Source organism: Xenopus laevis, chromosome 9_10S (assembly GCF_017654675.1).
Source record: "Xenopus laevis strain J_2021 chromosome 9_10S, Xenopus_laevis_v10.1, whole genome shotgun sequence".
NCBI lineage: Eukaryota > Metazoa > Chordata > Amphibia > Anura > Pipidae > Xenopus > Xenopus laevis.
Window position 1 is genome coordinate 111,368,269 of NC_054388.1, and position 70,709 is coordinate 111,438,977.

Below are 70,709 nucleotides of genomic sequence, written 5' to 3' on the forward strand. Positions count from 1 at the left end.
TTCGGAGTGAAACCCCAATCCCAACATTGTCCACTGGAGTTTTTCTACTGCTGCTCTTCTAAACTATTTAATAGACAGAATGTAAGGATTGGCCAACAGGAGCCAATGTGCTGTATAACGTTAATTTTTAATACAGAAAAAAGTGCACAAATTTCTGCAGAGAGATATAATGGCAGCAAAGTCCAGGTTCGGGCCAAAAGTCAAGGGCAGGCGGCAGACAGAGAGTATCAGGAACAGGCCAAAGGTCAAGACAGGCAGAGTACATGCAAAGTCGAAAAACCATCTGAGGTCAATACCGGGAGATCAATATCAAAGGAACAAGGACCAGACAGGAACAGGACATGAACAAGACAAGATTACCAGATTCAGGAGCAGGAACAAGAACAGGAACCAAATTGCCACAACATGAGGCTTGGAATTAGCAGGAAGACCAATAATCCAGCAATGGGGTGTCTGGGAATAGTCTTAAATAACCCTCAAAGGAGCATTTGCCCTCAGTTGGAGAGAGGGCGTGGACTAGGAACAACTGACACAATATTCAGCAAAACAAAAGGCGTCCGGCCAGAGTCAGGCTGCCACAATACTGCCTCCTGTGGCTCAAGCAGAAGAGTCAGTGTCTGGAACATAACAGGTCCCTGGTTTGAAACCAGGGAGTTTCTGACACTGGCCACACCCTGTACTGCAGTGAGTGTTGGCAGTTAGCAGATGAGGTGGTCTGCAGTGAGAATGGGTAAAAATGGCATGGCAATGGGTTACATATGTAAATTGTATAGGGTAAAGGATCTAGTGGCTGGTTGGCATAAGAAAACCTTTACACCAAGACAATGCTGCAGTCACAATCTTGCTTATACATGTGGGGGTTGGGTTTATATGATGCATAAAACTCAACAAAACAGGTATACAGCTGTATAAGCATGCTACGTAATGGATTTGGTTAAAAATTGTATATTCATGCATTCTACATTTCAAGTATTAACGAATTTTCTGAACATTTGATGTTCTGACTGACACCTTGCAATGTTTGGTCTGATTCAGTAGGCAGAATAATGATGGCATACAAGCATGTGGTCGGCATCTTTTCACGAGATACTCGGGATGCGTTTGATTGGCTAGACCGTTTCCTCCTGACCATACCTGGAGTGAATGACGTTCGAACTATACATATCACCAACACCAACTATATAGAGGTTATGGAGGAGGCCTATAAGTGCACCTTTGCCATCCTGTACCATTCCAAGAACAGAGGAAGGATAAATGTAGCCGACGTGACAGACGCTCTCTATGACAAAGAACTGGACGATTTGTCTCGTTGTCTAGGTATTTGACATCATCTTCTTGATCATTGTGACTTTTGGCAAACATTAGAATGGAATGCCACCTTTTTAAATATCTGCATGTTCCTGAGAAAACACAGTAAAGTTCATATCTATGGAGATTTCTTATTCATCCAGGTCATGATATATAGTATCTAGTAGGGTTAAGTCTAAGGCAACTGGACTTTTTGAGTTTTCTTGAAAACTCAAAAAAAGTTCAGTTGCCTTAGACATGACCCAGTAAAGTTCAGCCTTGTAGATTTTCTGATACATCACTGGACTTGTACTGTTTACAGGACCACATCTCCCATTGGTTAAATTGGCCCAACAGCCTTGTGCTAGTGTTCCATCAGAAACTTGCATGTTGCTCAAAGTTCCTATAAAAATAGGACACTAAGGCCCCTTAAGACCTTCTCAACAGTTCTAAATATGACCTTTTTAGTACACAAGAAGGCTTAACCAACTTTCCAAAAACCTATGGCAACTTAGAGATTATTATTACTCACTTTGCTACGTTAGGACCACATTGTGCCTTCTGTTCCTTACTAGACAATACATTGTGTTTGTTGTCAATTAAAAACTATACTAATTATAATAAATTGTTCTCTATTATGTAGGAAGAGATAGGGTCATTGTAGTGATAGATGATGTGGAGGACAGCTGTTTGGAGGCCAAGAACAATATCCTGCAGAAGCAGCCGAGCATTGGGAGACTGACCATAGAACTCTACCTCTTCGGTGACCAGGACAAGAATTATCAAGGAGAAGCATCAAATTTCACTGGAAACAAATTGGTTCATATGAAGAGGTTAATAAGTGGGAAAATCAACAAGGACCATCGTCCTGAAACCTCAGGTAGTAATTATACCACCTCTGCTTAGATACATTTGCTGTAAGCATTATAACACTGATGACATTGGTCAGAGCAAATAACAGACTGCCGTCTCTCTGGCCCCCTTCTGTACCCATTACCTATAGTCTTGGCTTCATCAACAGGGCTGTCTTGTCACTAATCAATTACTAATCAAGGAGATATTCCACAGATACATGGCTTTTATTTTTAGTTGCACATCTAAGACTTTTTTTTAAAGAGGGTTTGAAGGAGTCAGTGTCAACTCTTTGCAAATGGACATTTATAAAATATACATGCTGCATGGCTAGTTAGTAATCATTTCCATCTTTGAAGGTAGACATTTTTAAAATATCCACCCTGCATGGCAAGTTAAAAATCATTTCCATTGTTGTAGCTGTGCATTTCTATACTATAGATGCTGCATGGCTAGTACTGATTGAGTACTGATTTCCTTTGGTAAAACTGGGCATTTATAAAAGATACATGCTGCATGACTACTCAGTAATCATCTCCATCTTAGAAGCTGGGCAATTCTAAACAATACGTGCTGCATGGCTAGTTAGTACTGATTTCCATCTTTAAAACTGGGCATTTATAAAAGATACATGCTGCATGGCTACTCAGGAATCATCTCCATCTTAGAAGCTGGGCATTTCTAAGCTGTACATGCTGCATGGCTAGTTAGTACTGACTTCCATCTTTAAAACTGGGCATTTATAAAAGATACATGCTGCATGGCTATGCAGTAATCATCTCCATCTTAAAAGCTGGGCATTTCTAAACTATAATTGCTGCATGGCTAGTTAGTACTGATTCCCATCGTTAAAACTTGGCATTTATTAAAAGATATATGCTGCATGGCTACTCAGTAATAATCACCATCTTAGAATCTGGGCATTTCTAAACTTTACGTGCTGCATGGCAAGTTAGTACCGATTTCCATCTTTAAAACTGGGCATTTATAAAAGATACATGCTGCATGGCTACTCAATGATCATCTCAGTGTTATAAGCAGGGCATTTCTAAACTATAAGTGCTGCATGGCTAGTTAGTACTGATTTCCATCTTTAAAACTGGGCATTTATAAAAGATACATGCTGCATGGCTAGGCAGTAATCATCTTTATCTTAGATGATGGGCATTTCTATATTATACATGGTGCATGGCTGGTTAGTAATGGCTTCCAACTTTGAAACTGGACAATCATGAAATAACCATGCTGCATAGCTAGTTGGTCATGATTTCAATCTTTGAAGCTGGACATTTGTAAACTATACATGCTGCATGGCTTGTTATGTTGGCTTTGAAGAAGCCAACATACTGTTTTATAATAGTTCAGCTCGTTCTTATTATGTCGGCTTTGAAGAAGCCAACATACTGTTCTACAAGTTCAGCTCGTTCTTATTATTATTATTAGCGCCCCCCCAGTTTCTAAACGCTACTCCTCCTACAGTTTTAGGGGTACAAGCACCAAACTTTCCACACCTATTCGCCTTATAGCAAAGTACGTTGCTTGTGCTTTAGTAAGCGATCCCACCCACTGTGCCCGTGCGGCGGACCACCGAAGACGCCTTTTTTCGTATTGACTTTGACAGGGAAAATTTTCAAATCGCTGCCGCTCGTACAGTTTTGAAGCTACACTCCCCAAACTCGGACCGCATATTGTTGGTGCCACCCCGAATAAAAATATGTATTTTGGGGGGGCACCCCAAAGTGGGCGGAGCTACCAACAGCCAATGAAATTTTAGCAATTTTCTAAACGCTACTCCTCCCAGAGTTTTAGGAGTACAATTATGAAACTTTGCACACTTGTTGGGCTCATACCCGAATAGGTTGCTTTTGCTCTGTTAAGCAATCCCACCCTCCGTGGCCCTGTGGCGGCCCCCCAAACACCCCATTTTTTCCCATAGACTTTCATTGGAAAATTTGAAACTTTTGCCACTCGTACAGCATTAAAGTTACGCTCACCAAACTTGGGTCACTTAGTCATGGGGTCAACCTGAAAAGTTCTGTCACATTTTGGGGACTCCAAAAAGTGGGCGGAGCAACAAACAGACAATCAGATTTTCCCTATTGACTTCAATGAGAAAATGTCAAACACTGTCATTCCCACAGTGTTAAAGCCAGAGACCCAAAACTTGGCACCATGGGTCACTGGGGTTAAAATGTTGAAAAGTGGGTGGAGTCTACCACAGCCAATCAAATATTAGCCATTTGTTTCAATGGGAAAAGTTAAAACTGTTGCCGCTCTTAGATTGTTCATGGGAGGGTCCTCAAACTTGGCACAGTTGGTCACTGGAGGACCGGGATCAAAATCTGGAAAAGTGGGTGGAGCCAAAAACAACCAATCAGATTTCTTTGATGATTTCAATGGGAAAAATTAAAATTGCTGCCATTTGCACGTTATTGATGTCATGGACCTCGAATATCACAAATGTGGTGACTGGGTGTTTGCACTTCAAAGTTAGGAAAAGTGGGTGGAGCCACCAACAACCAATCAAATGTCATTCATTGATTTTCAATAGAAAAACATAAAACTGCTGCCATTTTTACATGTTAAATGTCATGATTCCGAAACCTTAAAGTGTTAGTCACTTGGTGACTCTGGTTCAGAATTAGGAAAAAAGGGGGCGGGGCAACAACAGCCAATCGGATTTCAGCCATTGACCTTAATGAAAAACGCCAAATTGCTGCTATTATTACGGCGTACATGCCAAGGGTCCCAAACTCAGCACAATTACTCACTGGGTGACTGTGGTCAAAATTTAGGGAAAGTGGGCGGAGCCAATAACAGCCAATCAGGTGTTACCTATTGACTTCAATGTAAAAGTTTCAAATACTGCCATTCTTACAGTTTTAAAGCCAGAGGCCCCAAACTTGGTACAGACCATGACTGGGTGACTGGGGTTAAAATTCGGAAAACTGGGTGGAGCTTAAAACAGCCAATCAAATGTTACCTATTGCTAATCAATGTCAATATATAAGTTGCTGCCATTCTTTCGCAGTTAATGGCAGGGACATCAAACTTGGCACAGTCGGTCACAGGGGGACTGGGATTCAAATTTTAAAAGTGGGTGGAGCCAAAAACAGCCAATCAGGTTTTTTGATTGATTTTAATGGTACAATTTGATCTGCTTCAATTTTCACAGTTTTAAACCAGATTCTACCAACTTTGTGTACTCTCTATGCACCAGGGGCGACTGGCCCCAACACCTCTTGCGTTTCAAAGCCAACATCTTGTGGTTTCTTCAGAAACGACACCATCTAGTTAGTAATGATTTTCCATCTTTAAAACTGGACATTTATAAAAGATACATGCTGCATGACTAGGCAGATAACATTTCCATTTTTGAAGCAGGTCATTTTATAAACCATGCAAACACCAAATTGGTTGGGGATGATTCTTCTCTTTGATCTGAATTGTAATCAAGCACATGATTATTTATTTCATTATACATTACATTTGACGGATCCCATCCTACTTGCCGTATCAATAAGGACCTGATAAGTAAAGTCTTGTTTCTGAGTAACCTTTTTTTGCTTTCTTTTCTTTGTAGTAAACATGGACAACTATGTCCCGTATACCGTAAGTATTACTTTTCATTGGTGGAATTTTCTTTAGCTCCTCTGGCCTGTATGGGGTGTTAAGGTTGTGAATCCATTACTAAAGTTTCCTTTTGAATCTGCCATGAAAGGTTTTTGGTGGTTGTCTGTTCAGCCATATTGTCAGAGTGGGTGGTAGAAGCCTTAGATACAGGAACCAGGATTTCCTGAATTTCTTGAATTTCTCTGCTCCATTCTGTCATGTTCTGTATTTTGATTCTATACTTTATTCTCCTTTTTTGTATTAGTCTTCATTTCCCAAAAAGGGGGAACACAAGGGACTTCTCCCCACACTACCTATGTTTGAAAAAATCTGAGGGCAAAATGATAATAATTGAATATCAAAGTAAAATAAAAAGCAATTTTTATTCACCACCATGCCATATTGAAACAGTGAGATTAAAACCATTTAAAATAAGCAGCGCTGCATATGAAACTGAAGGGATCCCTTCTGAGAGGACAAAAAACCCAAAAGCTGGTTATATTAACCAACTCAGGGAAAAATTAGCATGCTATTAAGTATGGTAATAAGTTAGTAATGAGAAATGTAATGGAAAAGCTTAGGAACAAGATTGTAGGTGGACGTTAATAAATCCAATAATACAATAGGGTTCAGTTGAACGAGTCCATCTTGATCCTAGACGAAAGAAAGATTCCAAAATTCTTGAATAAACAGCGCTGCACTGGCTGTAGGGGGGTTCCCTCTTGGACTGCATTCTGGCGTGACTGGGGGAGGTCTGGGACAACATTATCGCACAGCCGCTCCAAGGATCCTTGGACTTACCCGTGAGCACAACCCGTGAGACGGTCTGTATAACTTCATTTCTTATGAGGGCTACAGAACCGCTACTATAAGCGGTGGATTTAATACTTGCGAACATTTGGATGTCCTTGGGAATACATGCGGTGCAACTGTACTCGGATGGTTTAATCGCCAATGCATATTGTAGGCGAGTTAACCCCTTCCCCAGGCCTATACAAACCCCAGCACGCCCAGCAAGCATAAACCCACGGATTAGAGCTATTTAAACACCGACCCATAAACATCAAAGACTCAGGGGTTTCCCCCCCCCTGCAAATCTGTTTCACTTCATATGAAATAGGGGAATATTCACATGCTGTTTATTCAAGAATTTTGGAATCTTTCTTTCGTCTAGGATCAAGATGGACTCATTCAACTGAACCCTATTGTATTATTGGATTTATTAACGTCCACCTACAATCTTGTTCCTAAGCTATAAGTATCTCTTGGGCACAAGCTCACAGTGAGAGAGGCCATGACTGGGGCAATAGGTGAAGCCATAATACACCCTCCACAAGGTGCTCAGAGAGGGGATGTTGCAGGTGGAAGAGGCTGTTTACTTATCCTTTAAAGATAATATTCCCTCATTTTCACTTTGTTTTCTTTCCCTTAAAGGACAAATCAAGAAAAAACATTATTGGCTTTTTAAAGGTAAGTAGGGTATCAGGTATCTTCTGCTTAGTGACCTTCTATTCTGCTCATTGTGTTTCTAGGAGGCGTTGTTTATGTAGAGAGTATAAATAATAAATATGTGCTGCCCTGTACTTAACGCAAGAATAGGTGATATTAATTGGGAAGAAAGGCTCCATCCTTATGTCTCGGTCCTGTTATTCATGGAGTCCCAGTTTTAATCCCCATATCAGATACTTGGCAACTTCTCCCCTGCCTACTCATAATAGAACCAATGGGGAAAAGCTGCAGAACTTGCCACTGGGATTTCATTACGCCGCAAAACAAATAATTAGTTACAAACAAAACCCATGACAGCCGAATGGACATTACCTTTGTTATTTGACCTATAAGGATCCTTAACGGAAACTGTTACATCTGAAAGGTTAAGTAAACCCCTTAAAATAAGTGAATGTAAAATTGATGAGGGGGCTATTGTAAGCACTTTTGTTATTTACATACATTATTTATTTATTTTTATTCCAAGATATTAAGGGATACATGTACTGTTAAAGGGATACTGTCATGGGAAAACATTTTTTTTTTCAAAATGAATCAGTTAATAGTGCAGCTCCAGCCAAATTCTGCACTGAAATCCATTTCTCAAAAGAGCAAACAGATTTTTTTATATTCAATTTTGAAATCTGACATGGGGCTACACATTTCGTCAATTTCCCAGCTGCCCCTGGTCATGTGACTTGTGCCTGCTCTTTAGGAGAGAAATGCTTTCTGGCAGGCTGCTGTTTTTCCTTCTCAATGTAACTGAATGAGTCTCAGTGGGACATGGGATTTTACTATTGAGTGTTGTTCTTAGATCTACCAGGCAGCTGTTATCTTGTGTTAGGGAGCTGTTATCTGGTTACCTTCCCATTGTTCTTTTGTTTGGCTGCTGGGGGGGGAAGAGAGGGGTGATATCACTCCAACTTGCAGTACAGCAGTTAAGAGTGATTGAAGTTTATCAGAGCACAAGTCACATGACTTGGGGCAGCTGGGAAATTGACAACATGTCTAGCCCCATGTCAAATTTTAAAATTTAATATAAAAAAATCTGTTTGCTCTTTGGAGAAATGGATTTCAGTGCAGAATTCTGCTGGAGCAGCACTATTAACTGATTCATTTTGAAAAATGTTTTTTTCCCATGACAGTATCCCTTTAATATGAATGAATTTTGTTCCAACAGCGCCACCTGCTGGTCTGACCACCAATCATAAATAACAAAAGTGCTTAGAATAGCACCCTCATCAATTTTACATTCACTTATTTTAAAGGTTTACTTATCCTTTAAAGCAAGGACTGATTGTCTTATGAGCAAAGTATTGTATGGTAGCATTGTAGGGTAACTATAGTTTAAAAATGCCCCAATGACTCAATACAGAGGAATACCTATGCCAACATGGTCTTATGGTGCCATGCTTTACAAGTTATTACAAAATGTAGGGAGTTCTCGTTCCTGTGTAGTATCCCATTAATTTATGCATTCCTCTGTGAATAATGGCAGCCACCAGAGGTGTTATTTGAGGTGCGCTTATACTATTGCTGAATCATTTATAATATGTGACATGTTCTAGCTGCATGATGTCTTGTACATGTTAATGGAAGGACCTAGTTGTTGAGGAGAAGAACTGAGTACTCTCAGTAGACATGTCATGTCAAAAAACTGATGTTTTTGTATATGCCCACCCTCTCTTAGATATTTCCTCCATTTCTTTCAGAACTATGGAGTAATGATATTTGGGATTATAGTTGTACTTGTGATTGTGGCGGTAGTCATCAGTTGTAATAGATACACAGAGAACTGGACGACTACTGCAGGGTACCCTACTACAAGCAACATGCCCACCACCTGGCATCCAGAATCAAGCCTGCCTAAAACCACCCATCATCCAACCAACTTTACTTCTGTAGATACCACACCCAATCCTGGCAATGGCACCTAGGAGTCTCCAACATCAACCTTCCATGCCAAAAATATCAGCTTGAGTCCATGAAGGGTTTTCATTCCAGGGGACAACACAGTCTGGAACAAATTTGTTCCTTTAGTGACAAAGAAACCTCTAGAAATGGTTCACATTTGCAAACTTAACAAGTATTGAGTGATTTATCATTTTTGATGCTGAAAACATGGCAGTGTATGAGTAACTGTTGCTTTTTGCTTGAGTTGAAGATCTCTTGCCTCTCCTACTGTAAGCTAGCACCAAATTGTTCTGATGTTGGCCAATGTGCCAGGCATCTATTTGCTTCCCTTCCCATATTAAGCTGCTTCTTGACTTGTGTAGTTCAGACCATTTCCAAAGGCCTTTGTCTTTCCCCCATCACAGTTGTTTGGGGTTTGTTAGCTCAGATCATTGCCTGAGATGGAGACTTGCTCTTCTTTTTTTCTGATGACTGAAGTGTAACCCAGGAAAGGGAATTTGAGAAGCTATGAAGGCTAGAGTCCTGCATGGGTCCAATCAGAAGGACCCGGACCTGCTGACCCCTATCCCAACCCACACCCACCACCCAATACATTCCCCTACCAGAGCTGCTACTCAACCCGAACCCTACACAGTTAAACTTACCTTCCAAGCCGGGACCGCATAACCAGAAATTACCTGAAATGACTTCACTGTAGACTGGAAGTGATGTCATTCCGGCACCTTTTTGGCAGGAAAGGGACATCTTAGCCAGGTACCCAGGCAGGCATACAGAATAGCCCATACATAGTAAAGCTGGAGTACATAACCTGTGAGTTCATAACATTTATTTATTTATATGGCATGGACATGTTGCAGAGCACTCACATCTATTTCTGCACAAGCATAAGGTCCCTATAACATTCACCAGATTTAATACCAGTATATGTGTGTGAGGAAACTTTGGTGCCTGGGAGAAGGGGATGACACTTCATTGGGAAGCCCCTACATCTGTCTGAGAAATTGTACCAAAAGCCAATGACATCTGTATAAGAAAGAGTGGGGCAAGTAACACGAGGGGCAGATGCCCATCTTACAAACATTAAATGTTTTTGAACTACAATTCCTAGAATCCTATTTTACCCACCTTAAATTCTGGGCAAAAAAAGACCCATTGTGGGAGAACAAAACAGCACATTGTGTGTTTTATTTTATAGTTTGCCTTATGGGTACCCTGGGGTATTGGGACCTAGGCTCTCTCTATAGCCGACTGACCTTGCTCCCTGTTGTATGCCCTTCCTAGCAAAACCCAGCCTGGACTGTTTCGCTCCTGGATCCCTACAGGTGTTAGGAACTACCTAGTTATGAACCAGGGACCTGTTACATTCCAGGCACTGCTCCTCCTGCCTGAGCTACAGGAGGCAGCATGGCGAGAGCCTGAAATATAATATCTTCTATGACACTGCCTCCATCTTCCAGGAATCCATGCCCTCTATCCAGCTGTGGGCAATTGCTCATTTAAAGGCTATTTAAGCTTGCATCCCAGACTCCTCAGTGCTGGATTATTGGATTTACCGCTGACTCCAAGCCTCGTGAAAATCTTGATCTTGATCCTGTTTTGGTTCCTGCTCTTGATCCTGCTCCTGTTTCTGCTCCTGTTCTCGAATCTGGTAATCTTGTCTTGTTCCTGTTTCGTCCTGTCCTGTTCCTATCTGGTCCCTGATTTCTATTTCTAATCCCTCTGATTTTTGATCTCCTGTTATTGACCTTGACTAGTTTTTTGACCCGTCCTTACCTTTGGCCTGTCCCTGATCTGTTTGTCTGCCACCTGCCCTTGACCTTTGGCCTGAACTCAGTCTTGTTTTTGCTGCCTTGTTATATCTCTCTGCAGAAGTGTGTGCACATTTTTTCCATATTAAAACTTAAAAGTTATACAGCACATTGGTTCCTGTCAGTCAATCCTTACAACTGGTTCACCAAAATACTGCTCCCAACCCCATATAAGATCTTTTTCTTAGAACTAGGTTCCATCTTTAACTGTCACATCAGAACTGACCTGCCTAGTCCAAAGTAAAGAAACATATGTATATTTTATATATATTCAGTCATTTGTCATTCCTGAGACACACTCTAATCCACAGGCAATGACAAGAGGAACAAGAAAGAGGAGGAGGAGTCGTGTGCTCTTGTCCCCTTTTGAGAGTAAAGGATCCTACAAGTAGTGCAGTCGATTTTTACAGAGAGAAGTAAAGGGAGAGGTAGCAGCATGTCTGTACCTTTATACCCCTTTCAGCAACTGGGAGACTAAAAATGTATGAAAACCTTTAAATGATTCCAATGATTTCCCAGCAACGTATTCATTTAATTCCTAAATATCACCAATCTGGTGCAACAAGCCATGTCTAAAAAAACCTTGATCAAAGTAGTTATTTTATTATCCATTATTTTTATTTATAAAATTGGGTAGTTAAATTAGATATCGATTGAGAAGCTGTCATAGAACTTATATTAATGAGATTAATAAAATAAGAGACAGGCAGGGTACCTAAGGAACATTAGTATTTTTGTGTACTTGCCGATGTTAGGGTTGTCCCTTTATACAAGGTAACAACTTGTGTCTGGGGCAATGGCTGCACAATGGACTTTGCACCGAGTGCTGTAGCATTTTGTCATTAGAGCAGGCGGCAGGCAGGGGAAAGGCAGTTTGGGGAGATTGTCGTCCCGCAGAAGAGATAAGTCCCCGATTCTGCCCGTTTGCTTGAACCCTTAGTAATGTAAGGAAATTAATGCAGTTCACAGTGAGGAGGAGTTTTCCTTTCAACATTGTTATTGGGTTTTCCAAAACAAACATGATTGACTTTTCACAGTGAGGAGGAGGAAGGTGATGGTGAGATGTATTGTGTGCTACTGGGTCCTACAGGGTTACAGTCAGGCACCGGCAACTAAAACACAAATGAATAACCTTGGGTTTAGGGGATGAGCCAAGAGGCAGCAGGGAAGGGAGGGAAAAGCAAGATACATTTAATTAAAGAGAGAAAATAAAGGAAACAAAGAAAATAGGAGGAAACACACTGGACATTTGTAAGAGAGCTTCCACCATGTCCACCTATTCTGCAAGCTCAGTGTTAGAGATGGCTATTAAATAGAGTGTTTGGTAGCCATGCCCCGCTTCCACCATGTCCACCTATTCTGCAAGCTCAGTGTTGGAGATGGCTATTAAATAGAGTGTTTGGTAGCCATGCCCCGCTTCCACCATGTCCACCTATTCTGCAAGCTCAGTGTTAGAGATGGCTATTAAATAGAGTGTTTGGTAGCCATGCCCGCAGTGACTGATGTCTGGCTAGAGGTACAGCCGTGCATGTAGTTTATCTGGAGGAGAGGAATAACCTATCTCTTTAATATGAGAAATAACAAGAGATCTTGTCTGTCTGTGGGATTTTTACACACTGTGTATTTATATTGCTTTCTCCCTTATCATATTATTATAAACATCCTATTAAAAGCAGGATATAAACACATTGCAGTCTGCACAACATCAGCTGCTTCCATGTGCACAAGAACTGTTAGTAAGAACATATTACAACCAAGGACTCTTATATACACATACACCAACGGAAGTACCTGATCTACCTAATAAAAACCAGAAGACTCAGAGGGGCAGTCTAGTGACCCAAGCACATGGTCTAATGAACCCATATTATCTGGCTGGTCAAATCAAGATCTTTTATAATCACAACTTAACATGAATAGCCTCCTACATTTGCTTACAGCCTGTACAGAGAAACATCATAAAACTATAGCAGTATAGGTATTTCCCCATATTAAAGGATAACTAAACTTTTATTATAAGTGAATGGAAAATGAATGAGGGTGCTTTTGTTATGTACATTCATTATTTACTATTTTTTATTCCAAGATATTAAGGGATACATGTACTGTTAATATGAATGAATTTTGTTACAACAGCGCCACCTGCTGGTCAGTTTCCCACCAGTCTGACCACCAAGTAGTCAAGGAAGTTGTCAGGAGAAAGAAATAGGCTGTTCTGATGTTCTGACCAGATTCTGACCACAGTTTGGATTCTGCGTTCTACTCTTTGCCCAAAACCTGTAAGAAATAAATGACATGTTGTCCACTAAAGCTGGTTCCAAACTTGATAAAAAAATCCCAAATGTCTCATCTGTACCCCGCAAGGAGGCTTGAGTAGCAGCACCAGTCTAATAATTTTATGAACAGTCCATATACACAAAAAGACATGCGCAAACCCCTTACTGCATAAAGGAAATATGGCCCATTATCTCATGTCTGCTAAATGCTCCTTAGGATTAGGGTTCAATATCCTCTTTTGTGTTTTATGGTTAGGCAGGTGTCATTGAAAAGTGCCTAAATTAGTCAAACATCCGTCCATTCTGGATTCTGCTACTTGAAGTCCATCTGCTTTCCATGGTGGGTGGTGTCCAGATTCTCTGGAAGTAGAGGGGCTGGACTAAAGGTGAGAGAGGGGTTAAATGACTCTGCCAGCCTAAGGTGGGTGGGGAAATGGTTTCTGCAAATCCGAGGCAGACTGTCATGACTGTCGAAAAGACCCAAAGCCATGAAAGGAGCAGAAGTTGAAGTCCCAAAGTCGCTAAAAGATCCAAAGTCACGAAAGGAGCTGAACTTGAAGTCCCAAAGCTGCAAAAAAAGACCAGAAGCCCCGAAAGGAGCCAAACGTGAAGTCCGTAGCCGAGAAAAGACCCAAAGCCATGAAAGGAGATGAATTTGAAGTTCCGAAGCCGCTAAAAGACCCAAAGCCACGAAAGCAGCCGAAGCTGAAGTCCCGAAGCCGCGAAAAGACCCAAAGCCACGAAAGGAGCTGAACTTGAAGTCCCAAAGCCGCGAAAAGACCCGAAGTCACGAAAGGAGCTGAACTCGATGTCCCGAAGCCGATAAAAGACCCAAAGTCATGAAAGGAACCGAAGTTGAAGTCCCAAAGCCGCAAAAAGATCCGAAGTCATGAAAGAAGCCGAAGCTGATATCCCAAAAGTCACGAAAGGACCCGAAGTTGAAGTGCCAAAAGATCCGAAGTCATGTAAGGAGCTGAAGTTGAAGCCCCGAAAAGACCCAGACTCATGAAAGGAGCCAAAGTAGAAGTCCCGAAGCCGCGAAAAGACCCGAAGCCACAAAAGGAGCCAAAGTTGAAATCCCGAGGGCCTCTAAAAGACAAAATTGCAGCTAAAAAATTTGGTGCCCCAAAGAATATTTCTACTTACTTTACTAGTTAAAAAAAAATTTGAGCCGCAGAAAACATTTTTTTAAAAAACTTTGGCACCAAGGCCCCCCTGACAAGTTAAAAAAAATTGGGGTCCCATAAAATATTTTTTTCAAAAAATTGGTGGCAGGGGCCTATAGAATATTAAAATAAAACATTGGTGGCCAGGGGACTAAAAAAAACCCACATTGGTGTCAGTAGAATTGAACTCGTGGCTTCAGGACTTCAATTATAGCTGTTTTCTTGACATTGGGTCTTTTCGCCGCTTCAGGACGTCAGTGTCGGCTCCTTTCGTGACTTCGGGTCTTTCCGCCGTTTCAGGAGTTCATCTGTTTGGCACTTCTGCATTTGGCTGTTTGAGACTTCGATTGGGCGGCACGGCTTTGGAGCTGTCAAGGGGGGCCCGGCTCTTCGAAAAGTGCAGCACTGCCGGGCCCCCCTTCAGCCCCGGGACACTTGTCCCCCCCTGATGGTGGCCCTGATTGTTATTATGGTTTATGTGAAATGAAAAAGCCTACAGACTGCGGCAGGATGAAATCCTACTATAAGAAGTGTCTCAGGGGGGAACAAGCCACAGAACAGGATTTTAGGTAAATATTACGTGGCAGGTGGATAGGGCCACATCCATCTCTATTGTCTGTGTGTATCTATATATCTATATATATATATCTCTTACCATGAGCTAATTCTGCCCTGTCATTATATAACAAGTAGTCTTTGTAACCAATCAGACACTTGCTTTCATTATCCTATCTACAGAATGCTTGATGCTGATTGGTCCGGACAAATTCTGACACTGTTACATTGGTTTATCGGCAAAGTTAAATGGGTGGTTGACCTTTAAATTCATTTGGGTATGTTATAGAATGATCAATTCTTAACAACATTTTTAATTTGTCTTCATCTGACTCTTTCCAGCTTTTACACGGAGGGGGTCACTGACCCATCTAAAAAAAACAAATAAAAAAACAAATGCTCTGTAAGGCTACAAATGTATTGTTATTGTTACTTTTTATTACTCATCTTTCTATTCAGGCCTCTCCTATTCATATTCCAGTCTCGTATTTAAATCAATTTGCTAGGGGAATGGTTGTCACCTGTCCGTATTTCACCCGGAAAGGGTTGTCCAAATAAGGAAAGCTGGAAAGACCATTGGTCAGCAAATTGGTGATCACCATGTCATCAGTCCCGCCCCTGATGTAATATGCCCCACCCTCTTATATCACTGGTTCATCCCCCGACATCAACTGCCCCATTTCCCCTATTGGAAAAGATGGCAACCCTAATTCAGACCCTAGCAACCAGACTGCTGAAACTGCGGACTGGAGAGCTGCTGAATAAAAAGCGAAATAACTCAAAAACCACAAATAACAAAAAATGAAAACCAATTGCATTTTGTCTCAGAATCAGTGATGGGCGACTTTGTTTTGCTTCGCCACTAATTTCCCGCAAAATACACTGAACGAGCGAAAAATTCACGAAATGCAACGTCTGAATTGTTGCCAATTCGGCAAATTTTCGAATTTATTCACCGGCGGCGAAACCTGGAAATTCGCTGCAAATTCGCGCCTGGCGAATATATTCGCCCAATATTATTCGATGTCATACTAAACATTCTCAGAGGCGAGCCCCCCTTGAATATAAGCTTCAACACACTGAAATAAGATTATTTCTAGATATAATATAAATATAATCAATTGAAACTTCTGTAACACTTCTGAAATAATAATAAAGGCATATTTCCCTCTCAGCCTTTATTGGGTGTCAGATTTTGATTGACAGTTCTTATACATCTTTTAGGGTGGGGGGGACTGACTTTCCTAGTAGATATATTAGAGCTCCCTCCAATAACTGATTCCAGCACATCTAACAAAATGAGTGAGTTTGGCACAAATCCTGCATGTAGAGAGACACGATTTCTGGTTATTTAAAAAGAGAGCTCTAACACAATTGCTATGCAACAGGAGCCCCTTCCCAAAGGTCATATTAGACCTAACTGTCAATTATTCTATTCTGGCAAACGTCTAATGCCTTATGTTGCTTTATGGCAGTGATGCACAGCAGGACCCACCACCCTTTCTCTATTAGACTCATACTGACTATGATGGAACTGCCTCTGGCATATACAATGGTTTATATATAATTAATCTACTAGAATGAACCTAAAGGGGAATATTGAGGGGTCAACATATCAATATAATTAAGGTAGGGGGAGGGGAAATTTTTTGATTCTTACAGTGTAGATCCCAGAACCAAATATGGGACCTGTTATCCAGAATGCTAAGGACCTGGGGTTTTCCGGATAACAGATCTTTTCGTAATTTGGATCTTCACACCTTAAGTCTAAGGGGCATAGTTAACAAGGGAATTGAAAATACTTCGAAATTCGATTCAAAAAGTCCGGTCGAAATGAAGTCTAAGTTTTTTGTTTTTTTTTGGTCAAATAGATGGAATAGATCAGTATTTGGTCGAATTCGAATCAAAGGAATATCGCATTCGATAATAAACCCAATAGGCTGGTTTTGCTTCCAATAAGGATTAATTATATCTTAGTTGGGATCAATTACAAGGTACAGGTATTGGACCTATTATTCAGATTGCTCGGGACCTGGGGTTTTCCGGATAACGGATCTTTCCGTAATTTGAATCTTAAAGTCTACTAGAGTTACATTTATCCACTGGATGGTAAATTGACACGGAATGGCAAAGCGGGTCAAACAGCCTGTACGCAGACTTTTGCTACAATGCTGCTTGGGAGCCCTATATCCCCAAAATAACAGTTAGAGTGTGAGAGATAACTGGCCTTCAGACTGGGCCCCCTTAGCTCATAACAAGGTTACAGATATATAGAAACATTGGGGTGTCACCCTGCTATAGTTCCAGGGGTACCCAGGGTACAAATAAGCACTTACTCCAATTAAAATAAAATTTATTGGAGTTAAAAAAAATTCACATTAGTCTAAAATTTTACCTTTTCGTAAATAACCCCCTAAATCAAGGGTCCCCAACCGCCAAGCCTACGTGCAATTAACGCAGTGCGTCCGAATTGGAGTGATGCTCAGAGTTCCCTGTATAACTCAGCCTGCAGCCTTGTGCCTTTATATGGTCACAGAACAACCCCTCAGTGACTTCTAATATCCTTATCATTTACAGTAGGGGGTACATTATCCCTTATAATACATGAGTGATACTCAGAGTTCCCTGTATAACTCAGCCTGCAGCCTTGTGTCTTTATATGGTCACAGAACAACCCCTCAGTGACTTCTAATATCCTTATCATTTACAGTAGGGGTTACATTATCCCTTATAATACATGAGTGATAATCAGAGTTCCCTGTATAACTCAGCCTGCAGCCTTGTGCCTTTATATGGTCACAGAACAACCCCTCAGTGACTTCTAATATCCTTATCATTTACAGTAGGGGGTACATTATCCCTTATAATACATGAGTGATACTCAGAGTTCCCTGTATAACTCAGCCTGCAGCCTTGTGCCTTTATATGGTCACAGAACAACCCCTCAGTGACTTCTAATATCCTTATCATTTACAGTAGGGGGTACATTATCCCTTATAATACATGAGTGATACTCAGAGTTCCCTGTATAACTCAGCCTGCAGCCTTGTGTCTTTATATGGTCACAGAACAACCCCTCAGTGACTTCTAATATCCTTATCATTTACAGTAGGGGGTACATTATCCCTTATAATACATGAGTGATACTCAGAGTTCCCTGTATAACTCAGCCTGCAGCCTTGTGCCTTTATATGGTCACAGAACAACCCCTCAGTGACTTCTAATATCCTTATCATTTACAGTAGGGGGTACATTATCCCTTATAATACATGAGTGATACTCAGAGTTCCCTGTATAACTCAGCCTGCAGCCTTGTGCCTTTATATGGTCACAGAACAACCCCTCAGTGACTTCTAATATCCTTATCATTTACAGTAGGGGGTACATTATCCCTTATAATACATGAGTGATACTCAGAGTTCCCTGTATAACTCAGCCTGCAGCCTTGTGCCTTTATATGGTCACAGAACAACCCCTCTGTGACTTCTAATATCCTTATCATTTACAGTAGGGGGTACATTATCCCTTATAATACATGAGTGATACTCAGAGTTCCCTGTATAACTGTCTATTGTTTACACCTCTGCAGGGAAATTCTAAAAGCTAGTCTATAACAATGCCAAATGTAAAAATATCTGAAACAAGAAGATAGCAGGAAAAGAAAAATCCCTTTTTTTTTTAATAATAAACAATATTTAATTTTTTTTTTTTTTTAATATTTATGAAAAAAAAAAATCTTCAGGTCTCATTTTATAGAATATTCTAGGGCAAGCGGGAATTGCGTTGGGTTAGGAATGATGTAACATTCCAATGACATCACAGTCTCATCGTACATCTCTTTGGATTTCTGGTTCTTGATGGTTTCCATTCCTGCCATGGAATGTTAAGAAAAATTTTATTCTGGAAGATAATTGTGTGCGACGGGGCCAGCTGATAGCAGTCGCTTTAAAGGATAAGTAAACCTTTAAAATAAGCGAATGTAAAACTGATGAGGGGGCTATTCTAAGCACTTTTGTCATTTACAATCATTATTTATTTTGTTTTTATTCCAAGATATTAAGGGATACATGTACTGTTAATATGAATGAATTTTGTTACAACAGCACCACCTGCTGGTCAGTTTCCCACCAGTCTGACCAGCAAGTAGTCAAGGAAGTTGTCAGGAGAAAGAAAGAGGCTGATGTTCTTCTGCTTAGGAAAACAATTAGAAACCTTTCTCACATCTTTCCTAAGCAGAAGAACATCAGAGCAGCCTCTTTCTTTCTCCTGACAACTTCCTTGACTACTTGGTGGTCAGACTGGTGGGAAACTGACCAGCAGGTGGCGCTGTTGTAACAAAATTCATTCATATTAACAGTACATGTATCCCTTAATATCTTGGAATAAAAACAAAATAAATAATGAATGTAAATGACAAAAGTGCTTAGAATAGACCCCCTCATCAATTTTACATTCACTTATTTTAAAGGTTCACTTATCCTTTTAGGAGCAATGGCTGACAGTAAGAAGCTGCTGGTGTAGATAATGTCAGACATTGCCGAAGCAACATTGGGTTCCTCGTAGGTGATCCATCCCATGACTGGGCCCACAGCTGCAAATGAATTGCAGATTCCAAACACAAAACCCCCAGAAGTCACTTTGCAGGATTCTGACGAGTGAAGCCATCTTTAAGCCAATCATAAGCTAGAGGGCAAAGGGGTTGGCATGTATTGTGACGTCCTTAATCCGCACTTCGGTGAGGGGGCGAAAGGATTTCTCGTGCACCGGCAGCTTCTCCAGCTCATCAAGTGTGTCAAGGCCATCGATCACTCTGCAGGTAAGAGAAAGACGGGACAAAATTAGATTCTTCCTTTATTCTTGATTTAGAGGCACATTTATCGAGGGTCGAATTTCAAATTCATTTTTTTTTAATGAAAACTCCCTTAAATTCGAATATATATGAAATTTGATTGGGGGGTTATTTAAGAAAAACAAAATCGAACATCTAAAACTCTGATTAATTTTGCCAACCCGAAAACATGAATTGACCAAACTCTATTCGAATTTTTCCTCCGAAAAAAACCTGAACGTCAGGAAGGCTACAAAAATCTTCAAATTAGTCAATGGACCTCTCCCATTGACTTGTACAGGAATTCAGCAGGTTTTAGGTGGGGAATGGTCAAATTTAAATTATTAAAGGGCCAGAGTTGGATAAATCTTGAAAATCAAATTCGAATTTTTTTTTAAAAATGTCATATTTAATTTTGAAATCTGACATGGTGCTAGACATATTGTAAGTTTCCCAACTGCCCCCAGTCATGTGACTTGTGTTCTGATAAACTTCAGTCACTCTTTACTGCTGTACTGCAAGTTGGAGTGATATCACCCCCCTCCCTTTCCCCCCAGCAGCCAAACAACAGAACAATGAGAAGGTAACCAGATAACAGCTCCCTGACACAAGATAACAGCTGCCTGGTAGATCTAAGAATGACACTCAATAGTAAAATCCAAGTCCCACTGAGACACATTCAGTTACGTTGAGTAGGAGAAACAAAAGCCTGCCAGAAAGTAGTTCCATCCTAAAGTGCAGGCACAAGTCACATGACTGGGGGCAGCTGGGAAACGGACAATATGTCTAGCCCCATGTCAGATTACAAAATTGAATATAAAAAAATCAGTTTGCTCTTTTGAGAAATGGATTTCAGTGCAGAATTCGGGAGCAGCACTATTAACTGATGTGTTTTGAAAAAAAAAATGTTTTTCCATGACAGTATCCCTTTAAGAGGCACAAGCAGCAACAAGTGTGTCACATGACTGGGTCTAGGTATGTTGGTGCACTGAAAAAAGGGGCACAGAGTAGGAAAAGTATAGTTTATGTAAAGTGTAATAAAATAGTCCAACGCATTTCATTCGCCTGCATGAGTGTAAAATGCGTTGGGATATATAATAACACATTAATTAAACCGTAGATTTTGCACTTGAGCTCTCTGTGTAGAGGTGAATAGGGGCAGCAATGCTTATACATCACATTTTATTGCTGCTTTGTGGCGGTGAAAGCCTTTATTTAAAGGGCAACCCACTGCAGAGAGAGAGAGTTCCCGAATTGCACTCACTTTCCAAACACTGTATATTTCATATCCAGATGCGGCTGCTTCCCGTATGTAATGAAGAACTGAGAGCTGTTAGTGTTGGGGCCATTGTTGGCCATAGAGACCACTCCACGAACACTGTGCTGGAAGGTGATGGGAGGAGATTAGCGACAGAAACAATGAACATACGCCAACTTAAAGGATAAATAAAATGAATGTAAAATTGATGAGGGGGCTATTCTAAGCACTTTTGTCATTTACATTCATTATTTATTTATATTTTATTCCAAGATATTAAGGGATACATGTACTGTTAATATGAATGAATTTTGTTACAACAGCGCCACCTGCTGGTCAGTTTCCCACCAGTCTGACCACCAAGTAGTCAAGGAAGTTGTCAGGAGAAAGAAAGAGGCTGCTCTGATGTTCTTCTGCTTAGGAATAAAATTAGAAACCTCTCTCAAATCTTTCCTAAGCAGAAGAACATCAGAGCAGCCTCTTTCTTTCTCCTGACAACTTCCTTGACTAAAAGGTCTCAAAGATGTAAATATGTATTTTTAGTATAGTGATAGCTTACTAAGCAGATTTCCAATATGATTTTATTAAAAATCCTCCAGCCCTTTGAATGTTACCCCATGACATAAAATATACAGTGTAAGCAAGTAATCCTAATAGAAATGCCTTTTTGTCATTACTGCAGTCACAACTTTCATTAAATTGAAGACAAACCTTTAGATATTCGCTATATTCATCTTCAAACTTCCGGCCCCAAATGCTCTGGCCTCCCTTTCCTGTACCTGGAAAAAAAAAGTAGGAGAGAGAGAGTGACCATTTTTGATAGTTACATAGTAAGTAAGGTTGAAAAAAAGATTTAAGTCTATATATAACCTGCCTAACTGCCAGTTGATCCAGAGGAAGCCGAATAACCCTCTGAACCCTCTTCAAGGTCAGGAAAAATTCCATCCTGACTCCAATATGTCAATGGGACCAGTCCCTGGATCAACTTGTACTATGAGCTATCTCCCATATCCATGTATTCCCTCACTTGCTAAACACCATCCAACCCCTTCTTATACCTATCTAATGTATCAGCCTGTACCACTGATTCACTTCCCAGCTCTCCCTGTAACACCCCTTTCCCTCCTCTAATCTCATTGGCTCCCTCCTGTCTGCTGGGAGGAGCTACTGGTGAATAAAGCATCCAACCCTTCCTTGTACCTATCTAATGTATCAGTCTGTACCCCTGATTCACTTCCCAGCTCTCCCTCTAACACCCCTTTCCCTCCTCTAATCTCATTGGCTCCCTCCTGTCTGCTGGGAGGAGCTACTGGTGAATAAAGCATCCGACCCTTCCTTATACCTATCTAATGTATCAGCCTGTACCACTGATTCACTTCCCAGCTCTCCCTGTAACACCCCTTTCCCTCCTCTAATCTCATTGGCTCCCTCCTGTCTGCTGGGAGGAGCTACTGGTGAATAAAGCATCCGACCCTTCCTTGTAACTATCTAATGTATCAGCCTGTACCACTGATTCACTTCCCAGCTCTCCCTGTAACACCCCTTTCCCTCCTCTAATCTCATTGGCTCCCTCCTGTCTGCTGGGAGGAGCTACTGGTGAATAAAGCATCCGACCCTTCCTTGTACCTATCTAATGTATCAGCCTGTACCACTGATTCAGGGAGACAATTCCACATCTTCACAGCTCTCACTGTAACAAACCCCTTCCCAATATTTAGGCGGAACCTCTTTTCTTCTAATCGGAATGGGTGACCTTGTGTCAGCTGGAAAGAAACTACTGGTAAATAAAGCATTAGAGAGATTATTATATGATCCCCTTATATATTTATACATAGTTATCATATCTCCCCTTAAGCGCCTCTTCTCCAGCGTGAACATCCCCAATTTGGCCAGTCTTTCCTCATAGCTAAGATTTTCCCTTTACCAGCTTAGTTGCCCTTCTCTGTACCCTCTCTAATACAATAATGTCCTGTTTGAGTGATGGAGACCAAAACTGTACGGCATATTCTAGATGGGGCCTTACCAGTGCTCTATACAGTGGGACCCCCTCCTCCCGTGATTCTCTGCCCCATTTAATACAACTCAAGACCCTATTTGCCCTAATCATTAGATTTATAAGAAGGAATGTCAGTAACAAGCCGTGGGAAGAGCAAGTAGAGTTGGACGGGGAGGGGGGTCTCACCTGTAGGATCCCCAGTCTGGACCATGAAGCCCTTGATATTCCGGTGGAAGAGGCAGCCGATGTAATAGTTACTGGCACAGAGAGCGAGGAAGTTCTAAAGGGACACAAATAGACAGTTTGGGACAATATTAGAAGCCTATGAATATGAGTCCATGAGGAGTAACACAAGATACAGGGTAATCGGCACAACTCACAACTTTCTATAGTTCATTCATCCAATCAAGACACACCTCTGCCTACAAACACACCCCTGCCTACGACACACCCCTGCCTACGACACACCCCTGCCTACAGACACTCCCCTGCCTACGACACACCCCTGCCTACGACACACCCCTGCCTACAGACACTCCCCTGCCTACGACACACCCCTGCCTACGACACACCCCTCCCTACGACACACCCCTGCCTATGACACACCCCTGCCTACGACACTCCCCTGCCTACGACACACCCCTGCCTACGACACACCCCTGCCTACGACACACCCCTGCCTACGACAGAAAAACATCTCACCTCAGTGGCCTTCGGGGCTCTCTCACAAAACAATTCGATCTTGATCTCCCCCAGATCCGTGTGAAGCGTCACAGCCTGAGAGAAACTACACGTTAGAGTCTGGAGTTTTGTAAACAATAAAGGAAAAGTGCTCAGCGCCATTTGCAACTCACCATTTTGTGTCACACCGTTTGATGTTGTGGCAGCCCAGGACTGTGCTCACTCACCTGAACGGTAAAATACATGATATTATCAGCCATCTCCTGTGGAAGAAACACCACAGCTTCTCCTACCAACCTCTGTCCCTCAGTATTTACTGTCATCACATAAAACTAACAGCCCTTTTTTCTTTTTTACAAAAGCAAATTGTGGATCCAGTTTTGTATAGTTAAAGGGGTTGTTCTCCTTTAAATTAACTTTTCATATGATGTAGAGAGTGATATTCTGAGACAATTTGCAATTGGTTTTCATGTTTTATTATTTGTGGTTTTGGAGTTATTTAGCTTTTTATGCAGCAGCTCTCCAGTTTGAAGTTTCAGCCATCTGGTTGCTAGGGACAAAATTCCCCTAGCAACCACTCTTTAATTTGAATAAGAGACTGGAATATGAATAGGAGAGACCTGCATAGAAAGATGAGTAATACAATAAATTAGCAAAAACAATACATGTGTAGCCTTACTGAGCATTTTTTTATTAGATGGGGTCATTGACCCCCATTTGAAAGCTGGAAAGGGTCAGGAGAAGAAGGCAAATAACTCCTAAAACAATTATAAAGAATTAATGAAAATGAATTGAGAAGTTGCTTAGAATTAGCCATTCTATAACGTACTAGGGCAGAGACTAGGGTTGCCACCTTTTGCTAGATTTTTTTACCGGCTAGTGGGGGGCGGGTACAAAAAGGCGCGGGTGTGACGTCAAAGGGTTGTAAAGGGGGCGGGGCCACGTCGCGGCCAGGACAAAAACGGAGGAAAAAGATAAGTTTACAGAGGATTGGGGGCAGGCCGAGGGGTCTTTTTAAGGGTATTACAAATTTACCGGCAGCTACATTGCCGGTAAATTTGTAATACCGGCCCCGGCAGGTGTTTTACCGGCTAGGCCAGTAAAATACCGGCCAGGTGGCAACCTTAGTAGAGACACACGGGAAGATTCGGAGAGATTTAGTCACATGACGAGTAATCGCATTCGCCTCTCCTTCTCGGGCGACTAATCTCCCAGAGAAAACGTTCCTCTGGCTAGAGTCTAAATGTCCGGCGGGGTGGCCGAAGTCGGCTGAAGTTTCCTCGTTGCGCAGAAAACAAAGAAAAGAAAGAACTCAGAGTGCCTTTAAAGGATTTAGACTCTAGCCGGCGGGAAGGCTTTTCGGGGACATTATTCGCCCGAGAAGGAGAGGCGATGAGTCACCATGTGACTAAATCTCCCAGAGTCTCTGCCCTTAAAGGTGAACCCCTTTAACCCTTCAGGCACTAAGCAAGGTTGAATGAGCAGGACTAATACTAAAGAGCCAGGTTTTCCTACATTAGTGGGCTAGTGTTTGATGGGCACCAGGCTGAGGATAATGCAGCAATATAATGTAACAGAGACACAATCAAAGACATCCAGTGCCTGCCAGACAGGAAGTGGAGTTAGTGACGGTGTAGCAGGATTTACCTTCCCCCACACACAAGCTTTAGATAAAGGGGCAGCAAATGAAAAGCTTCTAAGACAAAACTACAACATGACACAGTATTGAATATTGTCAACCCTTGCCATGAAGAGCAGCCAATGCAAACACTGCTCCAGAGTGAATTTCAGTCTGTTCACACCGTGTCCGTGTGCTGATGAGACACACTAAGCAGCCAATAAACACCTGAATATATATAGATATATAATAGCAATAACATACCGCTGCCTTCCCTCGCTTTTTCTACAACTCACGTTTCTTTCGCACAAGAGTGTAGCAAGATGGCGGAGTTTCTACAGGAAGAAAGTTAATATAAACCGGTTTTTGAATAGGGAGTAGCAACATGGGAACTTCGCTGGTCAGTGTCATCAAAAGGCGCCGCTTCCGTTTTCTCTGCGTCGCCGAGACGACGTCCTCACTTCTTTCTCCCATTGTGAAATCGTAGTCTGTTTTGTGAGTACCAAGATGGCCGACTTCCCGATCCTTAAACTATTGGAACATCCGGTTTATCGGGTGTAGTAAGATGGCCGCTTCCACGACACACGCTAAGGTGCATTAGAGCGTTTGACAGCGGGTCAGTATCGGCTGCAGGTGACATTAGCTACTCAGGTCTTTTCTTTGTCTGGCACAGTCGTTCTCTGAACTGGACATACTAAGTACATAAGGCGTTAAAGAACTGAGGCGTTACAGGTAGAGAAGGAAAGAAATGGATCCCACGGACTCATAGGGACCCACATTCATTATATTATACATCTTTAAAGATACTATAGCTAATTATACGCCTTTAATTTTAACAGAGATAAAAGGAAAGTGCCTTTTATGATCTTCATTGAACACCCCCCCCCAAAAAAACCCCCACAAACTTTCCAAGCTCCACCCATATTCTGCATCCCAATTCCCACTGGTTTCTTTTCCAGGGTGTGCAGGAGATTTGCCTCTCAGTATTCAGGGTACCAGGCAGGGGTGCTGCTCTAGTGAGATGATTTGAGAACCTTATGTCATGCCTGCAAATAACCAAGGATAGCAAAACCCTGCTCCTGATAACTTGAAGAGGCAAGATTCTGATTTTTAAATCAGCAATGTGTCCCCTCCCCCATAAAGCTAGGGCAAAATCGGAACAGCATTTCAGGATGACAAGGGCCCAGGAGCCAGCCAATCATCAACTTAGGGGACCTGACAGGGGACCACAGTATACAGCAGGGAAAATAAATATTGAACACAACAACCTTTTTCTCAGTAAATATATTTCTGCAAAGGGAGCTTTTTTTCTTTTAAAAAAGGAGTGCAGTACCAGTGTACCATTGTTACATAGTTAAATTGGGTTGAAAAAAGACAAAGTCCATCAAGTTTAACCTCTACAAATGAAAACCCAGCCCCATACACACACCCCTCCCTACTGTCACATAAATGATATATACCCATATCTATACTAACTATAGAGTTTAGTATCACAATAGCCTTTGATATTATGTCTGTCCAAGAAATCATCCAAGTCCCTCTTATAGTCATTAACTGAATCAGCATCACAACATCACCCGGCAGTGCATTCCCCAACCTCACTGTCCTCACTGTGAAGAACCCCCTACTCTGTTCCTTTAAATGAAACTTCTTTTCTTCTAGTCTGAAGGGGAGGCCTCTGGTACGTGATTCTCTTTATGGGTAAAAAGGTCCCCTGCTATTTGTCTATAATGTCCTCTAATGTACTTGTAAAGTCTAATCATTTCCCCTCACAAGCGCCTTTTTTCCAGAGAAAACAACCCCAACCTTGTCAGTCTACCCTCATAATTGAAGTCTTCCATCCCTCTAACCAATGTGGTCCTCCTCCATCAGGATCTTCAATTTCCAGCTAAATGTCGTGCACTGGTGGGCCCCATACACACAGGCCAATAAGCAGCTTTCATCGGCCCATGTATTGCCGGCTTTATTTGCATTCTGGTGGTCATACAGATTTCCAGTCCATTACAGCTGAAACCTTGAATAGTAATGTCTGCTCTTTATCTGTATTTCACATGCAAACAGCTTAATAACCAGCGATTCATCTCATTCTAGGTTCCTTTGTGATTGTGCTGGATGCTGTCCAGTAGGGCCTTCAGACATTCATATATTTCAACGCATTTCAGCCACAGGTTCCCATTCCGTAGCCTCATGGATCTTGGTTCAGTGGTCTCCCACCTCAATGCACTCACCCCTCCAGCTCTGGCAGAAGGCTGGGATAATGTGGGGCTTTTAGTGGAGCCCAGTCCTCCGCACCAGGTCCACAAGCTTCTCCTGACCAATGATCTGACGGAAGATGTGCTGGACGAGGCGATAAATATGGAAGCTAATATGATTCTGTCCTATCATCCGCCAGTATTTAAAGCCTTGAAGCGCGTCACCCAGAAAAACTGGAAAGAGAGGTTGGTGGTTAAAGCCCTGGAAAAGCGCCTGGCGATATACTCTCCTCACACATCTTGTGATGCATTGGCAAACGGAGTCAATGACTGGCTGGCCAGGGCTCTAGGTGAGCACTTCTCTCTTTCTGAATGTATACATATGTGTTGTCCTAATTTGAAAGTACTTGACCTGCAGTAAAGTGAATTTGTTGGACATTAAAGGCATTTATTATTTAAGCACCTAGCTTCTAGTAGGGATAGTCTTAAAGGGGTGGTTCACCTTTAAGTTAACTTTTATTATGTTATAAAATGGATGATTTTAAGCAACTTTTCAGTTGCTCTTCATTATTTATTTTTTTTTTTTTTTATAGTTTTGTAATTATTTGCTTTTTTCTGACTTTTTCCAGCTTTCAAGTGTGTGTCACTTAAAAACACATGCGCTGTAAAGCTACACATTCATTAATATTGCTACTTTCTATTAATCATCTTTCTATCCAAGCCCACTCCTATTCGTATTCCAGAATTGTATTCAAATCAGTGCATGGTTGTTAGGCTAATTTGGACCCTAGCAACCAGATGGCTGAAATTGCACACTGGAGAGCTGTTCAATAAAAAGCTAAATAAGTAAAAAACCACAAATAATAAAAAATGAAAACCAATTGCAAATTGACTCAGAATATCACTCTCTACATCATACTAAAAGTTAATTCAAATGGGAACAACCCCTTTAAGGAATGTATAGTTTTGGTGCTGTGTAGGCTTATGGGTGTAATCCTTTGCTTATGCTTCTTCTTTCCCCTTTGTATCACCCTGCATGGCTGTCACTCGCCTTCTCACTTCTCTCTGCTTGGCTCCAGGGCCAAGCAAGTCTGTGCCACTCCATGCATCTACTTCCCTCACGTATCCTGGTGGCTTTGGGCACCTCTTAGAGTTCAGACTAGATACTGCTGAGAACATCTTCTCCAGGCTGAAATCCATCCAGGGGGTCAGCGTCTGCACCTCCACTGCCAGGTAACTATTGATCGGTGTCACATGCTCATACTTGTTGCTATGTCTAAACATTCATCCTGACTGGTTCCGATTGTTTGTTTGACCTTTATTAGCCCCGAAGGTCAAAATGTAAGCCTTAGCTGCTCCCAGAATGCATTGGTGGAGGCACTAGCTATCCTATCAGAAGAGCCACATGTGTACAACAGCCTGCAGCTCCTCAGCCTACAGAAGGTAAGTGACTATGCACCAGTCATAGTTAAAAATGATATTCCCCATATTATAGAAAATAATTGTAGTTAAGGTGAAAGCCACTTTATTATTGGGTTATTTCCCTCTGCAGCCTCCACTTGTGGACACCGGAATGGGACGTCTCTGCACTCTCGCTGAACCGGTGTCTATTGCAGCTGCTGTGGAACGCATTAAAAAGCACCTGCATCTCCCTCATCTGCGCTTGGCTTTGGGTAGTGGCAAAACTCTGGGTGTGTAACTGGCTCTTGTTTATATTCAGTGTATATCTGATGTCCAGGAACCTGACAAAAACTTTTTATTATCCAGCAGGTAAAAGGGAATATAGGTAGAACGGATTAAGTGTATATTGTGGGGGGGGGGGAGATGACCTTCATTCCCTGATTCTGTATGTACAGGGTCCAAAACGCTGTGCAGTGTTCACTCCTGTTTTTGTCCTCTCCCCAGAATCCTCAGTAAGAGTGGCAGCTGTGTGTGCAGGGTCGGGGAGTAGTATCCTTGGTGGTATCCCTGCTGATCTTTACCTCACAGGTAATGACTTTTGCTTGTTGTATTGTTTCATTGATATCATGATATATATATATATATATATATATATATATATATATATATATAACAAACAAGGGAAAGTTGTGCTCACCACTAGTTTTTAAAATCATTAGGCGGGGGTGCAATGAGGGTGTGACCACAAAAAACATATAGACAAATACAAGATTCCTCTGCACTCAACCCATTATCAATATATTTAAGACAGCGACATTTTGTGCATACTGCTACTGAAAAATGCCTTACCCTTTAAACAAAACAGGGATTGTTTGTCCATATATTGCAATATATTTAAGCTGGCCAACTACGTCAAAGTCATCCCATATCTGGCCAGTCCTATGCTCAATTTTCATCTGATTCATTAAGAATTCTATGGTTTAATTATACATTTTATAAAAGGGACGAATACGTTTTACCTGCAACTTGCTAGCTGCTTTCAAAGTAAAACTCCCAAACTTGGCTGCCCTTTTATTAGACACCAGTGGGATCACCTGACTATAGTTGGAGGGGGTGGGAGCTACAACATGGAGCTGGTCACTGCTTCTGTATAACTATAACAAACAAGGGAAAGTTGTGCTCACCACTAGTTAAACTAGTGGTGAGCACAACTTTCCCTTGTTTGTTATAGTTATACAGAAGCAGTGACCAGCTCCATGTTGTAGCTCCCACCCCCTCCAACTATAGTCAGGTGATCCCACTGGTGTCTAATAAAAGGGCAGCCAAGTTTGGGAGTTTTACTTTGAAAGCAGCTAGCAAGTTGCAGGTAAAACGTATTCGTCCCTTTTATAAAATGTATAATTAAACCATAGAATTCTTAATGAATCAGATGAAAATTGAGCATAGGACTGGCCAGATATGGGATGACTTTGACGTAGTTGGCCAGCTTAAATATATTGCAATATATGGACAAACAATCCCTGTTTTGTTTAAAGGGTAAGGCATTTTTCAGTAGCAGTATGCACAAAATGTCGCTGTCTTAAATATATTGATAATGGGTTGAGTGCAGAGGAATCTTGTATTTGTCTATATATATATATATATATATATAATTTTTTATTTTTTTTTCAAAGGGGACCCGTCACCCAAAAAAATAATTCCAAATCCTATTTTATCACATTAGTCAAGCAAAACAATTAAACTTTAATTTCACTGTAAAAATTATTTGAATCTTGTTTCCTTCTGTCTGGGAATTCATAATTATAACAAGCAGGCAGGAGCCATTTTGCGGACACTGTTATTAAGACAAGCCTTGCATCATCTCTGAATCCTGTTTGTGCACCAGAATGGGGGACAATGTCCATCCCCATGCCCGGTCTGCACAATTAAATGGTGAAGAGAACAGAGGGAATGTGGGGAGAGCAGTGATATCTAGGAAGTGCCCCACCTCTATCCCTAAGGCATAGAGGAGGGGCAGGAAATATTTGATTGACAGCTGAGATTTTTAAATGAATTTACAACAGCTATGAATGCTTAAATAAAAAATAAATAATTTGGGTTTCATACTTAATTTGAAAAGGTTATTTATTTTACAGCTTTTTATGTCTGGGTGAAAGGTCCACTTTAAAGTCCTACCCCCATATGTAATAAAAGGCACTAAGTTTGCCCAAAAGCAGTAACCCGTAGCAACCAATAAGATACTCACTTTGAAATAAGTAACCAGTAAATGGTACCTGCTGATTGGTTGCTATGGGTTACTGCCCTTGGGCAAAGTTAGCGCCTTTCATTACATAACCCCCGTAAGCCTCCACGTATAACCCTATGTTCACATACATTCTCTCTGGCTGCTACATGCAGTGACATGACACTAGTATCTGTAGGGGGAGACTTAGCACCCTAACTCTTATTCTGACATTTTCTCTCCCCTACCCAGGTGAGATGTCCCATCACGATGTTCTGGATGCTGTTGCCGAGGGGCGAAGCGTGGTCCTGTGTGAGCATAGCAACTCTGAGAGAGGGTATCTGCAGGAACTTGGAGGGCAGATCCATCAGGCATTAGAAGGGCAAGTGCAAGTTGTGGTGTCCCAGAGAGACCGAGACCCCCTGCAGGTGGTGTGAGGAGTGAAGACGTCCGTACTGAAATAGGCAAAATGAGTTGGAGCTACCCAGAACCTCTGTGCACTTTATAATATCCATCATATCATCACCCAGCGAGGGCTGTTCCGTTCTACACCTGGTGCAGCAGCTGAATAAATACATTAGCACAGAAAACATAAAAAAATGAATGAAACATCTACAAATTCCTGTATTTTTGTTTGATTGGTCGTTACGTTTACTGTCCTGTCCATTTTGGTTCCATAATGAAAAATCCAATACAGAGCCTAATTTGAATCTTAATGTTCATATTCAGACATGAGCAAATCTAAAATAAATTATATCTGAAATGTAGCTGTATTCACTGGCTCCGGAGATTTACAATGAGTTTAATAGTGTGGATTCAGTATGCGTTCCCAGTCCAGACCAACTAGAATTTGCTGGTTTGTGCCTAAAACTATCCACACACGTGTGAAGATAAAGGCTGGGGGTTATTTACTGTAGTGTGGGCCTGAACAATTCACTATCTGACCTGGTACAGAGTTAGGGTTGCCACGTGGCCAGTATTTTACCAGCCTGGGCGGTAAAAATGATGGCTGATCCCAACTGTCCCTCTTTTGACAGCTCAACCCGCAGTCCCTCATTTGTACTGGAACGTCCCTCTTTTCTCTGCACTGAACAGCCAGAAAAAGAAACAAAGTTTCTCACTTAATTGGCTTTTAGCAGAGAGCCCAGAACAGCTAACAGGTGCAAATAAGACACTTTGTAACAATTTTGAGACACAAAAACACAGTTTAGATAAGGAGAAATATTTTCAAACTTTCATAACCTGCCAAATTTTGTAAAACGAACATGGTAATAAGGGGGTGTGGCCACAGAAAGGGGTGTGGTCCAAAAAATTGCTGCGCTTTGTGCGGGGAAAAATTTTTTGTCCCTCTTTTTACTTCCAAAGTGTTGGGAGGTATGATATATGGGAAGTCCGGTATTTTTTTTCCAGAAAAGTTGGCAACCCTAGGCATGAGGGGACCGGACTAGGGGCCTCATGATAGGGTTGCCATCTGGCCAGTATTTTACAGGCCTGGCTGGTAAAAATGATGGTTGATCCCAATGTTATTAATAGGGAAAAAAGATAAATATATAGGTATTTTTTTCCAGAAAAGGTGGCAACCCTAGGCATGAGGCGGAGAAGGTAGTCAGCCTCATAACCCTATTTGTGGCCCTGCCTGGAGTTCTCATTTTAGATTTTGGAATAGGATAAGAATCTGCTTGGCAGAAGAATAGTCTCCATTTTGCTTTGGATGCTGTGAGGTGAGTGAGAGTCTCAGAGGCCTGACATAAACATTGCATTCTGTGTGGTACCAATGTCTTGTACAGGGGTTGGATGAGTCTGTAGGGGTGTATTTTAGCCCCTGTCCTGAGACACACTGCGCCTTTATTTTTACACACACACTGTCTGTATGTTTTTGCTGTACTGTAGGTTTAGCCTGAGGCGGGATATTTGGTTTTAGCAGAGGAGCTTCCGGTTGAGTCTCGGGCTAACCGGAAGTGGAAAGGATGCTACTGCTATAAGCGCCATAATGTGAGCGGCATGAGGTGCAGCTCTCCTCTGTAGCTGGGCATGAGGGGCGGGGCACAGGATGAGGATGCAGGGTAATTAGCGCGCAATTAGAGACAGTATTACGGGCACACGTGACTGACACAGGCATTTCAAAGCAGATTGTAGAGCTGAGAGGAAGTGTCTGTATACAAAGCCTGGCACAGGTGATTCTCAATGGTCACTAGCCTGTGCCTGCAATAACTTTATTACTTCCACTTTGTGAGGTACAATTCCCTAAACGCAACTTCTCCCGCGGTAACGTAATAACCAGGCAGCCCAGGTGCTCTACGCCTGCCCATCTGGCCCCGCCTTTTCTTTACAGCTGCGTGTTCTCCGCTCCGTCTAGCCCCGCCCATTCTTCCCTCCTCTCCCTCGGCGGCCCCGCCCCCTGCTTGGAGTCTCAGTCAGTGAGTCGCTGCCGGTCCCGCGAACACACGTGGTTTGTTGGTAAGGAGATTGCGGGGATGTTATTTGGTTTAGACTCGGCATTACTGTGAGTGTAGAGACTGTGTGTGGAGAGACAAGATGTGTGAGAACACGAGGACGATATAAAATACATAGAAGCAGCTGTGTGTTGTAGTTGTGCTGGTACATAGGCTTGTATTCATTCATGCTATCATTTATATGCTCTCTCTGTTCTCTCCATAGCAATGAGTGCTACATACACATGGTATTCAGCAGCTCCCCACATGCAGCACATCTTGGAGCCCAATCACATGCACCCCCAGCCAATCCCTGTCAGTCACATGCACCCCAGCCAGTCACATGCACCCCAGCCAATCACATGCACCCCCAGCCAATCACATGCACCCCCAGCCAATCACATCTATGCTTTCATTTTATAACCTGCACAACTGCCTGTCTGCTATCTCTACCTGGATGTCACAACGCTACCTTAAATTAAACCTCTCTAAAACTGAAATGGTTCTCTTTCCTCCAACTAACACCAGTAACATCCCGGAAGTATCCATCATAGTTAACAATTCCACTATCACCCCCTCTCCCCAGGCCCGGTGCCTTGGGGTTATCCTAGATTCTGCCCTGTCATTCACTCCTCATATCCAGTCACTTATTAAATCATGTCACTTCCACCTAAGGAACATATCCAAAATACGATCATTTATCACCTAAGATGCTGCCAAAATTCTTATTCACTCTCTCATCATATCACGTCTAGACTACTGTAACTCTCTTTTAATTGGCCTCCCCCTCCAGAGACTGTCACCTCTCCAGTCCATAATGAACCCTGCTGCGAGGCTCATACACCTCAGCAACCGCTCCTCCTCTGCCTCGCCATTCTGTCAATCCCTGCACTGGCTTCTGTTACCTTTCAGAATCATAATTCAAATTAATGAAACTGCCCCACCATACATCTCTGAACTCATCTCTATATACTCACCCAACCGCTTACTACGCTCCTCTACTGACCTGCTACTCAACTCTTCTCTCATTACCTCCTCACATGCTCGCATTCAAGACTTTGCAAGGGCTGCACCCCTCCTCTGGAACTCTCTCCCACGGTCTGTCCGACTTTCTCCCAACCTTTCTGCTTTTAAGAAATCTCTTCGAACGCACTTTTTTCGAGAAGCCTCCCCTCACTCTGCTTAACTACCAAACGCAACACCACATACAATACCACATTTCTCACCCACTTCCACACCTTGTGTATTACTCCCTTCCCTTTAGAGTGTAAGCTCTTTCTGCATAGGGCCTTCCTCACCTTTTGTACCGGTATTGATTGTGATGTATGTAACTCCATAAGTTCTATATATGTAATTCATGTGATTTAGTTGTATAATCACATTTACTTTACAGTGCTACGCAATATGTTGGCGCTATATAAATAAATGTTAATAATAATAACTGGTTGCTATTGCTATCTGCCTAGGAGTGACCTGAGTCTGTGCCAAGGTCCCTTGGGCATTGGGCATGATTAGAGTTGCCACCTTTTCTGGAAAAAAATACCGGCCTTCCTATATATTTATCTTTATTCCCTATTAATAACATTGGGATCACTGACCTTCCTATATATTTATCTTTATTCCCTATTCATAACATTGGGATCACTGACCTTCCTATATATTTATCTTTATTCCCTATTAATAACATTGGGATCACTGACCTTCCTATATATTTATCTTTATTCCCTATTAATAACATTGGGATCACTGACCTTCCTATATATTTATCTTTATTCCCTATTAATAACATTGGGATCACTGACCTTCCTATATATTTATCTTTATTCCCTATTAATAACATTGGGATCACTGACCTTCCTATATATTTATCTTTATTCCCTATTAATAACATTGGGATCACTGGCCTTCCTATATATTTATCTTTATTCCCTATTAATAACATTGGGATCACTGACCTTCCTATATATTTATCTTTATTCCCTATTAATAACATTAGGATCACTGGCCTTCCTATATATTTATCTTTATTCCCTATTAATAACATGGGGATCACTGACCTTCCTATATATTTATCTTTATTCCCTATTAATAACATTGGGATCACTGACCTTCTTATATTTATCTTTATTCCCTATTAATAACATTGGGATCACTGACCTTCTTATATTTATCTTTATTCCCTATTAATAACATTGGGATCACTGACCTTCCTATATATTTATCTTTATTCCCTATTAATAACATTGGGATCACTGACCTTCCTATATATTTATCTTTATTCCCTATTAATAACATTGGGATCACTGACCTTCCTATATATTTATCTTTATTCCCTATTAATAACATTGGGATCACTGACCTTCCTATATATTTATCTTTATTCCCTATTAATAACATTGGGATCACTGACCTTCCTATATATTTCTCTTTATTCCCTATTAATAACATTGGGATCACTGACCTTCCTATATATTTCTCTTTATTCCCTATTAATAATATTGGGATCACTGACCTTCCTATATATTTATCTTTATTCCCTATTAATAACATTGGGATCACTGACCTTCCTATATATTTATCTTTATTCCCTATTAATAACATTGGGATCACTGACCTTCCTATATATTTATCTTTATTCCCTATTAATAACATTGGAATTGTCCATCATTTTTACCGGCCAGGTTGCAACCCTAGGCATGATCCCAGATATAATACCTTCTAACAACTTCTGTAGGATATGTATATACTTTGTGTGTGTGCACTATCCCCCCTCACAACCCAAATCAGCACCCCACAATTCCCTCTCTACCTGAGAAGTAAAGTCCTATTACAAGTTCTGGGTGCTCTACCAGAAGATCTCTCCTTCCATGGGCTCATGGATCACCACAAAAGGAAACCCAGGAGCACACCATTGAATTGCTCGGTGATTTAGAAAGGGGATCGTCCCTTTCCCTTTTTCAGTTCAGTTGTTTTCAGATTGTTCTCCATAAACAAAGACTTAATTGCTTTCCATCTTTTATTTTCTTACCGTTTTCCAAAATTGAAGTTGAACGTTCATGTCTCTAGTGTCTCAGTCTGGCAGCTCAGTGATCCAGGAGAAGAATCTGAACTGTTACAATTTGCTCCATTTAGTTGATACAATTAGTTGATACAATTAGTTGATACAATTAGTTGATACAATTAGTTGATACAATTAGTTGATACAATTAGTTGATACAATTAGTTGATACAATTAGTTGATACAATTAGTTGATACAATTAGTTGATACAATTAGTTGATACAATTAGTTGATACAATTAGTTGATACAATTAGTTGATACATTAAGTTGTTAGTATCTGTGGAAATATTCGCAACTATTGTATCAATTCTAACAGCTACCTTTAAAGGGGAACTCCGGCTTCAAAATTTCTTCTCTTTCTGCATCATTTGAAATCCTGGCAAGGAAGGAGGGACTAAACACTTCTCCACAGCTTACAGACAGCATACAGGAACTACATAACCCACAATGCATTGCACTGGGATGTTCCTTTCCTTATTGAAATCACATGTGCAGGGAATTGTGGGGACAGCTGACTGTGGATACAAAGTAACCGTAGTCAGACAGCTCAGCAAAGTAGTCGGACAGATCAGCAGGAGAGCAGGGGGGGGGGCTAGGCTTAGGGAACTGTCACAAACCATTAAAAATCATGAAAAGTCTGCATGTTTTTTAATGGATTTATATTGCAAAGTTGCTTGAAATTGTTTACTTTTCAAAAAGCTTAAGTTATGTTTGTGTAGCGTTCCCCTTTAAAGGGGACCTGTCACCCACACATAAAAAGCCCATTGCAAATTAAACATGAAACACAAATTATTTTTCTCGTTAAAACATCCAAACCTGTTATAAATGTTTTTAAGTATCTGAGCTGTCAATCAAATATTATCTGCCCCGCCTCTATGCCTGAGGTATAGAGGCGGGGCAGACAATTACTTTCACTTTCTATTCAGCACTTCCTACATATCACTGCTCTCCCCACATTCCCCCGTTCCTCCTCAGGCTCAATAATTGTGTAGGGCACTGAGCATGGGCATTAGGTTCCCCATTGTGTTGCACAAGATTTTGGAGGGATACAATTGGTCTTAATAACAGTGTCCACAAAATGGTGCCTGCTTGCTGCAATAGTGCTATTCCAAGACTGAAGGAATCAACTATTGTGTAAATAAAGTTTATTCTGCTCAAATAACATGATAGAAAAGAAGTTTGGATTTTTTTCTTAGGGTGATAGGTCCCCTTTAATGAAACTCAGGGATTCTGCTCAGCAGGGACAAAGATAAGAAATGTATCAACTAAATGGATCCATTTAAAATGGTTAATGAGTCGGCGACTAGAGCTGCTTTAGAAGGTGAAAAATGAAACTTTACACTTGAATATTACAAAAACGGTCACAAATAGGACATAGAAAGTAACTGGAAAAAGTCTTTATGGTGAACTATCTGAAACCAACTGAACTGGAAAAAAATGTCTGAAGGTGAACCACCCCTTTAAAGGAGAAGGAAACCCTAAAAATGAATAGGACTAAAAATGCCATATTTTATAAAGTGAACTTATTGCACGAGGCTAAAGTTTGAGCTTGTCAATAGCAGCAATGATCCAGGACTTCAAACTTGTCACAGGGGGTCACCATCTTGGAAAGTGTCTGTGACACTCACATGCTCAGTGGGCTCTGATTGGCTGTTGAGAAGCTAAGCTTAGGGCTCGTCACTAATTATCCAGCAGAAAATGAGCTTCCCTGGCTGTAATATAAGCTGATGCTACAGGTTTGCTGATTATTAAATTCTGATGCTAATTGCACTGGTTTCTGTGCTGCCATGTAGTAATTATGTGTATTAATTACTAATCAGCCTTATATTGTGACATTTCTATTCTATGTGTACTGTATATTGTGAGTGGCTCCCTAAGCTCAGTAAGTGACAGCAGCACAGAGCATGTGCAGTGAATCAGCAGAAAAGAAGATGGGGAGCTACTGGGGCATCTTTGGAGACACAGATCTTTACTGCTAAAGGGCTGTGGTTGCCTTGGGCTGGTACAGAAGCACAAAACATCATGTACAACATTTCTAGCTACTTCTTTAGTTTAACTTTCCTTGTCCTTTATGCCCATGTGTATCCTCCTTATCAGTGGACACTGCCCTCCTTATACTTATAGTTGCCCTCAGCCCAGGAGGTGTCATAGTCCATCCTATTTATTGTGCACTCACTCTGGACACAACTTGTATAAACACACTCTTCTGAATGTGCTGCTGTCTACTTACAATTAATTTTCCTTCTTTTTTTATCAGTTCCCTCCTCCTCTGACAGAACGTGCAGGGAAGATGGTGGTCCTGCATTTCTATCGCTCATTGGAGAATTCGGCGGAGACCCTGCGCTTGCCCGGGGCAGACAATATACAGAGTATTCACAGGGAGCTGTGCTACAATGTCAACTGGACAGGTAAGAGACAAGGTGTATTTGCTGCATCCGTTTGCTTTAGCCAAAAAATTTTATTTGCGAGAGGGGGGAGGGGGGAGCTTTGGCACAGGTTAGCTGTTTGGATTAGTTACGGCTCCTCCCCGGGGCACAGTGAACCGACTCTGCTGCTGTGTTTGGCCTTGGGCACAACAAACATCCCTGTGCCAATAACAATAAAGTGTCTCACAGTACTGGAATTGTGTGTTCTGCCGCTTCAACCTTATACACATAACTAAAAGAGCAAATAGATTTTTCTATATTTCATTTTGAAATATGGCATGGGGCTAGACATATTGTCAGTTTCCCAGCTGCCCCAAGTCATGTGACTTGTGCTTTGATAAACTTCAGTCACTCTTTACTGCTGTACTGCAAGTAGGAATGATATCACCCCCCCCCCCCAGCAGCTTTACAACAGAACAATGGGAAGATAACCAAATAGCAGCTCCCTAACACAAGATAACAGCTGCCTGGTAGATCTAAGAGCAACACTCAATAGTAAAATCCAGTTCCCAATGAGACACATTCAGTTACATTGAGTAGGAGAAATAACAGCCTGCCAGAGTGTTTGTTAAACAATTTGTTAGTATATCACGAAAAAAAACACCAAGACAAAACTTTAAAGTCACACAGCCTTTATTAAGAAATAACTTACGGAACCTCTGCTTGCGCTCCTCTTCAGAAAAGGCAACCTATTGTGCGGCAATCGATTTCTCCTCCTCCTGCCTTCCTTATAGGTGATAGCCAGGAAGGAGAAATCGATGGCCACACGATGGGTCATCGCCGTGTCGCCTTTTCTGAAGAGGAGCACAATCAAAGTTGTGCGATTTTAACGTTTAATTAGTCTTGGTTTAACTAACAAGTCTTGCTATACTAACAATTTTTTTAAAATTTTTTTGATGTTACTGGTCCTTTAAGGAAGAAATAAATATGACTTCCTTTGATTTTATTGTAATGATGGGATGTCATTACAATAAAATCAAGGGAAAGCACAAGTAATCAGCGGTGCCAATTCAGTGCATTTTACTTGTACTGTAACTGAGCCAAAAAAAAAGTCTCACACTAAGCAAAACAGCCCTGATTGTGAGCTCCAAGTATTGTAATGACAACCCTTCTGTCATTGTCATGCTTAAACAAGGCCTTATCCCTAGGTCCTTCGGCTCCCTCCAGTCAGCAGACTGACACCCTGCGTTGGCTCTTCAGTTGCCCCTTTGACCCTCAGAGTATCTCGGACACCTCCTCTCTTCACCCAGAACCCTCCGATCTGCTGGTAGAGATTGGCCCACGGTAAGTGGTGCTGTGTCTCCATTCCTCACCTCTATCTTTGCCTAATCTCTCTGTAAGACCAAGAGATTCAAAATTGCTGTGTTTTTGTCTCAGACTGAATTTCTCCACGGCAACTTCCACCAATGCTGTGTCCATCTGCCGCTCCGTCGGTCTGACCAACGTGGACAGGATCGAGTGTTCCAAGAGATATCTCATAAAGGTAAGAAGTCCTCATCTGATGCGTTCTTCTTGCCCTGTCTTAGTCATAGTAGATTATAGTAGTAAGTTAGGTTGAAAAAAGACAAAAGTCCATCAAGTTCAACCTTTTAAGTCTATATACAATCTGCCTAACTGCCAGTTGATCCAGAGGAAGGCGAAAAACCCCATTTGAAGCCTCTCCAATTTGCCTCTAGAGAACACGGTTTAGAACAGTCTGAGAGAAATCATTCAACCCGATTGGCACTGACTGGGATTCCAATGGGAGTGTTGTGTGCGCCCAACTGTTTCCCTTGTGCCTTATTTATTTTGCCTTCACCTTTTCAGTTCCAGACTAGGCCTCAGGGCAGTGAGGAGCAAAAGCTGCTCGCTTCTCTGTATGACCGCATGACGGAATGCATATACGCAGAGCCAGTGAGGAGTTTTGAGGTGTCCGTTAGACCAGAGAAAGTGTATGAGGTGGATATTCTGGGGCGAGGGAAGGCCGCACTGGAAAAAGCCAATACTGAATTAGGTATGTGGGGAAATATTCTGACCATTCTTTTCTTTGTTTTCAACCTCTGTAAATTTCTCATCCACTTATCTCTTTCTCTGCTTCTCTCTCTTCCTTATTTGATCAGCTTCTCTCTCCGCTTATCCCAGGTTTGGCGTTCGACAACTGGGATCTAGATTATTACAGCACGCTTTTCCAGCGTGTGGGTCGGAACCCCAGCAGCGTAGAGTGCTTTGATCTTGCACAGTCCAACAGGTCTGTCTCGTTCATGTGTTACAAATCATTACAAACCTGTAACTACTCTTTTTCTATTCGTTCTTAAATGAAATTCCTCCCCCACAGTGAGCACAGCCGCCACTGGTTCTTTAAGGGCAAACTAAGGGTAGATGGTGAGGAGAAGGAGATGTCTCTGTTTGACTTGATCATGAAGACTCAGGACTCCAGTAATCCCAATAACATCATCAAGTTCTGTGACAACAGCAGGTATGAAAACTGTTCCTAAATAGAAGTCTACAGATATTTGAATTCTCCTTTCTACAGTTAAAGGAACAGTTCAGTGTGAAAATAAAAACGGTGTAAATAGGCTGTGCAAAATAAAAAATGTTTCTAATATAGTTGGTTAAGCAAAAATTTAATTTATAAAGACTGGAGTGACTGGATGTGTAACATAATAGCCAGAACACTACTTCCTGCTTTTCAGCTCTATAACTCTGAGTTAGTCAGCGACTTGAAGGGGGCCACATGGTACATTTCTGTTCGTTGAGTTTGCAATTGATACTCCGCATTCAGCTCAGATTCAAAAGCAACAGATATGACCCATGTGCCCCCCCCCCCAAGTCTCTGATTGGTTACTGCCTGATAACCAGGGTAACGAGTCAGTGTAAACCAAGAGAGCTGAAAAGCAGGAAGTAGTGTTACAGCTATTGTGTCGGACATCCAGTTACTCCAGCCTTTATACATTACATTTTTGGCTAACTAACTATTAGAAACATGTTTTATTTTGCACAGCCTATTTACCTAGTTTTTATTTTTAGACTGAACAATTCCTTTAAGAATGAGGTGTAGCTGTTGTGGGTGGGTACATTGCTGTCAGGGACTCAGAAGAGAAATGGTGGAAAGGCTGAGACTTAGAGGAGATCCTTAAAGGAAAGCTGAAGTTGGAGGTGAAGGAGATCAGAAGTAAATATTGAGGCTGGGGATGGAATAGGAATAGAACCAGATAGGTACAGAAGATCTATAGGAGATGCTTAAAGGAAAGCTGAAGATGGAGGTGAAGGAGATCAGAAGTAAAAATTGAGGCTGGGGATGGAATAGGAATAGAACCAGGTAGGTGCAGAAGATCTATAGGAGATGCTTAAAGGAAAGTTGGAGTTGAAGGAGATCAGAAGTAAAAATTGAGGCTCGGGATTGAATAGTAATAGAACCAGTTAGGTATAGGAAATCCTTAAAGGAAAGCTGAAGTTGGAGATGAAGGAGATTAGAAGTAAAAATTGGGGATGGAATAGGAATAGAACCAGGTAGGTATAGGAGATCCTTAAAGGATAGCTGAAGTTGGAGGTGAAGGAGATCAGAAGTAAAAATTGAGGCTGCGGATGGAATAGGAATGGGAACTAGGAAGGTACAGAAGATCTATAGGAGAAGTTGAGCTAGAGGCAGTTATTGGACAAAGATGGGAAGAATTTGAAACTGTAAGTGACGGAGGTTACTAGAAGAAGGTGGTAAGACTGAGAAAGTAGAGCGTTCGACATATGGAATTTCTGAGCAGGAACAATCTTCATAATAAAAAGAGTAAAGTAGGTAGAAGAGAGCTGGAAGGTGAAGGTGCTTATTAATAGAAAATGAGTGTAAACGTATTAGAAAAGATGATGATTAGACATGGAGAGGCTTATAGGCCAGGAATGAAGAAAGGTGGTACTGCTTGCGCCTGACCTTTCTCTTTAATTTGTACTTTTCATCCTCAGTGCAATCCAGGGAAGGGAAGTGACATCTCTAATTCCCTCAGACCCTTCATGTGCTGGGGCCTATCAGTTATGTCGATCCACACGACACTTGATCTTCACTGCAGAGACCCACAACTTTCCTACTGGTGAATGGATAAACAGTGAAGGGTGGGGGTGGAATTGAATGAGCAAATGTGAGTGGGTGCCTGGGAAAGCAGGAAAGAAGGTAAATGGTTGGTGGCAAGAAATCAGAATTTGCAGGTGATGGAAGCAGAGAGGCAGGAGGTGAGAGTGCTGTGTAATTGGAGAGACAGAAGGTTAGGGTGAGATGCTGCGTAATTGGAGAGGCAGAAGGGGAGGCTGATAGTGCTGGTTAATTGGAGAGGCAGAAGGGGAGGCTGATAGTGCTAGGTAATTGGAGAGGCAGAAGGTGAGGTTGACTGAGTGGGTGAAGTAATGAGAAGTAGATGTGGGCTTATTTTTCACCTTGTTTCTAATTCCACTCTTTCTTACTATGTAACTATTAGGTGTGGCCCCATTCAGTGGTGCTACCACGGGTACAGGGGGGCGCATTCGTGATGTACAGAGCACTGGTAGGGGAGCACATGTCATTGCTGGAACAGCCGGATACTGCTTTGGAAACCTGCACATTCCAGGTAAAGTCATTGGTCTTGGGGTTGCTACACTTCTTGCCTCAGGCCCCTTTTACTATTGACCAAATCCACTGACCATTGGTGCCCATCCTTCCACCATAGGATACTCTCTTCCTTGGGAGGACCCCACATATCAGTACCCAGTGCAGTTTGCCCGGCCTCTGGAGGTGGCTATTGAAGCCAGTAACGGTGCCTCAGATTATGGAAACAAGTTTGGGGAGCCTGTCTTGGCTGGTCAGTATTGCTTTAAAAAAATAAATAAATAAAAAAAACTCCATGTAAAATTCTGATTGCAGGAAATTTACAAAAGTGTGTGTGTTCCTCAGGATTCGCACGTTCCTTTGGCTTGTGGCTGCCGTCAGGAGAAAGGAGGGAGTGGGTGAAGCCAATCATGTTCAGCGGCGGGATTGGGTCAATGGAGGATGTTCACCGTACTAAGGAGGCCCCAGAACCTGGTAAGGATCCCCTGTGCTTGAGAACATGGCAGTTTTGCTTTTGGAGGAGAGAGAAAGAGGCTGTTCTGTGATGTTCTTCTGCTTAGGAAAGCTTTGAGAAAGGTTTATAATTATTTTCTTAAGCAGAAGAACATCAGAGCAGTCTTTCTTTCTCCTGACAACTTCCTTGACTACTTGCTGGTCAGACTGGTGGGAAACTGACCAGCAGGTGGCGATGTTGGAACAAAATTCATTCATATTAACAGTACTTGTATCCCTTAATATCTTGGAATAAAAAATAAATAATGAATGTAAATGACAAAAGTGCTTAGAATAGCCTCCTCATCAATTTTACATTCAGTTATTTTAAAGGTTTATTTATCTTTTAATGCAAGACATCAGTAACCGCTTTCTTATTTACTTCTTGTCAGGAATGCATGTGGTTAAAGTGGGAGGCCCTGTCTATAGGATTGGGGTTGGAGGTGGAGCTGCATCTTCTATTCAGGTAGGAAGAGCTAAATCATATGATATCTAAGCAGTTTTGGGGGAATAGATGTATAATATGATGCGCTCTCATGTCTGTTATGCTTTAGGTTCAGGGGGATAACGCCAGTGAGTTGGATTTTGGGGCAGTGCAGCGTGGGGATGCAGAGATGGAGCAGAAGATGAATCGGGCAGTGCGGGCCTGTGTGGAGAGAGGGGACAGGAACCCAATCTGCAGCATTCATGATCAGGGAGCCGGAGGCAATGGTGAGAACGGATTTCCTCTTACCATGTCTCCTCTTTTGACTATTTTACCCACAGTGCTTATCACTCACTCCATACAATGATGTTCTCTTCCTCAGGGAACGTCCTAAAGGAGCTCAGTGAGCCACAAGGAGCGGTTATTTACACTCAAAGCTTCCAGGTTGGTATAAACATTCACCCCTTTCCTTCTTACTCGTCTCCTCTAATTATTGTCTTAACCCCATTCAAGTCATTGTTAGAAAGTTTCCCTCGCCTCTGCTCTTGCAGCTGGGGGACCCCACCCTGAGTGTGCTGGAGATATGGGGGGCAGAATATCAGGAGTCCAACGCTTTGCTCCTGCGCCCCGACGATGCTCAATTCCTACGCTCCGTGTGCCGGCGAGAAAGGTCTCCTGTGGATTTTGTGGGCAAGATCACAGGGGATGGGAGGGTAAGCTTCATCTTGTCTAAAAATGTACAGCATTGCTAAGCACTCTTTATTGCTGCATGTGATGCATGTCATTTGCTTTGACACCGCTTCATACTTTGATCTTACTCAAACAATGCAGTGTCCATTATTGTCTATGCCTAAACCAGGGCCGCCATCAGGGGGCACAGAGGGTACAAGTGCTGAACTTTTAGCCTAGAAAATTTTGTTGTACGTGGCCCCGGGATTTCTAATGACGGCCCTGCCTAAAACATAAATAGGTAACAGTATGGCCCCATTATATTTATATATGAATGCAGCACAGGATTGTTGTCCATCTCATACAGTGCAAAAAAAAAAATTTGGAATAGAAAGAAACCCCCGTCTGTGACAATTAATTAATATCTAGTGATAGATTCAACCACCTACCAATAGGATAGGTGATTAACTTAAATTAAAGTGCTGTGCGTGCCTACTCTTTTAGTTCATCAACGATAATATATAAAAACCAATCACTTCCCGAATCAATTAATTCCAAGTCAATTCATAAATAAATAAATATAAAGTGCAAATTAGTGCATACACCCAATGACTGTTGCCCAATTAATGGTAACAATCAGTTCATTGACAATTCATGATTGGACTCGAATAAATTAAGTTAAAAAAGACCGAAGTTCATTAGGAAGTGGCCAAAGTTTATACACACGTGCTTAATAATAAATTGATGTTTTTTAAAAAATTTTTACTTTAGTAACCAGGACTAACAAACTTTTTATCTTTGGGTTATTTAATTGGGCTTGGTTCATCCACTGTTGCTACTGTCGACTTTATATCTACGTATTCTTCCTTCCATTCTAAGGGGCCAGTGCTTTGTGGCTTTTCAGGTTTAATTTAAGGTGGCCATACACGGGCCGATAAAAGCTGCCGACAGACTGTGTCGGCAGCTTATTGGCCCGTGTATGGGGGCCCCCGACGGGCTTCTCCGATCGAGAAATGGCCGAAAGTCGGCCAGATCTCGATCGGATGGGTTTAAAAATCCCGTCGGATCGCGGTCGCATCTGTTCGTCGATGCGGTCCCGCGATCCGACCGCCCGTTTGCCGAATGCTAGGATCCGATCGTTGGGCCCTAGGGCCCAACGATCGGATCTGCCCGATATTGCCCACCTCAAGGTGGGCATATCGGAGGGAGATCCGCTCGTTTGGCGACATCGCCAAACGAGCGGATCTATCCATGTATGGCCACCTTTAGTCTCAAACAAGATCAGGGAAAAGTTTAGTTTACAAGGCCACAGTCCTGGTTACCCTGTCCTGCCTCCTCTTTGTGGTGTCCCAGTCTTAGAAAATAATAGGTAGCTAGTTTTGGGACAGCTCCACCCTCTATTTTATCATTACATCCTTCTATCTTTCCACAAGACCGTAGCTCTCTGGTTGACCTTTACCCAATCCCTGGTCATAATCAATTAGATTTAGACTTTTTCTCATTAATTTATCCTTTTAGTAATAGATATTTGTATGCCTGGCACTTTACTAAAGTAAAAAAAACAACAATTTATTATTAAGCACGTGTGTATAAACTTTGGGCACTTCCTGATGAACTTTGGTCTTTTTTAACTTAATTTATTCGAGTCCAATCATGAATTGTCAATGAACTGATTGTTACCATTAATTGGGCAACAGTCATTGGGTGTATGCACTAATTTGCACTTTAATTTATTTATGAATTGGCTTGGAATTAATTGATTCGGGAAGTGATTGGTTTTTATATATTATCGTTGATGAACTAAAAGAGTAGGCACGCACAGCACTTTAATTTAAGTTAATCACCTATCCTATTGGTAGGTGGTTGAATCTATCACTAGATATTAATTAATTGTCACAGACGGGGGTTTCTTTCTATTCCAATTTTTTTTTTTTTTTGCACTGATTTTCTGACGGTTGTCAGCCCCCGATGGTGACCTTTGAGAATTTTTTTTTATTGTGATTCAAGAGTCCTTTTCCTTTAAATTGCATCTTATACAGTGACTATCTCTGTTCTTGGCTTCAGATTGTGTTGGTGAATGGCAGTGAATCAGATCCCCTTCCTGACTCTGCTGATCGTAACGCTGTTCCCGTTGATCTCAAACTGGACTGGGTTTTAGGAAAAATGCCTCGCAAGGTACTCTATTATTATTATTATTATTATTATTATTATTATTATTATTATTATTATTATTATTAGTTATTGTCCTTTAGTATAATTAATAGTGCCCTTCCTTTTTATGTAATGCTTCTATTGTTATTATAGGAGTTTGCTCTAAACCGTGTGAAACCAAACCATAAAGAACTGGCGCTTCCTAGTGACCTGACAGTTGGGCAAGCGCTTGATCGTGTGCTGAGATTGCCGTCTGTAGCAAGCAAGCGCTACCTGACCAACAAGGTAACAATTCTCTCCATATTACTCTCTCTTTTCTATCATACGTGTCTATGAATATAAACCTGGTCTTCCTTTTATCTCAGGTGGACCGATCCGTCACAGGCCTGGTGGCCCAGCAGCAGTGCGTCGGGCCCCTTCACACTCCATTGGCTGATGTGGCTGTGGTGTCTCTGTCTTATTCAGACATTGTAGGAGGAGCTACAGCAATAGGAGAACAGCCAATCAAAAGCCTTCTGAACCCAGCAGCTGGGGCAAGGCTGGCAGTGGCAGAAGCACTAACCAACCTGGTCTTTGCTCAAGTTACGGACCTAAAGGTCAGCACATGTCAAGGTTTATGACACCATTTGCCTTTTTATTTTGGTTGAGTTAGAAATGTATTCATAAAAGTGTAAATTTAAAGATTTTTTTTTTAATATACCTTTATAAATGTCTCTCTTAAAGGGCTTGTTCACCTTCCAACATTTTTTCCATGACAGTTTGCCAAAAGATTTTCTCCAATTTTCTATGTGTGACCATTTTTCCAATATTGACGTGTAAAGTATTCTAGAGCAGCTATTGGAAGGGCGGGTGGGGGGTCGCTGACCCCTGTAAACTGTTCTAATTTGATACATTTAGTTGATGCATTTGTTACCTTTGTCCCTGCAAAGCAGAATCCCTGAGTTTTAGTGATGTGCGGGTTGGAATTTCCCCGATCCTAACCCGCCTGCATTAGACTTCCGAGTTGCTTTTATAGACTCGCCCTGCCGATGACGTCACAAAAGTGGCAGGGCGAGCAGGTGCAGCGTCTATAAAAGACAAACTTGGAAGCCGGCATTTGACAGTGGCGGACGGGGAGAGTAGGAGAAGAGCTGCACCCGCCCGACCTGCGAGGAAGAGTGCGAGGTTGGCCCAATCCTGCCCGACCCCCGTGGGTATTGGGCCGGCCCGCACATCACTACTGAGTTTCATTACAGGCAGCTCTTAGAATTGATAACAAAAGTTGCTAATACTCCCACAGATACTTCTGAGAAATGGATCGACTAAATGTTGCAAAATTGTAACCGTTTAGATTTTGCACCTGAATTACTTTACATTCAACTTTAAACTTTGATTAAGAAAAACGGTAAAAAATAAAAGATGGAAGGCAATTGAAAAAAGGTCTTTATTTCTAACAATTTGAAAACCACTCAACTGAAAAAAGTGTTTGGAAGGTGAACCACCCCTTTAACTTTGTGCTATTTACAGGATGTGAAATGCAGCGGCAATTGGATGTGGGCTGCCAAGCTCCCGGGGGAAGGTGCCGCACTGTATGACGCCTGTGTGGCTATGTGTGATGTCATGGCACAGCTTGGAGTGGCTGTCGATGGAGGAAAAGATTCTCTCAGCATGGCTGCCAGAGTGGGCACAGAGACTGTTAAAGCTCCAGGTGAGCTGTTGCGACTAGCCATGTTGCGACTAGCCATGCTGCGACTAGCCATGCTGCGACTAGCCATGCTGCGACTAGCCATGCTGCGACTAGCCATGCTGCGACTAGCCATGCTGCGACTAGCCATGCTGCGACTAGCCATGCTGCCATTCCCGATGCTGCCACTAGCCATGCTGCCATTCCCAATGCTGCCACTTCCCATGCCACGACTAGCCATGCTTCGACTACCTAGTTAAGTCTGTAGCCACTGACTTATCCACTAACTCATTGTTTTGGGTCTTTTGTTCATTGCCAGGGTCTCTAGTGATCTCCGTTTATGCCGTTTGTCCCGATATAACAGCCACTGTGACACCTGACCTAAAGAACCCCGGACAGAAAGGTAATATTTTGTAGGAGACACTAAGCAATTACTTTCCAGATAAGAAGCTACATAAAAGCCAACGTGGTGTTGCTGAGAATGGGAAGTGTGTTTGGCACAAGATATGGTGGAATTAATGGCTGCTGGTCTGCAGCTGGAATTTTTTACATTCACTCTCCTCCTAGGTGTTTTACTGTATGTGCCCCTCTGTCCTGGTCAGCATCGGCTTGGGGGCAGTGCTTTGGCTCAGTGCTACTCACAGCTGGGAGAGACCCCTCCAGATCTCGATGACCCTCAGACTTTAATCTCCTGCTTCAAAGTCACACAACAGCTGCTGAGAGGTGAGATGTGGGAGGAAGGGAGAAAAGCACCTTGCTGGAAAAATCATAGGTCCATAGAAGAATAATTTGAAGAGACAAATTCACTACTAACTAGAGGCCTTCTATCATTGGCTGGAGGTTATTGGCTAATGTCCTCTTGCTATCTGACTTGCCTCCGTAGAACGAATCCTTAGCGCTGGCCATGACGTCAGTGATGGAGGCCTAATCACGTGTATCCTGGAAATGGCTTTTGCTGGAAATTGTGGTCTGGACATTGAGATTTCCTCTTCCTCTGCCAGTGGTGAGCGGAACAAGACACCTGTGAAACAAAAACTTTGAAGATCATAAGGGTTTCTATGCTGCCATGTTCATTTTATTTCTTCTCCGTTTAGTGCTTGAGCTGCTGTTTGCTGAGGAACTGGGCCTGGTTGTAGAGGTCCCAGAAGAAAGGGTGGAGCTGGTTATGGAACATTATAGAGCATCAGGAGTAGAGTGCGGGAGGATTGGATGCACCAAAGGATATGGTCCAGGATCTATGGTCAGTTGTGGAGTCTAATGAACGCTAAAATAACATGGAATATGGACAGATATCAAGAGCTTTGAGATTGTTTCCAGGTCAGAATCTGCGCCAATGGTCAGGAGGTGATCAGCGAGACGTTGAGTTCCCTCAGAGCCACGTGGGAGGAGACCAGTTTCCAACTTGAACGCCTTCAGGCCAATCCAAGCTGTGTATCTCAGGAGGAGGCTGGGCTGAGAGTCAGGGAGGGACCTAATTATCACCTGACGTTCAACCCTTCTGAAATACCCTTGGTGCCTCCATCAGTTGGTGAGTTGAAGGTTGACATACCTCTATATAAGTTGAAGTGTTACGCCAGTAAATTCTTAGCTAATAATCTCCAAACAAAGGTGGCCACCAGCCGCGTGTAGCTGTCGTGCGCGAGGAGGGAAGCAACGGAGACCGGGAAATGGCGGCATCTCTAATAATGGCTGGTTTTCAGGTAACCCGGCATAATTTTTCCCATCATCTCACAAATGGGCTGATGGTATAATTTCCCTTAAACTGTGCATGTCTTCTTTGCAGGTGTGGGACGTCACCATGGAAGATCTTCTTGCTGGAGGCACCACCCTGGACTCATTCAGGGGACTTGTTTTTGTTGGGGGATTTAGCTACGCTGATGTGCTAGGGTCGGCCAAAGGTATGTTTTACGAGACATATAGGCTGCTGTATGATTTACTGTGTATAGTGGGCACCCGTCTTTCTATTGGGTAACTTGTTGTTTCACAGGCTGGGCTGCCTCTGTGAAGTTTAATGGAAGTGTACGTGAGCAGTTCGAGACCTTCCGTTGTAGGGCAGACACTTTCAGCCTTGGGGTCTGTAACGGGTGTCAGCTGATGGCTCTTCTGGGCTGGGTAGGACCTGATAACACAACAGATACAGGTATGTGATCGTCTGATTGGTCAATGAGTTTGCATAGGTGTGCCAGTGTACTCTGCTCATACAGACTGTCCCATTAGGCGACCTCCCCCCTCAAGGGGTTCTGCTGAGCCACAACCTGTCCAGCCGGTTCGAGTCCCGGTTTGTCACCCTGAAGATTGAACAGAGTCCTTCCATTTTGCTCCGGGGAATGGCAGGGTCCACGCTTGGCGTGTGGGTGGCACATGGCGAGGGTAAGTCACCATTATTAAGGAGCAGATTTATCAAGGGCTCGAATTTTCGAATTCATGAGAGTATTTTAAAACCCAAACTTTATTTAAAGAATCAAATTTTCTTAACTCGCGGGGGAATAGGATCAATCCAAAAACTCGATTCAAAATAGAGTAGAAAAAAAACTCGAATGTCAGGAAGGCTGCAAACAAATCTAAATTGATCCCAGGACGTCTCCCATTGACTAATAAAGCAATTCGGCAGGTTTTAGGTGGCAAATAGCCGATTCGAGTTCTTAAAGGGCCAGAGTATGATAAATCTTGAAAATGTAATTGAATTTTTAAAAAAAACTTGGATCGAATTTTAACAATTCCCTAGTCGAATTTGTCCATAAAATTTTGGCTCCAAAAAAATTTCAAAATTCATCTCTTGATAAATCTGACACTTAGAGTAGAGATACCGGTACTAGCTATATAACCAATAACTGCTAGCGGTAATAAAACTGTGCTCCCATTACAGGATACATGAGGTTCAGATCTCAGAAGGTGCAGGACTATGTGACGTCCAATCACTTGGTTCCTCTCTGTTACGTGGATGATGGAGGCAACCCAACAGAAGAATACCCAATGAATCCTAATGGCTCTCCACTGGGAATTGCCGGTCTTTGCTCTGCTGATGGGCGACACCTGGCCATGATGCCCCACCCAGAGCGCTGTGTCATGAAGTGGCAGTGGCCTTGGATGCCAGAAAGCTGGCGCCAGTCATTGGATGTCTCCCCGTGGATGCGGCTCTTCCAGAATGGCTACAGCTGGTGCCAGGAGAACCCAAGTAGCCATATCTGATTGCACTGCCAAACTCCTCTCCTATGCAATGCCTGTTACACAATCTGCACATTTATATCTGCTCATACCCAGCATCAAACAATGAAGAATAATGGGCTTGTGATTTCTCTGCTTCTTCTGTTTCAGAACAGCCACGTGGCATTCTTGTGTCTTATATAAAGCGATACTGGCTCTTTCCTATATTACATACAACTAGGGATGCACCGAATCCAGGATTTGGTTCGGGATTCGGCCTTTTTCAGCAGGATTTGGATTCGGCCAAATCCTTCTGTCCGGGAGGGAAATTGCGTGACTTTTTGTCACAAAACAAGGAAGTAAAAATGTTTTCCCCTTCCCACCCCTAATTTGCATATGCAAATTAGTATTCAAATTTGGTTTGGTATTTGGCTGAATCTTTCATGAAGGATGCGAGGGTTCGGCCGAATCCAAAATAGTGGATTTGGTGCATCCCTACATCCAACTCACACATTTTGGGTTTTAAACCTTCTAGTCTGCCCATTATTTTGTAAAAACCTGTAAGTTTAAAATAAGGTTAAATTACATGTAATAGTCACACTGCTATAGTACCAGGGGCCAAGGGCACAAATAAGCATTCACCCCAAATCTCTCCCTAACTCACCTTCAGACTGGGCCCCCTTAGCTCATAACAAGGTAACAGATATATAGAAACATTGGGGTGTCACTCTGCTATAGTTCCAGGGGCACCCAGGGTACAAATAAACACTCACCCCAAATCTCACCCTAACTGACCTTCAGAATGGGCCCCTTTAGCTCATAACAAGGTTACAAATATATAGAAACCTTGGGGTGTCACCCTGCTATAGTTCCAGGGGTACCCAGGGTACAAATAAGCACTCACCCCAAATCTCCCCCTAACTGACTTTCAGACTGGGCCCCCTTAGCTCATAACAAGGTTACAGATATATATAGAGAAACATTGGGGTAACAGTCACCCTGCTATAGTTCTAGGGGTACCCAGGGTACAAATAAACACTCACCCCAAATCTCCCCCTAACTGACCTTCAGGCTGGGCCCCCTTAGCTCATAACAAGGTTACAGATATATAGAAACATTGGGGTAACAGTCACTCTGCTATAGTTCTAGGGGTACCCAGGGTACAAATAAACACTCACCCCAAATCTCCCCCTAACTGACCTTCAGGCTGGGCCCCCTTAGCTCATAACAAGGTTACAGATATATAAAAACATTGGGTTGTCACCCTGCTATAGTTCCAGGGGTACCCAGGGCACAAATAAGCACTCACCCCAAATCTCCCCTAACTGACCTTCAGACTGGGCTCATAACAAGGTTACAGATATATAGAAACATTGGGGTAACAGTCACCCTGCTATAGTTCCAGGGTACAAATAAACACCCCAAATCTCCCCCTAACTGACCTTCAGACTGGGCCCCCTTAGCTCATAACAAGGTTACAGATATATAGAAACATTGGGGTAACAGTCACCCTGCTATAGTTTTTGCCTAATGGGTTTGCAGATAACAAATCCTATACCAGACAATAGGAAAGTGCTAGTATCACTTTAAGACACCCATTAGTTTTTTTACTAACAGAGGTTTTACTCTTGATTATGACAGCTTGTTACACTTCAAGGTTCTTCAGTTGTCATATGTTGGCCTTCACAGTTCTACGGCTATGTATGGAGGGAAACATTGCCTAGAAATGGTAGCCCCTTTTTACCAGGTACCACTTGCAAACAGCTCATTCCAGTGACATAACCATTTACATTCCGAGGAAATGATTTGGCAGGTCCCAATATTCAGGACTTGTTCCAGGTGCTCACATTAAGGGTTCTGGAGCCAAGATCTCAGATGAACTTGACAGTGGGTTCCTGTTGATGGAACAATTAGTGACGTAGTCTCCGGGATGCCAGTGAAGGAGTAGTAGATCCATATGAAAGAGGGTTCTACACATTTCCTGACTCTCTAGGGTGTTCAGTCAACCAAGATGGGACATCATTCAAACCTCCAGTCCTGTAGATCAACAGCAACTTGACGTTCTCCATTCTCCCACCCTTTCCCAGAATCCATTATACCAGCCTCTGCTACCCTGAAGTTGTATAGGATTTAGGGTGTATAGGATTAAGCGCTCTCAAGCTCTTGTCTGGGTGCTTCTATGTGGTTCTGTTGAAAGGAAAACTCACTCTGGTCTGTGCTTTAATTATAACGACACAAACTACTCATTCATCCCTTTGGGTAGAGCTCCATGAGCTACATTACAAATACATTACATCCGACGCAACTGTCGGATGTGGACACAGAAAACAGTGTCTTCATCCGACAGTCGGAATGTGTAGTTGTTAACTCTGACTTTTCATCCAGTCCAATTATATCCTCAAGCATGCGACTCCATCCGACTCGAGCATTTTGTTGTTGGGCTTCGATCCGATGAAAAATGTGGAGCTCTACCCTTCAAAAAAACCAGGGATGCGTCGAATCCGCTATTTTGGATTTCGGCCGCACCCCAGAATCCTTCGTAAAAGATTCGGCTGAATACCGATCCAAATCTGAATTTGCATATGCAAATTAGGGGTGGGAAGGGAAAAACTTCCTTGTTTTGTGAGAAAAATTCACTCTATTCCCCTCCCTGCCCCTAATTTGAAAAAGGCTGAATCCTGGATTCGGTGAATCCCAAATCAATTAAGATATCTGACCGACAACTAAAGAGACTTGTTTATCAGCATTGGTCAAATTTGGCCGTGTGCAGTAACCCAAAGTAACCAATCGGGGCTTGCCTTTTATTTAGCTGCCGGTAGAACAATGAATGCAGCAATTTGATTGGTTACCATGCGTTACTGCCCAAATGACCCCCTTAATATCGTCCGGTTATTCTCCATACTGTGCATGTGGCATATAATAAGTGGAAGTGGGGACACGTAGTTTAACCTCCCTGTGACTTTTAATGAGCGGCTGCTGTAGGCACTGGTGTAAAATGGTTTGGTGCTTCTTAGAAGCAGATGAGCGACAGCTCCCAAGGTCCCACTAACATATTACGCTGATAAAACCAGACCAAATGAAAATAAGCCAATAAAACCTTGAAGTGATTACTTGCATAGTACTTTGTCATACACACACAGGGCTGGCTTGTGCTCGGTTCAGCAGGGGGCACTATATGTGGTTGAAGTGTGGGAGAACTCACATATGCATGGAGAGCACATACAAACTTCTTGCAAATAGTGACCTGCCAGTATCTACTTCTAGAGCTGAAGGCATCATCAGTGCTAATCTTTGCCTATCTTCATTAGTGCTAATCTTTGCTCCACTATATTAGTTCTAATTGTTGCTCCACTATGGAACAGTCAGAGAGGAACCTACCAAAGAACCAGCATGTTGAATGGTGAAAATCTATACCTTTGTGGGGGATAATGATCAACACAACACACAGGAGTCTCAGCATGCTGTCTTTTTTCATTGGTTTTAGTCTGTGGACTAGTTGACTTCCTTGGACAGAAAATAAACCTTGAAGGCCTGATATATATCTATAGAACCAGAGTTGTTCAACTGGTTCCTGCTCCCTGATATGGGCCAGAACCTGAGGTTACTTGATCACTGTGCCCTACGGCTGGGGGGTCACAGACTGACATATGTCATAAAAGAAACAGATATGATCAAATATTTATAATACTCTATGGGAACTGTACAATTTTATTGTGAATGGTATCAATCTAAGAAGAAGAAAAACAAGCAGACGTAAAAAAATGTATGAGAACCACCAACATGACTAGAAGTCAATAAGCACCAAACAAAAGTTAAATCCCTTAACCCTGAAATTTTAAGGGAGACAATCAGTTCTGCCCATGAACATATTCAAATCAGGTATCATTCTGGATCCCCATTGGAACACTATATTCCAGCTCCCCTCAGCATAGGGTTGCCATCTTTTCTGTTCGAGTGCCATTATAAATGGCCATAGCAGTGTTTCCCAGTGGTGGTGCTTGCACTCAATGAGGTTGGTGTCATCAAATCATTTAGATATGGGCTGCCAGTGTTGATCCTAGCAGCTGATTCATCCATGGCAACCAGAGGTTAGATTTTCTTGAAAAGTGGTTAATTACTATCTAAATCCACAACCAGTCAGTATAGTTTTGCTTTAATATTTGAAGTGGTCAATCTCCACGGTCTCCATGATGCTCACAATTAACATACAGTCATATGAAAAAGTTTGGGAACCCCTATTAATTCTTGAAATTTTGTTTATCATTGGCTGAGCTTTCAAAGAAGCAACTTCCTTTTAATATATAATATTCCTTATGGAAACAGTAGTATTTCAGCAGTGACATAAGGTTTATTAGATTAACAGAAAATATACAATATGCATCCTAACAAAATGAGACAGGTGCATAAATTTGGGCACCCCAACAGAGATATTACATCAATACTTAGTTGAGCTCCTTTTGCAAATGTAACAGCCTGTAGACGCCTCCTATAGCCTTTGATGAGTTTCTGGATGTATTTTTGACCATTCGTCCACACAAAATCTCTCCAGTTCAGTTAAATTTGATGGCTGCGGAGCATGAACAGTCTGCTTCAAATCATCCCTGAGATTTTCCATGATATTCAAGTCGGGGGACTCCAGAATATTGTACTTCTCCCTCTGCATAAATATCTTTATAAATTTCCAAGTGAGTTTAGGGTCATTGTCTTGTTGGAATATCAAATACCTGCAGCGTAACTTTACCTTTGTGACTGATGCTTGAACATTATCCTGAAGAATTTATTGATATTGGGTTGAATTCATCCGACCCTCGACTTTAACAAGAGCCCCAGTAGTCCCTGAACTAGTCACACAGCCCCACAGCATGATGGGACCTCCACCAAATGTGACAGTAGGTAGCAGGTGTTTTTCTTGGAATGCCGTGTTCTTCCGCCATGCAAATCCCGTTTGTTATATGACCAAATAACTCCATTTTTGTCTCATCAGTCCAAAGCACTTTGGGGTATATTTACCATAAAAAGATACCTTTCATAAATCTGCCCCTTAGGGGCCCATTCACCAAGCTCGAGTGAAGGATTCAAAGTAAAAAAAACTTAGAATTTCTAAGTGTTTTTTTGGCTACTTCGACCATCGAATGGGCTACTTCGACCTTCGACTACGACTTCGAATTTAAGCATTAGTCTTGGACGTTAGGTTGGAGCTTCAGAGCAGGTGATGCACTGTGTTCAAGAGGAGAATGGACTTTCCAGCTCTACTAACCCTTTGGTCAATTATTGGGACATTAGGGGGCCCATTCACTAAGCTCGAGTGAAGGAATAGAGGAAAATAGAGGAAAAATACTTTGAATTTCGAATTTTTTTTGGCTACTTCGACCATCGAATTGGCTACTTCGACCTTCAACTACGACCTTCGAATCGAACGATTCGAAGTAAAAATCGCTCGACTATTCGACTATTCGATAGTCGAAGTAGTCTCTTTAAGAAAAAACTTCGACCCCCTAGTTCGCCACCTAAAAGCTACCGAACCTAATGTTAGCCTATGGGGAAAGTCCCCATAGGCTTGGCTAAGTTTTTTTCGTCGAAGGATAATCCTTAGATCGTTGGATTAAAATCGTTCGAATATCGAAGTCAAAGTATTTTAATTCCCAGTCGAATATCGAGGGTTAATTAACCCTCGATATTCAACCCTTGATGAATTTGCCCCTTAGTGTCATCAAGTTTTGGGTACTGCAAACTGAGGTTGCGGCTGTAATTTTACTAAAATACCATTTGAGAAAGTGAGAATTTCCTAATATACATTAATAAAACGGTGGCATTGGTGGGTCTCTAAGCACTGTGCAAGCTAAATGTCATGCTTGGAAACCTGCTCTAAATATAGTCTTTGAGGGACACTATAATTAAAACCTATGACAGATGAATTATTGTTGCTGTCACTAGTGATATAATGAGCCATTTCAATGAATTTTCTCTGCCTGTTACTCTAACACACACGCAAATGCTACTGATGTAGAGCTCCGATATCTCTGTACGCTTTACTCTCAATGGACATTAAAAAAAAGGACAATGATCAAATAATCACTTTCATCATAGAAAACAAATTGTTTAGTAACTATCACTAAAATATGCAACAAACATAAAACATTGATGGTTGTTGATGATTTATTTTTTCAAATTTTATATCTATACCCGTAAGACCAGAATGACCAGATGCATTTTGAATTGTGATTAAAACTTAAATTAGAAGCGACTAATGTGTAACGAGAGAATGTCCTGCTTTAAGCTGATTCATTCAATAATGAGTGCTTTGAGTTAATTCATTAGACTTGGGTTGAGTTATTAAACTGTAACAATTGAAGTCATTTCTTTGTCAACAGAACAGTGTGTGACAAAAAGATTTGTAGATATTAAAATCGTTCCAGACAAGCTGGGAAAATTCCTTCACCATTTTATATAGAATAACAAAGCCCCCAGGCAGGATGGAAATCAAGGCTTCGGAATTATCACACAGTCATTGTTATGTCTTCACTTATAAACAACTTTCTATGATGAAATGACCTCAACAGGGGATTATTACGCTTAGACGTGAAGCTTTTGGCAAGGTGAGTCAACACAAGCACTTTAGAATATACACAAGGAAACATCTAGGGGCACATTTACCTAGGGTCGAATATCGAGGGTTAATTAACCCTCGATATTCGACTGCCGAACTGAAATGACTTCGAATATCGAAGTCGAAGCATTTAGCGAAATTCGTTCAATCGAACCATCGAAGGAATAATCGTTTGATCGAACGATTAAATCCTTCGAATCAAACGATTCGAAGGATTTTAATCCATCTATCGAACGAAATTCCTTCAATCAAAAAAACCTTGTAAAGCCTATGGGGACCTTCCCCATAGGCTAACATTGGCCTCGGTAGGTTTTAGGTGGCGAAGTAGGGGGTCGAAGTTTTTTTTTTAAAGACACAGTACTTCGACTATCGAATAGTCGAGCCAAATAGTCGAAGGTCGAAGTAGCCAAAAAAAACATTCGAAATTCAAAGTATTTTTCCTCTATTTTCCTCTATTCCTTCACTCGAGCTTAGTGAATGGGCCCCCTAATGTCCCAATAATTGACCAAAGGGTTAGTAGAGCTGGAAAGTCCATTCTCCTCTTGAACATAATGCATCACCTGCTCTGCAGCTCCAACCTAACGTCCAAGACTAATGAATTAACTCAAAGCACTCGTTACTAAATGAACTAGCATCACCTGCTCTGCAGCTCCAACAAAAACCTTTGTGCAATGTGTGTATGGGATATACTGTAACTAGAGGTTCAGGGGCCCCAATGCAGATATCCTTCTTTGTCACCCCTAATTTCCATGGCCATCATTGCCAGTTTCTCAATATCACTCTCTCTATCCAACCAACCATCTCCCAATGAAGTTAGAATAGTTTATAGTATAGGTCCCTAAAGCCCAGTATGGTTGCAGCCCCTGCACCCCTAGACTTAGATGTAAATATTACCGTAAAACCTTAAATAAACTTAAATAAATGCTGTGCCATTTATGACTTCAACTGCCTTGAGCTCCCCATAATTCCAGTTGTGCCAAATCAATTGCCCAACAGCTCTATACATCCCCTGACTCCAGCTTTTTAGAACTCATCCAATCGATTAAAATGAGGAGCTGACCATCGCTGCTGGATGCTTCTGTAACAAATTGTTATACACCATAAAATATGTGCTGTGGGCTCTGGGCAAATGCTCCTTTTGCTCATTAATTAAAATGGCCCTGAGTGTGTGTTTCACCACTTCCAGTGCACATATTAAAACAGCATTTAACTCTGATTCACTGGGGACATTAAAAGGGAGCCCATTATGGGAAGCCTAGAGCTACTATCAGGTCCAATGTGGCTTAGCTCCTGGATTTCTCCTCATCAGTAGCTGCATCTGCTCTGCATCCATCAAAAGAAGCAATATAGACACATTGCCAATCTTTAGGAAGTGCCCAACACTGCCACAACTGAAGACAGCCTTTAGACTCTATAGCAGTGATCCCCAAACAGTGGCTCATGAGCATCATGTTGCTCACCAACCCCTTGGATGTTGATCCTAGTGGCCTTAAAGCAGATGCTTATTTTTTAATTTCAGGCTTGGAGGCAAGTTGTGGCTGCATAAGACCATGTGTTCTGCCAAACAAAGGCCCCTGTATGCTACCAGTCCACATAGGGGCTACCAAATAGCCAGTCACAGCCCTTATTTCGCATCCCCAGGGTTTTTTTCATGCTTGTGTTACTCCCTAACTCTTTTTACATGTGAATGTGACTCACAGATAAAAAAGGTTGGGGACCCCTGCTCTACAGGTTACATAGAAAGTAGGGATGCACCGAATCAACTATTTTGGATTCGGCCGAACTCCTCAATCCTTCACGTAAGATTCAACCGAATACCGAACTGAATCTGAATCCTAATTTGCATAAGCAAATTAGGTGTGGGAAGGAGAAAACATATTTTACTTCCTTGTTTTGTGATTAAAAAGTCATACGATTTCCCTCCCTGCCTTAATTTCCATTTGCAAATTAGGATTTGGATTCGATTTGGCCAGGCAGAAGGATTCGGCTGAATCCTGCTGAAAAATGCCGCATCCTGGTCGAATTCCGAACCGAATCCTGGATTCAGTGCAGCACTAATAGAAAGTTTCCTTAGATTCTAAGACTGGCTTTATGAACCTGCTTAGCTAAGTAACAACCTTCATTAGAAACTGGAAGCATATCTAATTGATTTACAGATTATACCACGTCAGGCGTTGCTTTGATTCCGGCTGATCATCTTGCTGTGCCCTGCAGAACATTGGTAAAGTAGAGTGTATCCTGGGGATTTACATCAAGTCTAGATCAAGTAGTGAAGAACAGGAACCGGTTGGACAGCTCTGCTGCTCTATATAAGTCTTGCCTTGAAGGATGTGCAGCAGAAAGGAACCTTCAATTTCTGAGAAGAAATCCAATGACAAGGAGGCAAAATGCTAAGATACCTCAGCTTTTTACTGATCTTCATCCACAACCAAGGTAGAAACTGACTGCCTATACTAATTTATTTAGTATTCTGTGTGGCTCTTGGCAGCCCATCTTTGGTCAAGGAAATATGGAGATATTCCATGTCTACCAACACATTTTCTATTCCTTAGAGAAACGGTATCCAATTGTATCCTTGGTGTCTAATAGAACTTTGCTTGTGTTTTTGTATGTTTTGAATATGTTGTGCATCCTATACTCTGGTTGAGGGGCATGGTGAAGATGAATGGTTAAGCTGGATGTTTTAAATAATATAGGGTTCTAGAATCAAATGGGCTGTGCAAAATAGAGACATCTCTGCCTGTATGGAGAGGTGATTTTGCTTAGCACGAACTTCACACTTTCTCAAAGCATTTTTTAATAGTTTTGAGATGAGTAAATGTTTCTTTAGTTGCATCTTTCATTTGCAGTGAGTAGCCTTTACGTTAGGATGCAGATAATGGCATTATGTATTTAATTACACTGTCTACCTCTACCCTTTCTCCTCATACAGTTTCAATAGTTGCAAAGACGACATCAGGTAAGATGAAACTATTTTATTTGATAAGATAAAATCCTAAAAACATACACTGTAGATACTAGCAGCCATTTAATCTTGAGATGCCTCTGTTATGCTACTAAGCCTAGGAAAGTATTGATTGATGTCTACAACCTCTTGTATCTTAACCTCAATGCCTTACATATGAATGTAGGACTCATAGGTAGAGATGGTATTAGATGAATTTAATACAAGACTTCAGGCATCTGCCTCCATGTCCAGGTGATGAGTACAAAGTTCTTATGTGAGTTTACATTAGCTGGGGGTCTATGAACAGCTTGTGACTCCAAGAAGTATATGAAGTGTAGCCAAGGGTTGTTTAGTTGGGTGTTTGATCTTAGATGTTCCCAAGGAAAAGGCAAGAATATCTGTTTGCCATAAGAGTGGTACAGTTACTATCTAGCACAGGAGCTACAGTATTATTATTAGAATTTTTCTATAACTTCCAGTAAATTGTCACATTATAAATGGCTGCTTCTGACATCACAGAGAGCTGTTTAGAACTTAAAGGTACCATTACCACTCCTACCATTGTAAGAACTAGCTGACTTTATTTGGGAACATAAACTTTCACTTGTTCTGATGGACTGTTCTCTTGTATCCCTACAAGTTAGTAAATATTGCTGTGCCTTGATGGGTCCTCTTACCCTTCCTCTCTGTCTCCGCAGCCTGTGGTGTACCAGTGGTATCAGATCGCATTGTTGGGGGGATGGATAGTAAGAAGGGAGAATGGCCATGGCAGATAAGCCTGACCTACAAAAATGATTTTCTCTGCGGGGGATCCCTTATTGCAGACAGTTGGGTGTTGACTGCCGCTCACTGCTTTGATTCGTAAGTAGTCATTCTCTATCCACTCAAAGTCAGCTTAATCCAGAGCAGTTATTGAGTAGGGGGCAGAGCAAGTATTGAGTAGGGTGCAGAGCAGGTATTGAGTAGGGCGTAGACCAGGCATTGAATACAGTACAGAGTAGGTATTGAGTAGGATGCAGAGCAGTTATTGAGTAGGGTACAGAGTAGGTACAGAGTAGGTATTGAGTAGGGTGCAGCGCAAATATTGAGTAGGGTGCAGAGCAGATATTGAGTAGGGTACAGAGTAGGTATTGAGGAGGATGCAGATCAGAGAATGAGCAGAATGTAGAAAAGCAGAGTTGAAGAGCAGTGGATTAAACTTGCTCTGCCCCCTACTCAATAACTGCTCTGCATCCTACTCAATACTAACTCTGCACCCTACTCAATAACTGCTCTGGACCCTACTCAATTCCTGCTCTGCATCCTACTCCATACCTGCTCTGCATCCTACTCAATATCTACTCTGTACCCTACTTAATATCTGCTCTGCACCCTACTCAATATCTGCTCTGCACCCTACTCAGTACCTACTCTGCACCCTACTCAATACCTGCTCTGCACCCAACTCAATACCTGCTCTGCACCTTACTCAATAACTGCTCTACATCCTTCTCAATACCTACTCTGTACCCTACTCAATATCTGCTCTGCACCCTACTGAATAACTGCTCTGCATCCTACTCAATACCTACTCTGTACCCTACTCAATATCTTCTCTGCACCCTACTCAATAACTGCTCTGCATCCTACTCAATAGCTGCTCTGTACTGTATTCAATGCTTGATCTATGCCCTACTCAATACCTGCTCTGCACCCTACTCAATAACTGCTCTGCATCCGACTCAATACCTGCTCTTTACTGTATTCAATACATGATCTACACCCTACTCAATACCTGCTCTGCACCTTACTCAATGCTTGCTCTGCATCCTACTCAATAACTGCTCTGAATCCTACTCAATACTAACTCTTCGCCCTACTCAATAACTGCTCTGGACCCTACTCAATTCCTGCTCTGCATCCTACTCCATACCTGCTCTGCATCCTACTCAATACCTACTCTGTACCCTACTTAATATCTGCTCTGCACCCTACTCAATATCTGCTCTGCACCCTACTCAATACCTACTCTGCACCCTACTCAATACCTGCTCTGCACCCTACTCAATATCTGCTCTGCACCGTACTCAATAACTGCTCTGCATGCTACTCAATACATACTCTGTACCCTACTCAATATCTGCTCTGCACCCTACTCAATATCTGCTCTGCACCCTACTCAATAACAGCTCTGCATCCTACTCAATACCTACTCTGTACCCTACTCAATATCTGCTCTGCACCCTACTCAATAACTGCTCTGCATCCTACTCAATACCTGCTCTGTAATGTATTCAATACCTGATCTACACCCTACTCAATACCTGCTCTGCACCCTACTCAATACCTGCTTGCTTTGCACCCTACTCAATACTTGCTCTGCACCCTACTCAATAACTGCTCTGTACCCTACTTAATATCTGCTCTGCACTCTACTCAATAACTGCTCTGGACCCTACTCAATTCCTGCTCTGCATCCTACTCATTATTTTCTCTGTAGCACATTCATTACTGCTATACACTCTACTTACCATTCTGTGTACTACACATTTTATTCCCTGCATTTAGTTCATCACAGCTCTGATTCCTATGTCCTACACATCTCCTCTGAATTCTACTCATGTGCTTACTGCTCTTTTACTATTCTGATAGCTTGTACCTTACTTAATCACTGTGTCCTACCCCCAGATTATTATTATGCACCACATTGTCTCAAATGTCCTACCCCATACTCACCTACTTGTATACCCACACTGCTTTGCACCCAGCTGTCTTATCACTTTGGACTCAACTCTGCAATAGGGTGAAGAGTATTTCACAATAATAACCTAATGTTCTCTGCTGTACAATGCTATGTATTTAACCTATCTCCTGCTCTTCACCCCTTCTCATATTATATATTTAGTTACAATATCCTCATCAACCAAATGAGGTCTGCTCTGTTTATTCATTTACTTATATGTAATTTGTTAACTCTGCTCCAGTGGGACTCTATCTCACAGAGACAACTTCATTTGTCCTCACTGGAAAAGGCTGTTCTCTAACTGCATCTACCAATTGATATCATTCTGTTATTGGTCACAAGAAACCCCTTTCATCTGGCTCATTGGTTTGTCTGTAGGTTGGAGGCCTCATACTATAATGTCTATCTTGGGGCTCATCAGCTGTCTGCCCTGGGCAATTCTACAGTAACCAGAGGAGTGAAAAGGATAATAAAGCACCCAGATTTCCAATACGAGGGATCCAGCGGGGACATTGCTCTAATTGAACTGGAGAAACCCGTCACGTTCACCCCTTACATCTTGCCTGTCTGTCTTCCTTCCCACAATGTTCAGTTTGCAGCGGGGTCTATGTGCTGGGTGACTGGATGGGGAAATATTCAAGCGGGAGGTAAGTTGGTTTTTAAGGATGTGTGGGATGGATGATAAATGCATGAATGAAAGCAAATTATTATCGGGCCAACTATACTAGTGCATTAAGAGAATAGTGCTTAAAGAATAAGTAAACCTTTAAAATAAGTGAATATAAAATTGATGAGCTATACTAAGCACAGTAGATACAATTATATGTTATTTACACAGTCGCACAGGATACACAGTAGATAACAGATAAGCACTGAAGAATCCCATTGTACACTACAGAGCTTATCTGTGTATCTTGTAGCTTTTTCTCCTTTTCAGCTTTGAATGGCTGCCCCCATGGCTACACAGCAGCTTGTTTATATAAACTATAGTAGTACTTATTTGTTATCTACTGTGTATCCTGTGCTTGAATGGCTGCCCCCATGGCTACACAGCAGCTTGTTTATATAAACTATAGTAGTACTTATTTGTTATCTACTGTGTATCCTGTGCTTGAATGGCTGCCCCCATGGCTACACAGCAGCTTGTTTATATAAACTATAGTAGTACTTATCTGTTATCTACTGTGTATCCTGTGCTTGAATGGCTGCCCCATGGCTACACAGCAGTTTGTTTATATAAACTATAGTAGTACTTATTTGTTATCTACTGTGTATCCTGTGCTTGAATGGCTGCCCCCATGACTACACAGCAGCTTGTTTATATAAACTATAGTAGTACTTATCTGTTATCTACTGTGTATCCTGTGCTTAAATGGCTGCCCCCATGGCTACACAGCAGCTTGTTTACATAAACTATAGTAGTACTTATCTGTTATCTACTGTGTATCCTGTGCTTGAATGGCTGCCCCCATGGCTACACAGCAGCTTGTTTATATAAACTATAGTAGTACTTATCTGTTATCTACTGTGTATCCTGTGCTTGAATGGCTGCCCCCATGGCTACACAGCAGCTTGTTTATATAAACTATAGTAGTACTTATCTGTTATCTACTGTGTATCCTGTGCTTGAATGGCTGCCCCGATGGCTACAGAGCAGCTTCTTTATATAAACTATAGTAGTACTTATCTGTTATCTACTGTGTATCCTGTGCTTGAATGGCTGCCCCGATGGCATTGTTTATATAAACTATAGTTGTTTTTCTGAAGTTTACACACCAGTTGTGCCAGTGCAGCAAAACAGTACATTATATTTTCATTACTTTAGGATTCTTTTATTTTTTTTGGTGTTACTGTTCCTTTAAAACTGGAGAGCTGTTGAATAAAAAGCTAAATAACTCAAAAACCACGAATTATAAAAAATAAAAACCAGTTGCAAATTGTCTGAAAACATCACTTTCTACATCACACTAAAAGATAACTCAAAGGTGAACAACCCCTTTAATTATCCTATTTAATTTTTTTTTTGTTTTACTTTCATGGCAGCCCCTTTAAGCAGCCCCAAAACCCTTCAGAAGGCCGAAGTCGGTATCATAGACCGGTCAAGCTGTGAGACAATGTACAAATCCAGCTTGGGCTACAGCACTGGGGTTGACTTCATTCAGAAGGACATGGTGTGTGCTGGTTACAAGGAGGGACAGGTCGATGCCTGCCAGGTACAGTAGCACTACAGGCTCCTTCTTTCCTTTTCATTCTTCAATTCCTCCTTCACCCCCTCCCCTCAATTTATTGAGTTGGAAGAGCATTCTGTATATATTTACTGCCACAGAAGTAAAACAACCCCATATCCATTCAGCTTTTAAAGGAAACATTTTGGGGCCGATTCACTAACTTCGAGTGAAGGATTCGAAGTAAAAAAACTTCGAAGATTTCGAAGTGTTTTTTGGGCTACTTCGACCATCAAATGGGCTACTACGACCTTCTAATACGACTACGAATCAAACTATTCCAACTAAAAATCGTTCGACTAGTCGACCATTCGATAGTCGAAGTACTGTCTCTTTAAGAAAAAACTTCAACGCCCTAGTTCACCATCTAAAAGCTACCGAAGTCAATGTTAGCCTATGGGGAAGGTCCCCATAGGCTTTCCTAAATTTTTTTGATCGAAGGATATTCCTTCGATCGTTGGATTAAAATCCTTCGAATCGTTCGATTCGAAGGATTTTATCGTTCGATCGAAGGAATAATCCTTCGATCGTTCGATCGCACTATTTGCGCTAAAATCCTTCGACTTCGATATTCGAAGTCGATGGATTTTAATTCCCAGTCGAATATCGAGGGTTAATTAACCCTCGATATTCGACCCTTTGTGAATCGGCCCCTTTGTGTTAAAAATAAGACTGTACCAGTGCATTATACTCATTTAGATATAGAAGAATTTTGCTTAAAAAAGTAGTGTTTCAGGCTGATTTATTGAATATTCCTGCAAAAACCCTAATAATCCCTCCCTTCTCTTCCACTTCCTGCTCCCTGAATTCCCAGGCTGTGCACTCAGCTCACTGCACTGTAGGACAGGAACCAATCAGCAGCTAGCAGGACCTGATAGGGAACTGAAGCCTGTCTGTGCTTGTCTGACTGCAGGGCTGTGATTGGCTGTTCCCCTCCTACTGTGCTTCTGGCAGGGACACGCCCACCCCTCATTTGAAACAGGGACCAGAGAACATCTATAGGGAGCTCCAATAAAGGGGCTATTTTTAAAGATAATATTAATGTTTAGCACCATGTAAAAGCAACACCTTATATTACTTATAACTGCCTACACAATTATTTTTTTTTTTTCATTTATCCTACATGTCTCCTTTAAATACACTTTGTCCTGGGATATCTATCTCAAACCAATAAGCATTATATTATGATGCTCAGCATGTCCATCCTGAAATCAGTTGGCAAAACCTGAATGGAACTTGTGGTTATTTTATTTTCTATTTGCTAAAAATGGATTCAAACATGTTTGTGTCTTTATAGGGAGACTCAGGTGGACCTCTTGTATTCAATGTCAACAATGTCTGGCTTCAGCTCGGTATTGTGAGCTGGGGTTTCGGCTGTGCAGAACCAGATAGACCTGGTGTCTATACCAAAGTCCAGTTTTACCAGGACTGGCTGAAAACCAATGTGCCTTTACTTATGTTCAGCGAAGGAGGACCAAGCGTTGGATCAAGCGGTGTTGCCAGTACAACAATGTCTGAAACTGAATCCATGACCATGAGCAACAGCATTGCTTTTAGCCTCAGCCCCTCTACCATCTCCACTGTGTTGGGGGTAAATGAAACTAAGACCATAGATAACGAGGCCCAAATCCATTCCTGCTCCCTGTTCACCGTAGCGCTAAACTTCTTCATTTATTTATCTATTAGATTCTTTGCGTAAATAATTCTAAAATGTGCCTCAACAAGGTCCGTAGATCACCAGTTTAATAAGTATCACCTGGCTGTTTGGTGTGGGGTTCCTAGACCTGGGCACTAACACATTTTTAATCGCTCATTATAATTCCTGATTCATGGCTGTTTATGTAGGAGAAACGTTCATCTCTGATGGCTTTCACCGGCTCTTGTTATTAAGGTGCTGGCACACGGGGAGATTTAGTCGCCTGTGATAAGTCTTCGCTACTGTGGGCGACTAATCTCTCCAAAATGCCGCCCGTAGTTGCCTCACAACTTAGTGAGGGGCGAATTTCTCCCGCTTCGCTTCTGACGCTGGTGACAATTGCGACGCCGGCGACAATCCTGACACACATTAAAGTCAAAGGGCACCTTTAATTTGAAAAATTTTGAAAAATGTATTTAATTTGAATTATCACGGCAATTTTGTGCCATCGTAAACCTTTATAATAAGTGAATGTAGAATTGACGATGAGGCTATTCTAAGCACTTTTGTCATTTACATTCATTATTTATTTTCTTTTAATTCCAAGATATTAAGGGATACATGTACTGTTAATATGAATGAATTTTGTTACAACAGCACCACCTGCTGGTCAGTTTCCCACCAGTCTGACCACCAAGTAGTCAAGGAAGTTGTCAGGAGAAAGAAAGAGGCTGCTCTGATGTTCTTCTGCTTAGGAAAGATGTGAGAAAGGTTTCTAATTTTATTCCTAAGCAAAAGAATCTCAGGGCAGACTCTCTCCTCTCTTTCTCTTTTTGACTTCGCTGAAATTTGCAAAAAAATTCCAAAACATTGAAAAATTTGGCCAGCAATTTCTTTTTCTTGTGCAACAATTTTTTTCTCACTCCAAAGTCAATGGACGTATTTCTTGTAGCGATTTTTTTTATCTTAGCAACTTTTTTGTCGAAATGCAATTTTTTCGCAAATCCAAATGCATTAAAGGCAATGGATGTTTTTTCTTACGGTGACTTTTTTGTCTCAACGACAATTTTTTTTTTTTGCGGAGAAATTTTTGGCGGCAGATTTTTGTCGCAGTTTCCTGAAACAATTTGCAGATGGCTCATCGCTACTGTAAACCTGTTATCCATAAAGCTCCAAATTACGGGAAGGCCATCTTCCATATCATCTATCATAATAAAACAGTACCTTGTACTTCATCCCAACTGAGGTCCTTATTAAATGCAAAACAAGCCTATTGGGGTTACTTAATGTTTAAATGATGTTTTAATAGACTTAAGGTATGAAGATCCAAATTATAGAAAGATCGGTCATCCAGAAAACCCCAGGTCCCGAGCATTCTGGATACAGAAGCCCAATACTTTTATTGCATACACCAACCCTGCAACCCTTGACTTGCAACATTTTTAGCCCAAATAACTAGTGATGGACGAATTTGTCTCGAAACGTGAATTTTGACAGCCGCGTCAATCCTGACACTTGCGTCAATTTTGACGCCGGCGTTAAAGTCAATGAGTGTCCGATTAATGTTGACATACAACGGTTTTGACGCAAGCAACTTTCCGCCGAGCGTCCAAAATGTTTTGACGTCGGTGAATTTAGTTGCCTGCGGCGAAACGCGAAGGTTCACAGCAAATTCGTGCCTGGCGAATTAATAACTATTGGACTATACACAGGCACCTTGTATAGGCACATACAGACCAAAAATGTGTATATATATATATATATATATATATATATATATATATATATATATATATATATATATATATATATATATATGTTCCTCCTTTTCTGGATTATAACGAACATTATAAATAAAATATTAATACTTCCATTTTGTTATATAGTTTGTTAATTTGTAATTTCACCATGGCTGTAAAATGTGTCACTTCTCATGTAAAGTGGACAGTTACCTGTATGAGATTCCGAGATTTAAATTGTTTGAAGATTCTGTCATGATTTTTACGATGTAATTTTTATTTCTAAATGACACTGTTTACACTGCAAATAATTCACTCTACAATATAAAATGTCATTCCTGAACCAACAAGTGTCTTTTTTAGCTGTAATATTGGTGTGTAGATGCATCTGTAGGACACATAAGATAATGCTTAAAAAAATACAAATAGTGTCATTTCAGAATGATATACCTACAAATAAATGGGTTTAGAATGGGAATTGTTAATGAAAAATGATTGTGCTATTGTTCCTTTAAGAGAGCAAAAGCAACACAGGAAGTAGCTAAAGTTCCCTCTACTGGCCAGAAAAAGGAAATGCAGCCTTAATAGACAAAAAGAACTCACACATGTTCTGCCCTGCTGGCAAGAGAAAGGTACTATAGAGCCAAGGACCTTCCTAATATTCCCTCGACTG

The 70,709-nt window shown here is 41.7% G+C and overlaps 5 protein-coding genes across 9 annotated transcripts in view; 4 read left to right on the forward strand and 1 right to left on the reverse strand.

The window, feature by feature from the left end:
* Positions 1-11,070, forward strand: part of LOC121398921 — a 14,350-nt gene extending 3,280 nt beyond the window's left edge. For both annotated transcript variants that reach the window (XM_041578481.1, XM_041578482.1), the window contains exons 2-6: positions 1,036-1,317; positions 1,931-2,167; positions 5,723-5,751; positions 7,186-7,221; positions 8,952-11,070. In XM_041578481.1, the coding sequence (XP_041434415.1) occupies positions 1,036-1,317; positions 1,931-2,167; positions 5,723-5,751; positions 7,186-7,221; positions 8,952-9,176 (809 nt within the window). In that variant the 3' untranslated portion in view covers positions 9,177-11,070. The remainder of the gene's footprint in view (positions 1-1,035; positions 1,318-1,930; positions 2,168-5,722; positions 5,752-7,185; positions 7,222-8,951) is intronic.
* Positions 11,071-19,373: 8,303 nt separating this feature from the next.
* ppil3.S (peptidylprolyl isomerase like 3 S homeolog) lies at positions 19,374-25,769 on the reverse strand. 3 transcript variants are annotated; one of them, XM_018239396.2, is made up of 7 exons: positions 25,636-25,769; positions 23,895-23,948; positions 23,743-23,817; positions 23,227-23,320; positions 21,756-21,823; positions 21,051-21,169; positions 19,374-19,768 (listed from the first exon to the last, which is right to left on the reverse strand). In XM_018239396.2, the coding sequence occupies exons 2-7, from the start codon at positions 23,895-23,897 to the stop codon at positions 19,642-19,644; spliced, it is 486 nt and encodes a 161-aa protein (XP_018094885.1). In that variant the 5' UTR covers positions 23,898-23,948; positions 25,636-25,769; the 3' UTR covers positions 19,374-19,641. The 3 variants fall into 3 exon arrangements, with proteins under 3 accessions (XP_018094885.1, XP_018094886.1, XP_018094884.1); XM_018239397.2 differs by lacking the exon at positions 25,636-25,769 and adding an exon at positions 25,237-25,433; XM_018239395.2 differs by having other exon boundaries at positions 19,375-19,768; positions 25,604-25,742.
* Positions 25,770-25,841: 72 nt separating this feature from the next.
* Positions 25,842-31,920, forward strand: nif3l1.S (NGG1 interacting factor 3 like 1 S homeolog). Of its 2 annotated transcripts, none has more exons than XM_018237647.2 (7): positions 25,842-25,972; positions 27,431-27,881; positions 28,611-28,764; positions 28,857-28,974; positions 29,084-29,222; positions 29,437-29,520; positions 31,406-31,920. In XM_018237647.2, the coding sequence occupies exons 2-7, from the start codon at positions 27,452-27,454 to the stop codon at positions 31,588-31,590; spliced, it is 1,110 nt and encodes a 369-aa protein (XP_018093136.1). In that variant the 5' UTR covers positions 25,842-25,972; positions 27,431-27,451; the 3' UTR covers positions 31,591-31,920. The 2 variants fall into 2 exon arrangements, with proteins under 2 accessions (XP_018093136.1, NP_001090487.1); NM_001097018.1 differs by having other exon boundaries at positions 25,918-25,955; positions 31,406-31,772.
* Positions 31,921-33,307: 1,387 nt separating this feature from the next.
* Positions 33,308-52,308, forward strand: LOC108703280 (phosphoribosylformylglycinamidine synthase). Its single transcript, XM_018239398.2, has 29 exons — positions 33,308-33,610; positions 38,903-39,053; positions 40,220-40,355; positions 40,449-40,554; positions 40,878-41,064; positions 41,193-41,298; positions 41,386-41,526; positions 43,005-43,129; positions 43,511-43,639; positions 43,739-43,870; positions 43,963-44,091; positions 44,502-44,575; positions 44,664-44,820; positions 44,916-44,977; positions 45,085-45,246; positions 47,267-47,377; positions 47,507-47,638; positions 47,719-47,949; positions 48,860-49,040; positions 49,336-49,419; positions 49,584-49,739; positions 49,900-50,019; positions 50,111-50,256; positions 50,334-50,544; positions 50,625-50,716; positions 50,800-50,914; positions 51,004-51,156; positions 51,234-51,386; positions 51,883-52,308. The coding sequence occupies exons 2-29, from the start codon at positions 38,936-38,938 to the stop codon at positions 52,203-52,205; spliced, it is 3,972 nt and encodes a 1,323-aa protein (XP_018094887.1). The 5' UTR covers positions 33,308-33,610; positions 38,903-38,935; the 3' UTR covers positions 52,206-52,308.
* An 8,449-nt stretch (positions 52,309-60,757) lies between these two features.
* On the forward strand, positions 60,758-70,379 carry xepsin.S (epidermis specific serine protease S homeolog). Its single transcript, XM_041579135.1, has 6 exons — positions 60,758-61,200; positions 61,700-61,726; positions 62,413-62,575; positions 64,815-65,083; positions 66,480-66,649; positions 67,959-70,379. Exons 1-6 carry the CDS (start codon positions 61,155-61,157, stop codon positions 68,358-68,360), a joined length of 1,077 nt encoding a protein of 358 aa, XP_041435069.1. The 5' UTR covers positions 60,758-61,154; the 3' UTR covers positions 68,361-70,379.
* The last annotated feature ends 330 nt before the right edge of the window (positions 70,380-70,709 follow it).

What these genes read in the sequence shown, in the direction of transcription:
- LOC108703280 (XM_018239398.2), top strand. Translation starts at nt 38,936, where the DNA reads ATGGTGGTCCTGCATTTCTATCGCTCATTGGAGAATTCGGCGGAGACC. An exon ending in TTTACACTCAAAGCTTCCAG is followed by an intron (nt 44,978 to 45,084) that starts GTTGGTATAAAC and finishes CTGCTCTTGCAG; the next exon opens with CTGGGGGACCCCACCCTGAG. An exon ending in GTGGGTGGCACATGGCGAGG is followed by an intron (nt 51,387 to 51,882) that starts GTAAGTCACCAT and finishes CTCCCATTACAG; the next exon opens with GATACATGAGGTTCAGATCT.
- ppil3.S (XM_018239396.2), bottom strand. An exon ending in GAGCCCCGAAGGCCACTGAG is followed by an intron (nt 23,321 to 23,742) that starts GTGAGATGTTTT and finishes GTGTCCCTTTAG; the next exon opens with AACTTCCTCGCTCTCTGTGC. An exon ending in CCAGACTGGGGATCCTACAG is followed by an intron (nt 21,824 to 23,226) that starts GTGAGACCCCCC and finishes TTTTTTTTCCAG; the next exon opens with GTACAGGAAAGGGAGGCCAG.
- nif3l1.S (XM_018237647.2), top strand. Translation starts at nt 27,452, where the DNA reads ATGCTGTCCAGTAGGGCCTTCAGACATTCATATATTTCAACGCATTTC. An exon ending in CTGGCTGGCCAGGGCTCTAG is followed by an intron (nt 27,882 to 28,610) that starts GTGAGCACTTCT and finishes GCTTGGCTCCAG; the next exon opens with GGCCAAGCAAGTCTGTGCCA. An exon ending in GTCTGCACCTCCACTGCCAG is followed by an intron (nt 28,765 to 28,856) that starts GTAACTATTGAT and finishes GACCTTTATTAG; the next exon opens with CCCCGAAGGTCAAAATGTAA.
- xepsin.S (XM_041579135.1), top strand. Translation starts at nt 61,155, where the DNA reads ATGCTAAGATACCTCAGCTTTTTACTGATCTTCATCCACAACCAAG. An exon ending in AGTTGCAAAGACGACATCAG is followed by an intron (nt 61,727 to 62,412) that starts GTAAGATGAAAC and finishes CTGTCTCCGCAG; the next exon opens with CCTGTGGTGTACCAGTGGTA. An exon ending in GGGAAATATTCAAGCGGGAG is followed by an intron (nt 65,084 to 66,479) that starts GTAAGTTGGTTT and finishes CTTTCATGGCAG; the next exon opens with CCCCTTTAAGCAGCCCCAAA.